Genomic DNA, 72089 nt, shown 5'->3' with positions numbered 1-72089 from the left:
TGTTGGTTAATTGAATTTTAATCTCATTTGTTTATTTACGCTGTCAAACTTTGTTCCCCCGCACTCTATTATAAAAAAAAGAAAGAAGAAAGAATCAATAAAAGAAAAAGAGAAAAGAATAAGAAAAAGAGGGGGGTGACTCATCATCACCTTCCCCACCTTCTTCTGCCCTTCTCTCTTCTTTCTTTTATTCCATTCTTTCTTTCTTCCCTTCTCCTTCTCCTTTTGCTTCTTCAAAACCTAACCCCCCAAATCCACCATTCTAACCCGAATTCAAGATATAAGGTATGAATCTTTACCTATTTTTGATTTCTAACATGTTTATAGGCTTAGATTTTAGCTTAGGGTGATACTTTTTGAGGTTTGAGAAAAACCTAAGTTTTGGGTTTTTCTCCCTTTTCTCAAATTAATCTCTTGTTTGCTTTTAAATTCTTGATTTCCTTGCAATTTGTGTTGACATGATGATTAATTTATAGTTTGGATGTGATTTCTATTCTCAATTTGTAGATATTTGGAGAAATTGCTCAATTTGGGCACAATACCCATTTTAGCTCAAAATTTAACTATTCAAATCATAGTTGGAAACTTGTCAATAGAGTTATGAATTGCATTCTCACCATGTTTTAGTCATTGGGTATGTCCAATTTTGCACGAATTTGTGGATTACGGGTAAAACACTTAGGGACCAAATACTTATGGTTTTAGTCCCTAAGTTCCTAAAAACTAAAGTTTATGCCTATGGATGGTTTGTTTGGGGGTTTATGTTGAAACTTATAAATATGTCCTAACTTTCCCATTTTTTGGTCTATTCCTCAGGAACTATGGGTCGGAAAGGCAAAGCTAAGATCGTCGTCGAGAATGAAGCCGAATCTGAGGTCGAGTTCGACGAAAGTCTCCAAGCTAAGTATGATCCACCCTTTGGTCTTATTGATGAACGTGAGGGAATTTTGTACGATAGATTTTCCAAGCAAGATCTTGCTACACACATAGTTGTTGATCAAACTTTTTTATCGAGTCTAGGCTTAAAGAAGGATTTCAATGAAATCCTCAAATTCCACGGCTGGTATAGACTAGCCACAACACAGACTCCAGTTTATCACAACTTTACTATAGAATTCTTGACCACTTGGAAAAAAGAGCTACCCTTGGGCGGTGGGAAGCATTCTTTTAGGCTAAACGGTAAACCTTACCGCCTTGATGCTACCACACTAGCAGCCCTAATGGGAGTCCATAATCACCCGGAGGCGATCTCAGATTTTGAGAAGCCTATAACAAAAGATATAGCTTGGGAACAACTGACATGCATATCAGACTTTAACTCCCAGACTGCTAGCCCAGTCGCTCTCCTAGACCCACTTCTCAATCTCGTTCACAAATTTGTGGCCCACAACTTATTGGGCAAAAACAAGAGCAATAAAGTCTCAAAGATGGAATTGCTCATACTATGGTGCGTGGCCAACCACAAACACGTGGACAATATCAAGACCATATTTGAAGGCTTCTCAAGCCAGACAAGTAGAAAACGAGGTTCCCTAGGCCTTGGGCACTTAGTCACCAACCTGCTTGAGAGCCAATTCAAAAATTTGGACAATTCCGAAATTGCTATCTACCCTACTTTGCTTAACTCCAAGTTTTTGGGAAAATCTACTTTTCAAGAAGTCTTAAACAGGAACCCAACCGGAGGAGCAAGCTCTAGCGGAGGAGGGAGAAAAAAAGCACGAGTTCCACAACAGCAAAGGAACGAGGAATCTGAGGAAGAAGAACCTGCGACAGCAGGAGACCAAAGGGAACACCAAGCGTCGGGGACGGAGGCCCAGTTCCAAGCCATCAACACTATGATGGCAGAAATGCGAGATCTTAACCTACGGACCTTTAACACTGTTCAGCAGATGGACCAACGGTTCACCAACTTTGAGTAGAACATGGACCGAAGGCTTTCGGGTCTTGAGTACGTAGCGGCAGATTACTGCGAGCGCTACAACATGCCTTGGCCATACCCCCCGGGCGATCAGTAAGTTGTCTTCTCCACCCTAACTCTTTACACTCGTACTTCATGATTTGTGATGCGATGTTGGAACTTATTGCATGTTTTAGTGTGAGGAGGAGGGGTAGACAAACTTACAAAAATTGTATAAATTTTAAATTTTTGTTGCGTCGTGTCTAGTTTAGTTTAGCGTTTTTAGGTTTTGTTTATGTTTTTGCATGTTTAGGACCTAAAACCGTGAACCTCATTCGAATCTAAACTTCATTATTTGTCTTTGAGGGCTGAGAACCGAATCTAAAATTGCATGACAACTAGTTTAGGCGTAGGACACAACTCTTGTATCTGTAAAAGCATGAGCTACAGTTTGCATTTAGACCCTACTTTTGAAGAAATGCTGAAATCATTACTTAGGTAGATAACTTAAGAATTGAAGGCATGTGATATTAAACTTGAGTTTGGGGAAAACTAGTAAACACAAAATTGAAACCCAAAGAATTGTGAGCTGAATTTGAGCCTAAGAGCGAACATCAAAAAGCTCTTTTTCTTGACATTTTTGTGTGAATGCTTTGACTTGTGGAAGATTACAGATTTTGCGCCTAATACTGTGTTGAACCTACATGCAATGATTTGAGATGATAAACGATGAATCAGCCTCATTAGAATTAACCCTTTTCTTTACCTTATTTTTTCTTTTTCATCCACTCTAGGAAGCCCATTTGAGCCGACATTTTTGTAGTTTATAGATTTTTCTTTCGTTCTAACCTGTTTTTGCAAACCACAACTTGGTTTGCTATTTAACCCAATGTCTTTTTGCTAAGCTCAATTAGAGCCTTTGTTTTCTTCTAGCGCTTTATCTTTGTTTATGGCATTTCAGTAGCAAGCCAAAAGGCTAAAAAGTGAATGAGCATCACTACCCCAAAAAGAAAAAAAAGGGGGAAAAAGGAAGAGAAAAACAGAAAAAGAGAAAAGAAAAGAGACGAACAAAAGGGAAGAACTCCATTCCCCAGTTCTTAAAAAAAAAAAAAAACGTCTCAAAGAGAACATCCCAAAAAGAAATAATAAGAGATGAATAAAAAGCTCAATCACTTTATATTCGCTAAAGCCATTTAAACTTTGTTTTTGTAGCGCTAGAACTAATAACCCTTATTGTACCTTCAACCCTCTAACCACATTACAACCCTGATTAGAGGCTGTTTTTGATATCATCGGAATCATATAGCATAGTAGAGGAACGCGGATGAACGTGCAAAATCAACGTAATCCTAAGCGAGAACATAAGCCGAGAGTAAACACTTTAGCCACCCAAAACTGTGTGAAATGAGTGAACTACCTATGGTGAGGTGTTTTACTTAGCGATCCCCTTAAACTCGTTTAATTGAACACGTGTCCATTTGCTTAAAACTATGACCCATGATAATTGAGATGCGGTTTTTGGATATCGTGTCTCTACTTTGTATTTCCGAATGCATGTAATTACAGATGCTCGAAATTGTGTCAAGCACCTAGTCAAACCGGGAGGTTTTCTAGCTTGCTTGTGATGGCGGGTTTAGTTTTTAGTTTACTTGGGGACAAGTAAAGTTTTAAGTGCGAGGAGGTTTGATAGGGGTCAAAAAACCCTATCTTTGGGTACGGTTTTAGGACGGGTTTTAGAGTTATTTAGTTAATAAGCGAGCAATTCTCGCATTTTAATGCTTTTGTGTGAGTTAGTTAAGAATTGGAAATGTTCTATTTACTTTTCGTCGTTTAGGCTCGTTTTGTGATCAATTTAGGCAAATACGGCCGAAATGGCATGCATATCAGAATTCCGTTATCTTTTGAAGCTAATTGGTCCGTCAAAAGTCGCACCAAATGAAGCGTTTGCTCAAAATAAGCGATTGACGGATCAATTTGGCTTTTGGACTAATGTTTTTCGGAGTTTTTATGTGTGCAGGTGTAATTTCGGACGAAAAGGAGCATAGAAGTCACTCGGCACGATTCGAGCATGCTTCGGGCGAAAACGCTCGGCGAGCAGGGCCCCACGGGCCATTTCTGCTCGTCGAGCAGGCCACCAGACGCCTGCTCGGCGTGAGCAGCCCTGCTCGCCGAGCAGCCTTTCCTGCTCGACGAGCAGCCCTGTGGGAATTGGTCAAAAAGACCAATTCCGCCCCCACGAAGCCACGTTCGGCCCCACGTCTTCCTACACCAACTAGGACACGAAAATAGGTCAAAACGAGGCCCGAGACGCGTCTATAAATAGGATTTTTCCATTGTAATTCAATATCTTTTACTTTTGTAATTTCCTTAGCTTTCACCTTGAGAAATCCTCTCCACCTCCTCCATATCCTTCAAACCTCCATTGAAGATACCTCCGAAGCTCCGTTCACCGAGGATTGCTCAAGCTCCATCCTTAAATCCTGGAAAGACGCCTGCATTGGTAGACAGGTTCCCTGAAAGGGATTTTTCTTCTTTTATATTATGTCTAGCCTCTGATACATGCTATGAATTCTAGGTTTATTGTAACTTCGTGACAATATTTCCACCTTTGATATATAATATAGTTTTTGTTTATTCAATTGTTTTGATGTTTTAATCTTTGTCTTACGCTTTGTCTGATTGGTTTAACTCATTCGATAATCCCAAAATTAGGTTGGCACATATTGCGAGCTGAATCTGACCTAGTCAGTGCCTATAGGATTGACGACCCTATAGAAGATTAAGCCCAAATTACTGAGCCTTAGAGCTAGTTCCGGCCTTACAAGGGAATCACAAACTAGGGACTTTAGGAGGATAGGTCGGGTTAATCGCCTTGGACACAAGTGACTTAGATTTCAATTCAATTGCTTAACCATTCTATCATTGTTATCATCGCATCCCTTCATGCTCATTCAGTTAATTGCATTGGTAAAAGATCAATTAGGGGTAGAGTAACTTAGTTAGAATTAGGTAACTTAGCTAGGATTAGCATAATTCAACCTAGGAGTAGAGTAATCAAACAAAACAAACTCAAACCCCCCTAAGCCTAGATAACATCCGAGATCGAGTAGCTCGGTACTTGCAGAAATAAATCCTGTGGATGATAACCTGGACTTAAACCAGAATTTTATTACTTGATAACGACGGGGTACACTTATCCCTTAGTGAGTTCTCATCTCGAGTTAGGTGAGGGCGCATCAGGCAGCGCTGGATGACTCGCCGATATAATGTGGCGGCTCGCTCGTAGACGTCTGAGCTCGGACGCCATCGAAGAAGTCTGACAGGTGAGCACTCCTCCAGGAACCCTCCTGCAATCAGAGACTAAATAAATACCATTAACTATCTCATAAACAAAGGTAAATAGGTCGAACCACTCACTGGAACCTCCTCCCGACCAAAGACTGCAGCGACTGCCTCCTGCGAAAACACATCCGCCACCGGGTCCACCTCCATCGCTGCCACTGGGGCATCCCTCGCACTCAGCAATGTCGATAAGTAGAGAGCACGGCCCCTGGCATGAACCCACACATTTCTACCAATAAAGCGGCGGGTCAAATCTTGACGAATGACTGACAAAGGCATGGTCCGCACCGCAAACATAGAGACAAGGATCTCGCCCGGTGTCCAGTGCGAGGCCCTAACCCCAGTGATGACCCGATCGCCCAAGTACCATGCCCGCATGTAAGGGCCAGTAAGCACACTCTGCTGCTCCTGGATCAGGGTAACGTACGCATAATCGGGACCGAAGTCCAGGTCATCCCACCTGAATTTAATCTAAAAACACAAAGAGAAAGTCAGGTCCTATCAAACAAGAATCTAGCACGACTAGAAGATATTTACCTGTCCCAAGGTCCGCGAATCAATCCAATCTAGAAGCCGAGCCACCGTCGGTCTCTCCTCGGTACCTAGATCGAACTCCCTCCATCGAGCCATGAGTGGGGGCTTCGGCACCCGTGGCCTGCGCCGATGCTCGCTAGGAAGAATCCGCCTCTCGTAGGCCCAAACCTGCTTGTAAAAACAAAGGTTACAAACGGAAAGCACGAAGGAGATAAGAAGGGCGAGTCAAGGATGCACCACGTACCAGAAGAGCAAAAGTGTAACCGCCGAAATCCTTGCGCTTCCGGCAAGTCAGATCCAAAAACTTATACAAGAAGGCTAGACCCGCTCCTGCCCAATCGTAGGACGCCACCGCATCCAAATCACTAAAAGCCTGAATAAGACCAGCATGAATCGTCCCGCTCTTGGTGCGGAAGATCGTCTCGCCCAAAGCATATATAAGGAAGCTGCGGACAGCCAGATCGGTGTCGTCGGTCCTGCAAAAGTCCCTACGACTCAAAAGCCCCGATGTAGTGATGAACTTCGCCGGGGTGGATTTGGCACCTGGATAAACTCTCGGCCCAATCAAAGAAGCCAATCTAGCACGATCAACTCTCAGGCGCATCGCATCAAAGGAAAAGGGAACCAGAGTGCCACTCCCCCACAGCCCGGTCAGTAAAGACAAGTCTCGGGGTGAGATGGTCATCTCCCCAAAGGAAAGGTGGAAGGAGTGGGTCGAGTCAACCCATCTCTCGCATAAGGCCCGTAGGCCAAAACGGTCGCACACCCCGTTGGCGCGGGGCAGCGCTAGAATAAAGGGCTCGAAGCCCAACTCTCGCACACGGGCTCTCGCCGCGGCGCCTAGCATGGAGTACCACGTGTGAATGTTTGCTGTAGTCCCGGAAATACCGACGAACTAGAAAGAACGGAACAGGTAAGTTTAAACGTTGTTCTTAGGTTTGCATCTGATGGCAGCACGTTAATCTACCTAGAAACACTTTGTCAATTTAGGCCGTTGTTTCGGGAAGTCTCTCCCTTAGGGTTGTTTGTATAGGATTTGATTAATTCTTTATTCTTTGATCTATTCACGTGCATTAGTCAAGTTTTACTATTCACGTGCATTTTTTTCACGTTTTACCATTCACGTGCACTATTCACGTTTTTACTATTCACGTGCATTTTTCACGTTTTTACTATTCACGTGCACTATTCACGTTACTATTCACGTGCACTATTCACGTTTTTACTATTCACGTTTTTACTATTCACGTGAATTATTCACGTTTGTTTTTACTGTTGGCATGCATTGTTCGCAGTTTTACTATTCACGTGCACTATTCACGTTTTCACTATTCATGTGTACTATTCACGTTCGTTCTTACTGTTGGCATGCATTGTTCGTAGTTTTACTATTCACATGCATATAGTTCGCATTCTTACAAAAAAGATAAATGAAGTGTTACTTGCGAGCAAAGAAATTTATGTTTTCTAACTAAAGTCTTCTAAGGCAATCTAGAGGTTAGCATGCAAATCAGGTTCAAGTAGGAATACTAAAGCCTAGAATTTTAGTCAAAAGACGAGGAAGTAAGAAAGTACTTACCTGGTTACAACGGGTCCGGCTCAGATGTGTTGCGGGGTCCTGAAAAGGGTCCACTCTAGTCAGGTTCACGAAACCCGCCTCCATGCCCTTCGTGCCATCATATTGATCCAAATCCATCCCGAGAACAATCCAAATCAGAAGTTAGAGAGAGAGAGAAGAGAGAGAGAAGGTGTGGGGTTGAAATGAAACCCCACCACCTTATATATAAAGGGAGAATGGCATTCCCGTAGATATTGAAAAAGGTACGATGTGACATAAAGGTAAAAAGTAAATAATTATTTACCAGGTGCACAGACCTCCGATTTGCAGTCCGTTTCAGCCTGCGTTTTTGCCAAACAGTGACCGACAATGTCAAGATAAAACTCCAGACAACGGCCGATTTTTACAGAATAGCGGCACCAGTCAAAATACAGACGATAGTCAACAGAAAAATAATTGTTAGTTTGAATCATTCCAGACTAAAAAGATGTTCTTATCGAACCATTCAAACCCACAAGACACTAGCTCCAGTGAGAAAATACAGACAGCGGTGTTTTAAAAGAATTCAGAATCGTTAGAAAGAACCTTTTTGCCCTTGAGCCATCTTACCTACGGTTCACGACCGAGGTAGCATTTTAGCCATCTTACCTACGGTTCACAATCGAGGTAGCTTTTTAGCCATCTTACCTACGGTTCACGACCGAGGTAGCTTTTTAGCCATCTTACCTACGGTTCACGACCGAGGTAGTTTTTTAGCCATCTTACCTACGGTTCACGACCGAGGTAGCTTTTTAGCCATCTTACCTACGGTTCACGACCGAGGTAGCTTTTTAGCCATCTTACCTACGGTTCACGACCGAGGTAGCTTTTTAGCCATCGTACCTACGGTTCACGACCGAGGTAGCTTTTTAGCCATCTTACCCACGGTTCACGACCGAGGTAGCTTTTTAGCCATCTTACCTACGGTTCACGACCGAGGTAGCTTTTTAGCCATCTTACCTACGGTTCACGATCGAGGTAGATTTTTAGCCATCTTATCTACGGTTCACGACCGAGGTAGCTTTTTAGCCATCTTACCTACGGTCCACGACCAAGGCTGCTTTCGAGCCAATTTTACCCACAGTCAACTTAGGCTAGGGTCCGTAAGAAGAACATCCGCCGGCAGCCGATTCAAAGGCAAGGACGGAAAGAATCGAGAACGACGCCCGAAAGCGCAGCGCAAAGGTCAGGTATTCTTCCTCCTACTCTTTACGTGTCTCTTACTTTTATATGTTTTACATTGCATGTGTTGCGTTAGCAAAAAAACGTTTCCAAAACACACACATCACTGTCAAAATAGGAAAGTAGGGGCAACTGTAGACACCGAGTCGGAGGACCTGTGACGAAAACCTGCAAACAAGACGGTCGAAGCGGTTGATTCCGGAAGTTTTAAAACAAAAATATATAATAAGAAAAGAAAAGTTAATGTGAGTCGCGGTCGTCAAGTGGACGGCTCGCGAGTGCTCAGCGACGTGGGGCGAGCGCCTAGCGGCAGCCGACGCGTGTCCGACGACAATTGGACGCACACCCGGCAGCGCGGGGCGCACGCTCGACGTCCGTTGGGCGCGCATGCCCGGCAGCACAGGGCGCGCGCTCGACGACCGTGGGGCACGCACGCCCGACAACGCACGGCACACGCCCGGTGGCCGCTGGACGAGCACGCCCGGCAGCCGCTGGGCAAGCACCCAGCGACGTTGGGCGGACGCCCAACGGTCGTCGGGCGTTCGCCCAACCATGTTGGGCGTTCACCCAACTAATGTTGGGCGTCCGCCCAACGAAAGTTGGGCGTTCGCCCAACCGACTTTGGGTGACGCCCAATTCTCTTTGGGCGTCGCCCAAAGTTCCGGGGATCCGCTTGCCTATATAAGGCACGGATCCCCATGCATTTAAGGGAGGATTTTTGGATAGCTTCTCTCACTCTAGACATTTTTAGAGAGAGAAAGTGAATTTTTTTGAGAAAAATATTTTTTTTCTCAAAAAGTCTGAATTCCCAAAAGTTAAAATTTTACCAAAAATACAAAAAACACCGGAAAATCACGATTCGTGGAATCAACCGACTTCAACTGTCAATACCGAACTTGAGGTATTATTCGAGGACTAGACTCGTTTTATTTTATTTAATTTATTTCCTTTATTTATTTATTTTTATGTTATGATTTTATTTATTTAGTTATTTATTTATTTATCACGTTTTATTTAATTTTTCGTATTTATTTAATTTGCGTCTCGTATTAGATAAACGTTCGGTTTTGTTTTAAAATAAAAACCTCGTTTTAATATCCCAATATGAACTGTGATCCGATTCAAAGGTAGTTCGGGATTAATAAAGACGTTGTAATTATAAGTTTTTCAAAAAATTTCTAAATAACATTTTAAATAAAAAACATCGTTTAGGAACCTCCGTTATAGACTATGATCCGTTCTCGGTAGTTCGGAGGTCCAAAACGATAGAATAGATCTAATTTAAAGCTTTTGAATAAATCTGGAAACAGTTGGAGCAGTTCTGTAATTTTCCATTTTCTGTCACTAAAGGTTGTTTACCGACGGATTTTCCGTCGGTAAAGCTGCTGAAATGTAAAAAATGCTGTTTTGGTCCCTCTTTCTCAACTTTTAGACCTTTGGTCCTTTATATATATATATGTATATTTATGTAACACATACTTTCAAGCTATTTTTAAATACTTTGTACATATTTTTTTTTTTTGGTAAGAAGGGAAGAAAAAAAACAAACAAACAAAAACCTAACCCGGGATCAGTCTAGGAAGACTGACCCCAATCCTATCCTCAAGAAGAGAAGGTAACAGAAAAGAAGGAGGAACGGAAAGGGTAGAAACACCTAACATCCCCCCATGCCCAGCAGCTGCCAAGCGATCCGCCACGCGGTTTTGCTACCTATAAATATGGGAGAAGGTAAGAGAATCGAAGGCAGGACGAAGCATCAAGATGGCTTTAATGAGATTCTGACTCTTAAGACAAACAGCCTGTCTATCCGAAATCCTGTTGATAGCCTCCAAATTGTCGGACTCCACCGAAAGTCTTTTAACACCCATGCGAATGGCGAGTTTAATGCCAGATAAGATCCCCCAGAGCTCCGCAGTAAATGAGGAGCCCGTACCTAAGTTATGGGTAAACCCAGCCAGCCAGGCGCCACCAGCATCCCGAAGAACTCCACCAGCAGCAATTCTACCATTACTAAGGCAGGAGACATCCGTATTCAACTTGACAACCCCTTCCCTGGGCTTCCTCCAACCAACTAATCCGTTTCAATGGCGGATTAAGCGAACCTTGTAATTAAAATCGTTTTTATTATAAATAATAAAGTTTTGAATCGTTTTCTTAAATGATTTGTACAAAGTAAATTGACTTGTATGCCTAACCATGTTTTCGGGTTAAAATTCTTTATTCCACGTTTTCAAACGCTTGAGTCGTTCCAACGGCGATTCGAGTGAACATCATTAACGGGGTTTTGAAACGTACCTAAATCGTTCCAACGGCGATTAAGGTACGAACCATGTAAATAAACGTTTTTTTTGGGAAATGAGCTTAGTTTAGAGTTAGTATGTAATACGAAACATAAATCACATTGTAAACAAATCTGTTCTTTCTTCTCCCCCCTCTCTCTCCATGTATTTTGAACTGATGTAAATGGTTGATTCTTTACCAAAGTGGCTTTTCAATAATATATGCTCAAAACGGTTTTCAAAACGAGAAAGAAAAGGTTTCAAATGAATTTTAAACTTAAAGAAATATGCGATTAGTCCGTTATCGCCTAACACGCTGAGTAGGAGGCCGGTGGTTCATAATCGGGCGATGTCGGGGTGCCTGGTAGCCTTTCTCCAGAAAGGAGCTAGCCTTCTCGGCTCGTACCTAAGTTTCCCGAACCCTCACCGGTCTCCCGCAAGGGATCAGTGTTCATTTTCCCATTCGTGGGTGGCGACTCTTCCATACTCCGAGCTCCGGTCCTGCCGAGCAGCTTGATTCCACGATTGGTTGCTTTCGGCGCCAATCACCGCTTACGTCGCCATGAGGTGTCCACCCCCCGGTCCGCCCGGGAGATTAGGCAGTGGCACCTCGTCTAACAACTGGGTTTTGCACATATGTACTGGTGTGGATTCTGATATTATTAGGAAACAAATTACAGTACTATGGGCAATTTGGTTTGAGAGGAACAATGTGCTATGGAAATAAGGAAATAGAACTGCTGAAGTTGTTATGAGCATTGCAAATGGTTTGGTAAGGGACTGGATTGAGGCACAGGAGGTGAGAATTGGAAATGGGAATCGGGTAGGAAAGGAAATGGTTAGGCGTGAGATTATTGGGGTTGTTGATGGTGATGAGGAGAGAAGCCCAATGGAGGTGGATGGTGGTCCGGAGCTTATAGGGGCTGAATCTAGTGCTGCTGCAGAAAGGATTTCTGCTGCTTTATTGAGTAAGGCGAGGGAAGCTTGGGCTGGGGATGGAAGAAGTGTGCGAGGGGAAGCGAGCAATAGGGGTTTGGATGAATTGGTTCGAAGAGATGGGCTGATTAGCGATGGGCGTGCGCTTGTGATTAGAGGACGGGATGTCAGCGAGAGGATCATCAGTTCTGGTTTATCTCGAAACTGTCAGCAGAGAAAATGGAGTTGCCCGACTGCAGGAACCTTAAAATGCAATGTGGATGCGTCGTTGTTCCCGAATGAAGGAAGGTTTGGTGCTGGTGCGGTTATTCATGATAATTTGGGTGTATTTTTACAAGGGCTAAGCATGCATTCGGTGGGTTCAGTGACGGTCAAGATGGCTGAGGCATTGGCGGTAAAGGTTAGTTTGGAGTGGTGTGTGACGTTGGGTCACCAAAATGTCATTTTTGAATCGGATGCAAAGGATGTTGTTGAGAGTATATATAGACGACATAGGAATTTAACTGAATATGGTTGTGTTTTAGATGAGATTAGATCAATTCTTAATAACCATCCACTGTTCCGGGTGGTTTTTGTTACAAGATTAGCGAATGAAGCGGCTCATGTCTTGACTAGACACGCTCGTTCCTATGCTAATTCTTTTACTCATTCTTTTATTCCTGTATTTTTGGAGAGCACTCTGGCTAGGGATGTTTCTCATAGTTAAATAAAGTTCTTTTTCCTCAAAAAAAAATAGTAAAGGGTAATTTAGTCATTTCTGAATTCATAAACGGTAAAAAATCTAACAAACAGACGGAAAGACTAAACAGTCCACCGATAAAAAAAGTTAGGGACCTTACCGTGTGTTTTTGAAAACACAAGGACTAAACAATGTGTTTTATCAAAATATAGGGACTAATAAATTAATTACCCTTTTTAAAAACTTAAGAAGATATGATACTATTTTTAAATACTTTATGTCATGTTAACACAAACCATCGAAAAGTCCGTTGTCATCAATATGTTAATAACAATTTAGGAGGTTCGAATCTTATTTGCAAATAATAATTATAGTTTTTATTTTTATTAATAAAATGACATAAAAATACGAGAGAATATAACAATAATTTTAAATATTCGTGTCGTTTTCGGGTTAGCATACCAACCCTAACCCAACTTAAAAACTTGTATGTCAGTTTCGTATCAATCCAAAAATGACACATTACCTACTAAGCTAAACTCAAACACTAAAGCTGCATATTGTAATAGGATCGTGCATGTATTTGCACGAGTTGTTTATACATGTTTTAATAGCAAAGGCCGGCTCTAGGGGGAGTTCCCTAGGCCTGTGCCTAGGGCCTCACAAATTGTGAGGCCTCACTTTTCCGTAAAAAAAATAGATATTGTACTTTACTATATTTTATTTAATTATTTTTAAAAATAAAACCTGCCTTTAGTTACACCAACACGTCTCCTTCAGTCTTTCACGCAAACCAAACACTAAAACACTGCAGCCTATCTTAATTAGAAGTACAATTGTTAACTATTAATAATTTGAACAGGACAAAAACTATCTATTCCAATTACTATTAGAAATAAAAAAAAAAGTCACCTCTCTATCCCTATAAAACTACTCTGGTGCCGCCACTCACAATATTTGTCAGACATAAAAATTTGCTTCTCTTTTCTCTACATTGTCCAAAAGAACTCTTCCTCATTCTCCTTGCTGCTTCTCTTTGGTTGGTGTAGAGGTGAATATTTAATTTTTATTCAAATAATTGTGTGATTTTGAATTTCTTAATTCTTAGTCTTTTATTTTATTTAGTTTTAATTTGATCTAATGTTTTTTTATAAAAGTTTAGTATAAAAAAATTAATAAATCATCATCCAGATTAGTTTTTTTTTATCATGTTTAGTGAAAATAAATTTAAAAACTGTGCATTAAATATAGATTAAAATAAGAAAGGTATTTAAATAAATTAAAAAATTTGCACTTGACATAGATTAAATTTAAAGCATAGATCTTTCAAAATCTTTTCATTTGACATAGATTATTTTGAATGTCAATCTTTTCTTCTTTTTTGCTAGTTTCTCATTCTCAAGTACCATATAGTAAACAAATATTTAAAAAGTTGTAAAAATCAATCAAGGAAAATATATTTTATTATTTTAATTAGAGAAGTTAATTAAAATGTAATATTTCTTCTAATTTTATGTAAGGATAAATGACTATGTAAAGGTTGTAAATTATAATTAGTAATTACCGTTAAAAAAAATGTTCTTTCAATTACTATCTAATTTTTTTTATTATTATAATATTTATTGTTATTTTCTAGGTGTTATTAATATTATGGCGGGTAAACGAAAATTTGAATCTGGAAGCTCGAAGAAAAAGAAAAAGGAAAGACAAGATAAACTCACTCAATCTCTAATGGGATCGATGAATAGGTATTTAAAACCTACTAATATATTGCCAAATTTAAACGAGAGTGTCACTATTGATGAAAATTTGGCTGAAAATATACCTATCAACAATGACAATTTAAACATCTCACATGTTGATGAAATTTTGCCTGAGAATTTGAATCCTGTGAATGTTGCGGATGAAGATTTAGTTGATAATAATCTTAATAATATAGTTACAGATGGTGAGCCTTTAAATGAAAATGTGGATATGAACGAAGAAGATTTAAATGATTTATTTGATCCAGGGAATTGGGAGTTTAATATGTCTCAAAGAAAAATTGATTTTTTAGCAGAGAAAGGGCCCATAAGAGTTATAGATGAAATATATCCTTCTAATGCGCAAAGTAGAAGTTTTAGTAATAAACACTACACTCGATCTTTACAGAATGGAGAAAAACTTGATAGGTCATGGCTAGTATACTCTCGGAAGATAGATAAGGTATTTTGCTTTTGTTGTGTCTTGTTCAAAAGAGACAGAGTTGTGTCTAGTCCCATAACAACAGTAACCATTGGATATAATGACTGGAAAAATATTCATTATAGGCTCAATGAGCATGAAAAGAGCAATGATCACCTAAATAGTATAACAGACTGGATGGAGGCAGAAACGAGATTGAGAAAAAGATTGACAATTGATTCCTTTAATCAAAAAGCCATTGAGAAAGAGAAAAAGTTTTGGGGAGAAGTTTTGAAAAGAATTATATGTGTTGTAAAAACTCTTGCTAGTAGTAATTTGGCGTTTCGTGGGAATAAGGAGAGACTTGATGATGATAATAGTGGAAATTTTTTGAGTATAATTCGAATGATTGCTGATTTTGATCCAATAATGGAAGAGCACCTTAGGCGTATTCGAAAAAAAGAGACTCGACGTGTCCATTATCTTGGTCATAATATTCAAAATGAGCTAATACTTTTGTTAGCGAGTGAGGTTAAGAGCAAAATTCTTCATATTGTTAGAGAGGCAAAATATTTTTCTGTTATTCTTGATTGTACTCCCGATGTTAGTCATAAAGAACAAATGAGTCTCATTTTGAGATGTGTTAATGTTTCTACGAGTCCAATAAAAGTAGAAGAGTTTTTCATTGGCTTTTTGAAAGTTATTGAAACAACAGGGGATGCACTTTTTCATGAACTTAAAGATGCTATTGGAAACCTGAAACTTGATTTTAGTGACATAAGAGGGCAAGGTTACGATAATGGTTCTAATATGAAGGGTCAATACAAAGGTGTAAGTAGTAGGGTACTAAAAGAGTATCCTAGAGCATTTTACTCTCCGTGTGGTTGTCATTCTCTTAATCTTGCACTTAGTGATATGGCCATGAGTTATGTTCAAGCTAAATCATTTTTTGGAGTGGTACAAAGGATTTATAAATTATTCTCTGGATCAACAAAACGATGGGAGGTCCTCAAATCTTATGTGAAAGATCAAAATGGGAAAGGGCTTACATTAAAGTCATGGTCTGATACACGTTGGGAAAGTCGTGTTTCTAGTGTAAGGGCAATAAGATTCCAAGCTCTTCAAATAAGAGATGCATTACTTCATCTAGTAGAACATAGTGCTGATGCAACAACAACAAGTGATGCAAGTTCTTTAGCAAATTATGAACTTCAAAACTTTGATTTCCTTGTTGGCATGGTTATTTGGTTTGAAATTCTACAAAAGGTGAATAAAGTTAGCAAGATTCTCCAAAGTAAGGATATGAATATTACGGCATGTATTAATCTCTTGCAAGGTCTCATTCTTTTTTTCGAAGCGTACAGAAATAATGGATTTGAAATTGCAAAAAGTGAAGCTGAAAAGATTGCTTTAGAAATGGGAGTTGAACCCACTTTTCGCGAAACTCGTGTTCGTCTTAAAAAAAGGTTTTTTGATGAGAATACCAGAGATGAACCAATCCAAGTGGCTGAACAATCTTTTCGAGTCAATTATTTTTTAAATATAATTGATAATGCTATTTCTTCGCTCACTACAAGATTTGAGCAATTTAAAAAATATGAAGATGTTTTTGGGTTCTTATTTAACTTGAGCAAGTTGAAAGCTATGGAGGATGAGAAAATGAAGCATGCGTGTATTGCACTTGATAATTTTCTGAAAGATGGAGAATATTCAGATATTGATGGCCTTGATTTATTTTCAGAATTGCAACTATTGAGAAAATCATTACCAGATAACTTAACCAACCCGGTTGAAGTGTTAGAGTACATCAAGAATTTACATCTTGCTTTTCCTAATACTTGGATTGCTTACAGAATTATATTGACTATACCGGTTACAGTAGCTACTGCCGAAAGAAGTTTCTCTAAGCTAAAGTTAATAAAAAATTATCTTCGATCAACTATGTCACAAGAGAGATTGAACGGTTTGGCCATATTGTCTATTGAGAAGAAAGTTTTAGCTGAACTAGATTACAGTGATTTAATTAGAGATTTTGCACATACAAAAGCGAGAAGAATAATAATTTCTTAGCTTTAGGTTATTGTTATTTGATTTTGATTGATATATCAATCAAGACTAATATATTGTTTGAATTATAGTTAATGATATGATGTAATCATTTTATTATTCCGTATTTATTATTTCTAAAATAATAATTAAAAAAAAAGTAGAGAATTTGCCTAGGGCCTCCAAAATGCTGGAGACGCCCATGAGCAAAGTAAGTATTTTATGCAATTTTTTTGTGGTTAACTTGTATCTGACAGACTTAAATATTCTCAATCCGACTGATATTTTGTAACTTTGAGTAACACAATAAATATTTTAGATATAATTCATGTTGACAAGGTCTGATGTGATAATTAAATAACGAGTTAAATAACAGTAAAATAGTATGTTTAAAATTCCTACTAAGTAAGAGTAAAATTGATCTTGCTTGACAAGATTATCGAATAAAATTGCACAATTTCATACGTTAAAGGTAAATTTGCACATCTTAAAAAACGTTAGCGGCAAATTTGCACATTGTCCCTTATTATTATTGATTATGGATTAAGATTGAATTAGCCTCCGTTTTTGTGCATAGTGTGCCGCCCTCTCTCTTCACTCTCTCCTAATTTTCTTGTGTTTTTTGGGAATGGTTAGGGTAATGTATTGTTGCATGCGAAAAACTTGATCGTTGCTTTCATGTGTGTAGACCTCGGCATGGGCCGGGCCGGGCCGGGCCTGTCGAGCTTGTGATCAAATCTGATAAGCCCAAGCCCAGCCCAAGCTCACACTAATATAGTCGGGCTCGGGCGGGTCGGGCCTAAAAAAGGAATCTCAAGCCCGCCCGTCTAAGCCCATATCTAAATTAAAATAAAATACTAACTTTTTTTAATAAAAAATAATAAACATAATAGTTAATAAGTCTTAGAAAACTAATTGTAAATTGTAAATACTAATTACTTATTTAATTATCTATAAATCTATATATGTAAGGTTTTTATGGACTCATTTAATTTATATAATTAAATTTATAAAGGCCTAATATACAAATAACCCTCTGAACTTGTCCAAATATTGCAACTGCCCCCCTCTACTTTCAATTGTAACAACTTACCCCTTAAACTTGTCCAATTTGTAAAATATAACCCCAAATTGGAAATTTTTTTACCCCGTATTTGAAGCAACCGTAAGAAAGTTTTTTCGGATTCGTATCACGCCAAAGATCTGATTATCATACTCTACGAGCGTTGCAGATTTTGTATTTCACGTGATTCTTCAATTGCAGTCCATGTCAGCAATTTGGGGTTGTGTTTTACAATTGGACAAGTTTAAGGGGTAAGTTGTTACAATTGGACAAGTTTGAGGGGTAAGTTGTTACAATTGAAAGTTGGAGGGGGCAGTTGCAACATTTGAACAAGTTCAGGGGGTTATTTGTGTATTAGGCCATTTATATATATATATATATATAACGGGCCGGCCGGGCCGGGCCAGGCCCGCCGGATATTTACATAGCCCAGGCCCGCCCATTTACTAAGTGGGCTTAATGGTGCTTGGGCCGGGCCTGACATTAATTTTATGTGTCTAGGCCCGGCTAAATGGGCCTGGGCTCGGGTCGAGCGGGCGGGCTCATCGGCCCATGGCGAAGTCTACACGTGTGTGACAGTAGAGGGGAGTTCGCCTTATAACTTCTCGTCTCGCATCTACGAGATCATCTCTCATTCCAAGGAGAACGATATGGATCCTTTGCGATTTAATTTGAGAGAAAAAGTTTATCAGCCTTGGTTGTAATCCCGATTCCAGCAAGAAATTAACAAAATTATATTTATATGGAAATTTTATCTGTAAACTAAAAAGTCCATTGGTAAATTCCTATTTCTAGAAATCTTAAGGTTAAATTTAGAGTGTTGTTATACCTAGCCTCAAATTTCCACTCCTAGCCCCGTGAAAGGACGAAAATGTCATTTCATGGATTGAGGGTGGGAAAATGCTATTTTTTTTACCTTCCCGACACACGGGCGTGTGGCTATCACGCTTCACCGTGTGGTCGGGCGTGATAGCCCCACGCCTCATCTTGTGGTCGGACGTGGGGCTATCACGCCCGACCACACGGTGAGGCGTGATAGCCACACGCACGCGTGTCAGGAGGGCTAAAAAAAATAAAAAATTACAAAAATTTAATTAAATTAAACTAAATTAAAAAAATAAATAAATAATTGCCCATACGCCACACGGGCGTACGGGTATCACGCCATCACCATTGTGAGGGCGTGAGGATATCACGCTGCACCACAGGTGACGGCTTATGAATATCACGCCGTCGCCTGTGGTGCGGCGTGATGTTCATACGTCGCACCAGAGGTGACAACGTGATCTCCACACGCCCCCATGTCCCGATTCTGATTTCGAATAACAGCAAAATTCGATGCAAAAAACGTTCAAACAACATCAAAATCAAACGGGAATACGTATCATAGGTCCCTTTCGTTGATAAATTAGCCAGGATCCATGTTTCGTTGATAAATTACACCGGATTAGATTAAAGAGAGTTTAGGTTGTTTGAAAGGATTTGAGAATTCTAAAAATTGTCTAAAGGGTATTTCAGTCTTTTCACGGAACTAGGGGTGAGAATTTAAAGCTGGATATAGTAATTCACTAAATTTAATATCGTACAAAATTGACGATGTATATTCCATTGCCGATTCTTAATCAGGCCCGTCCCTGAGCATGGGCAGGAGGGGCGTCTGCCCAGGGCCCAAGGATGAGAAGGACCACAATTATAGTAATGTATTAGTAGTACCTATTAAATTATACTTAATTAAATTAAAATATATATATATATAGTTCGTTAAAATCGTTGGCATTAGATTGTTTCCAAATTAGTTTTTCCAAATAAAAAGCGTTGGCATTAGTTATTAAATAGTCTTTCTAAATTCCCTAATTTATCTCGGATTCTTTCCAAATTTCCTAATAAAAACTTCGAGCATCAATTCTCTAATTTTTCTCAAAGTATTTCTATAATTATCTTTCCCACCTATCAATCCCAACAAAAATTTATAATTTCTCTCTCCTTTTTTTAATCAAACTCCAATCTCAAATAATATTAAACAGTAATAGTATCCTACATCCTCGGTTCATCTTCTCAATTCATCAACTATATAATCAATTTTGTTTTCTAATCACCTCACTCTGAAACTTCCAATTACTAATAGCCTTTTTTGTTGTCTTTGAGAAACTCTATCAGATTTTGATTTACTCGGTCTTCAAAAACAATTTGGAAAAAACGTATCAAAATTTTCAAATTTCAAGAATTTAGACACTAAACCTCGTTAAATGATGTGATTTTTAAATTTGGTTTTTCATTTTTCTGTTATCATGCTTTGTATCATAAAGAGCATAAAATCTATTAGAACTATTTCATAATTTATTAAATTTAAGAAATTTACTTCTAGAAATGCTCATAGACATCATTTTGTATATAAAAAATTGGATACTTAAAATAAGGGAAAAGTATAAAAATAAACCTTGTGGTTACACCCATTTTCGAACAACACCCATGTGGTTTAAAAGTTTGCAAAGTGGTGTCATGTACTTCATTCCGTTAGCAAACACATACCAAATTGACTACCGGTGTTAAAAGTCAAAGGGAAAAGAGTTAATTTGGTCCTTATATTTATTTATTTTTATAAATTGGCTACCTTATTATCTAATTATCACAAACAAACCCCAAAATAAAAAATAAAAATCAAATATACCATCTTCTCCGATTCTCTTTAATTTCTTTTTTTTTCCTTCTCTCTCTCCCCTTTCTTAATTTCTCTCTCTAAAATAAAGCTATCTCCATCGACACCTTCAAAATTTCTATATATATATACATTTATTAATCTCCCTTTCCAAAATTTCTTCCGCTCCCAAATCATAGATTTTCATTCACCAACTAAGCACAAGAACATATGCTGGATGTCAAACTGAGATATCTTGTATTAGGGGACTGAAGTTGTTTTTTTTCCTAGAATTGAAGTTATTGTAGTAGTTTTGAGAACTCTATCATCATAGGTTTTTGAAAGATTTCTTCGGTGTTGAACTATTTGCTTACTAAGGGATTCGAACCTAGGACCTGTTCATCTACACTCTATGTTGTTTATCACTGAGCCAATTGCTCTTTTTGTATATTATTTCGCGCGCTGATTAATATATCATCTCCCTTTTAGCTTCTATTATTTTTTTTGTTTAATATTTGACGCATTCACTTATTAATATCGATTAAATATGCATAATAATGAATTATTAATAGAAAAAAGGAAATGTGCATAATAATAATGAATTATTAATAGAAAAAAAAAGAGAAATGTGCATAATAATGAATTATTAATAAAAAAAAATCCAAGAACATGCTCTAATTTCTTATTTATTTAATTCCTTTATATTTTTATAATTTATGTTACATAGGAAAATATATTTTTTAAAACATACGTTAGGACATATATTTTAACTTTTAAAACACGAACTATGAAGTTTAGAACGTACGATATATTTTTTAGAACATACGTTATGTTTTTTAGAACATGTGTTATGCTTTTTCGAACATGAGTTATAAATTATATTATAGAACAAATGAAAAAACGATCCAGATATCTACTGATTTTTTAGAACATTATACTTAATTTTTAGAACACAAACTATATATTTTTTTAAACATACGTTATAACATATATTTTAACTTTTAAAACACGAACTATGAAGTTAGAACGTATGACATATTTTTTAGAACATACGTTATGTTTTTTAGAACACGTGTTATGTATTTTCGAACATGAGTTATAAATTATATTATAGAACAAGTGAAAAAACGATCGAAATATCTACTGATTTTTTTAGAACATTATACTTAATTTTTGGAACACAAACTATATATTTTTTTAAACAAACGTTAGAACATATATTTTAACTTTTAAAACACGAACTATGAAGTTTAGAACGTACGACATATTTTTTAGAACATACGTTATGTTTTTTAGAACACGTGTTATGTTTTTTCGAACATGAGTTATAAATTATATTATAGAACAAATGAAAAACCGATCGAGATATCTACTGATTTTTTTAGAACATTATACTTAATTTTTGGAACACAAAATATAAACTTTAGAACATGCGTTATGTTTTTTAGAACATACATTATGTTATTTAGAATATGAGTGTTATAAATTATATTATAGAACAAATGTAAAAATGGTCCATATATTTACTATTTTTTAAAACATTATACTTAATTTTTAGAACACAAATTATAAAGTTTAGAATATATGTAACAATATTTAGAACATCGTCCTTAACATTTTACAATATAAATTACAAAAATATAGAGGAATTAAATAAATAAGAAATTAGAGCATGTTTTTGCATTTTTTTCTATTAATAATTCATTATTATGTATATTTCTTTTTTTATTAATAATTTATTATTATGCACATTTAATTGATATTAATAAGTGCATGCATCAAATATTAAACAATGAAAGCTAAAAGGGTCGTAATATATTAAGCAGCGCGACATATAATACATAAGAAAGACAATTGACTCAGTGGTAAACAACATGGAGTATAGATGAATAGGTCCTAGGTTCGAATCTCCTAGGAAGCAATAGCATTTTTTTTAAATTTTCTTACCCAAAACTACGTAGTTTTGGGTAATTCTCACCTAAGGTGAGTTCTCACCTAGGAAAGGGTTCTCACAAGAGCCATCTCCTATATATATATATATATAAATTTTGGAAGTGTTGATGGAGATAGCTTTATTTTAGAGAGAGAAATTAAGAAAGAGGAGAGAGAAGAAAAAAAGAAATTTAAGAGAGTTGGAGAAGATGGTATATTTGATTTTTATTTTTTATTTTGGGGTTTGTTTGTGATAATTAGATAATAATGGGTCAATTTATAAAAATAAATAAATATAAAGACCAAATAAACTCTTTTTCCTTTGACTTTTAACACCGTTAGTCAATTTGGCATGTGTTTGCTAACGGAATGAAGTACATAGCACCACTTTGCAAACTTTTAAACCACATGGGTGTTGTTCGAAAATGGGTGTAACCACAAAGTTTATTTTTGTACTTTTCCCTTAAAATAATATAAAATGTTTTTATTAGATATTTTGTTAAATGTAACAAGAAAAGTGTCATTTTTAAATATTTTTTTATACCATTTACTTTTCTATTTTTTTTATTCCATTTATTTATTAGGGCCCCATTTGATAATTCACCCCCGAACCTCTAAAATCTCAGGATCGGCTCTGTCTTGGTTGCTACTTTTCATGCTCCTGTTTGCCTTTTCATTTCAAAAGGGAGACTTTTAGGTGTTTGGTTAGTGATTTCCTGTTTACCTTTTAAATCTAAAAAACGGCATTAGGTGTTTGGTTAGTGACATCCTATTTGTCTTTCACACCTGAAAAACAGCTTTTTATAAAAGCAGAGATTCTCTACTTTTTGGAAAAGCAACTTTTTCAAAAAGCAAGCAGCAAACCGTAATAGCAAACAGCAAACCGTAACAGCAAATAGCAAACCGTAACAGCAAACAGCAACAACAAACAGTAGGTAAAACAAACGCGCCCTTAATCTCTAAATTTTTCTTCATTGACTTCTTTCGAATATTTGATTTTGGTTTCACCGGTATAGTCGAGTGAATATTTGATTTTGGTAAACCATCGGTACAGTTTTGATCACATGCACTTTAATGACCATGTAAAATTTGGTCATTCACCGTTAGATCTAGGCTTATTAGAATCCTAAGTTGGAGATTCAAAGCATCCTAAGGCTTAGATTTAATAAGTCTATATCTAACGATGAATGACCAAATTTACTTGGTCATTAAGGTGCATGTGAACATTACTGACTACCGGTATACTCGAATGAATATCATTTTCGTTTTTTTTTTATATATATTTTGGAGAAAATCTAAAAAAGTCTATTGAAATTAATCCAAACAACCCTACTATTTTTTCCCGAAAATTTCTATTGTGGAGATGCATATTATTATAAAAAATATTGGCTCAATACATCTTTTGCTCCCTATATTTGTCCAAAAAGTTCAATTGACCCCTTGAACTTTCAAAATATCTTGATAGCCTTTTGAATTTGCATAAAATGTTCAGTTAGCCTCCTAAAGTTGCATAAAATGTAATCAATTGATCACTCAGTTGCAAAAAAATATGTTAAATACAGAAGATTTATTCCACGTGTTTTAAAATGTTATTACATAATTCAAGAATAGAGTAAAAATGAAGTTATTACTTGCTCAACTATAAACCTTGTATTCTCTAATATTACAACCGTAATACCTCGATCTTGATTGTGTTACTTTTTTTAAGGCACCCGTAATACATTTTCTGCATTTAACTTATTTTTTGCAACCGAATGATCAATTGATTGCATTTTACTCAAGTTCAAGGGGCTAACTGAACATTTTATATAAGTTCAGAGGGCTATCGAGATACTTTCAAAGTTTAAGGAGCCAATTAAGTTTTTTGGACAAGTTCAGGGGACAAATGATGTATTAAGCCTAAAAAATTTAATTAACTAATTAATTATACTAGAAATTTTTAATGGTATAAAAATTTCTTTTCTAAACACCAGAATATTAATTGCAATTAATTACAACTGAGATAAGATCCCACACAATCACTTCAATACGTAGAAAAAAATAAGTAAGGCATGAAAATTAACTTTCCAATTTAGAAATTTTAAAATAAAACAAATAATAAATTTCCAAATTAGAAAACAATCTCTTCACTATGTAGAAAAAATAAGGCATATTAATTAACTTTTTAGTTTGAAAATGTTGAACTACGCTTCGAACGATCAATCAACCACACAGAGAAACAAAGTACACAAAGATCACAGATTGGATCTTGAAACAACAATCAAAAGAATACATACAGAATTTACCCTGGTTCGGCTTAACTGCCTACATCCAGCAACTTCACTAATCAATGGAGATTACAACAAGATTGAAACAGTGTACACTTATGACTTAGTCTAAGAATCTCTCGTGTGTAAAACTACTTCCCAACCCAGACCTTTTATAGCCTTTACAAGATTGTGAAAATATCCAAAATATCCTTACTCAAAATGTACTAACTCAGCAAGACCTACTGACCAGTGGTAACACAGCAAGACCATGTTGACCTGTATTATCACCTCAGTACCATGCTGACCACAGCCATGCTGACTTGATAACTCAGCATTCCGACTTCTTGATTTTACTCTTGCTGACGGGTTGACTTACAATTACGCTGACTTGTTGACTCAGCATCATCATCAGCAAGTGATAGAAAACAACGACTTACAATCTCCACCTTGTCTTTCTATTCACTCCATCAACTAGTGAAGAAAATACACTCAAGGACCACTGACCATCCTAACCAGTTTCAAGCAATGTTCAAATTTATTACTTGAAACAGATTTGGTCAGCATGTCGGCTGGGTTATCCTCAGTTCCCACTTTCACCATCTGAACAGTACCAGTGCTAATCACATCCCTGACGAAATGCATTCTCACATCTATGTGTTTGGATTGCTCGTGAAAAACTTGATGTTTTGACAGATGTATAGCTCCTTGGCTATCACAGTAAATCTTCAAACCATCAATCTGTGTCACTCCAAGTTCCGTTAAGACTCCTCTCAGCCACATAGCTTCTTTTACTGCCTCTGTAACAGCAATAAACTCAGCTTCGGTTGTTGACAAAGTCACAACTGACTGTAGACTTGCCCTCCAACTTATTGCAGTTCCAAACACAGTGAATACGTACCCGGTTTGGGATTTTCTGGTGTCAATGCTACCAGCATAATCAGAATCAACAAAACCTGCTACATCATCCACTAGGGCTTCAGCTCCACCATAACTCAAACCTTTACTCAGTGAGCCTTTGACATACCTCAGCACCCACTTCACCGCTGACCAATGAGCTCTTCCTGGATTTGCCATGAACCTGCTGATGAGACTCACAGCATGAGCCAAATCTGGACGTGTACAGACCATTGCATACATTAGACAGCCTACAACACTCGAATGTGGCACCCTCTCCATGTCTTCCTTTTCCTCATCAGTTTGAGGACTTTGCTTACTGCTCAGCTTGAAGTGACTTGCAAGTGGAGTGAGAACGGCCTTTGAATTCGTCATACCAAAACGTTCTAACACCTTGCTCAGATAAACTGACTGACTTAGGAATAGCTTCTTTCTTCCTCTGTCTCGAGAAATTTGCATCCCTAAAATTTTCCGTGCTGACCCGAGATCCTTCATCTCAAACCGTGTGTTTAGTTGTGCCTTTAACTGATTTATGGCTGCTTTGTTTTGACAAGCTATAAGCATGTCATCAACATATAACAAGAGATAAATCTTAGAGCCATCACTAAGGTCTCTACTATACACACACCAGTCATAACTAGACCTATGAAAGTCCTGACTTATCATAAACTCATCGAACTTCATGTACCACTGTCTAGGGGACTGTTTCAGACCATATAGAGACTTCTTAAGCAAACATACCCGCTGGTCTTTATCTCCTATTTCAAAACCCTCTGGTTGTTGCATATATATGACCTCATCCAGGTTTCCATGAAGAAAAGCTGTTTTGACATCTAACTCTTCTAATTCTAGATCAAAACGAGCTACAAGAGAGAGAATAATCCTGATAGACCTATGTTTAACAACCGGTGAATAGATTTCATTAAAGTTTATACCTTCCTGCTGAGTAAACCCTTTGGCCACCAACCTAGCTTTAAACCTAGGTTCCTCTACACCAGGTATCCCTTTCTTTCTTTTAAACACCCACCTTGAACCGACTAACTTCTTATCAAAAGGTTTATCTACCAAAATCCAAGTTTCATTTTTATCAAGGGATTTTATCTCATCCTTCATAGCGTTAAGCCACTGTTCCTTGTCAATCGAATTCACAGCTTCCCTATAGGTTACAGGTTCAGACTCTTGTACTTCCTTAGCAACACTAAATGCATAAGCTACAAGGTCCTCAAACCATATCTAACCGGGGCCCTAGGGACTCTTCTTTCACGGTCTCTAACAAGTCTATAGCTTTGACTGGACTCAGTATCATTACCATCACTGACTTCTTGCTCGGTTTTACGGGTGTTTTCACTATTTTCTTCAAGCTCCACCTCATTCTTAACACTCTCAAGGTTTTGAATGGACTTAGGACTACTCGGTTCTAACTGAGTTTTTTCTTGGTTTTTCCGATAAGGAAAATCCATCTCATTGAACACAACATTTCTGCTGACTATGGATTTCTTATAACCAGATTCTAGGCACCACAACTTATAGCCCTTGACTCCTATAGGGTAGCCTATAAAAACACATCTTAGAGCCTGAGGTTCTAATTTTCCCTGTCTAACGTGTGCAAAAGCTGAACAACCAAACACTCTAAGTTTTTCATAATCCTCTGGGTAATCAGACCACATTTGCATAGGTGTTTTAAAACCTATAGCAGATGATGGGCACCTATTGATTAGGTAACACGCAGTTTGCACTGCTTCAGCCCAGAAAGACTTAGGGAGACTGGATTGGATTAACATGCACCTAACTCTTTCTAGGATAGTCCTATTATACCTCTCTGCTAGGCCATTCTGCTGTGGAGTTCCAGGAACGGTATGATGTTTAGTTATACCTGACTTCTTGCACAAAGTGATGAAATCTTTGTCAAGAAACTCCAAACCATTGTCGGTTCTCAACCTTTTGATTTTCTTTCCTGTTTGGTTTTCCACTAACACTTTCCAATCCTTGAACGTTTGCAAAGCCTCATTCTTATGAGCTAGAATATAAACCCATACTCTTCTAGAGTAATCATCAATAAGAGTCATAAAATAGGTCCTCCCACCATGAGACTTAGTTCTTGTTGGCCCCCATAGGTCAGAGTGAATGTACTCAAGAATGTCCTGGGTTCTATGTATTGCTGACTTAGGAAACTTGACTTTACTAGACTTCCCTAAGACACAGTTCTCACAGAAATCTATCTTTCCTATGTGATCTTTACCAAGACAACCCTGCTTCCTAAGTTCATGTAAACCAACTTCACTCACGTGACCTAGTCTAAGGTGCCAAATATTGGTTCTATCAGTTTTAGACTCGGTGAGATTTGCGATAGAGACTAACACAGTACTACCTAGGAGTGTGTATAGGCCATTACTCATGGTACCTTTCATAACAACTAAAGGTCCTCTAGATATCCTTATGATACCCCCTTCGGCTCTATAATTGTATCCTTGTTTATCAAGCGTACCCAAAGAAATTAAATTTCTTTTCAGTTCTGGCACATACCTCACACCGGTCATAATCCTTTCTTGACCATCGAACATCTTCAGCCTAATGGAGCCTTGACCCAGTACCTTGCACAACTTGTTGTTGCCTAGAAGAACCCTCCCACCTTCCTCTTGAAAGTCTTCGAACCATGTCCTGTTGGAAGTCATATGGAACGTACATCCGCTGTCCAAGATCCAGTCAGTGTTTGGATCTTTATCAGTGACAGCAAGGACCTCAGCGCTCTCATAACCTTCTTCTACCACAGCGGCTTCGCCTTGATCTTTAGGCTGACCTAGACTCTTGTTCCTCTCAGGACAGTTTTTCCTGAAATGTCCTTCCTTATGGCAGTGAAAACACTTGTAGACCTTGCCTTCTTTATTGCTTGAGGATGTAGTTTTGGACTTTTTCCCGTTCTTGTTCTTTGGCTTGTGAGAGTCCTTTTTCTCAGACCTTCCACGAACAAACAATCCTTCTGCAGCTTCAGTGTTGGTGTTGGCCTCAATCTGTTTTGACTTTAGCGCCATCAGAACTTCTTCCAGACTTAGTGTTTCTCTAGCGTACTTCATGGTTTCAACAAAATGACTGAAAGACTGGGGTAAAGAATTCAAGATCATTATGGCCTGATCTTCATCTTCAATCTTTACCTCTATGTTCTCTAGGTCAATTATGATCTTTGAGAAATCATCAAGATAGTCTTCAACTGGCTTGTCCTCGTTCATCTTGAAGCCGAAAAGCTTTCCCTTAAGATAAACCCGATTGGTAAGTGTCTTCGTCATGTACAACTGTTCAAGCTTGAGCCAAACCCCAGCAGCTGAGGTTTCCTTCGAAACTTCTCTTAGCACTTTATCGCCAAGATACAGGACGATCGTACTGTAAGCCAATTCAAGAAGATCTTCTTTCTCCTCCTTCGTCATTGTCGCCGGAAATTCCTTCTCGCCCTTCAGAGCCTTCGCAACCTTCATTTGAACCAAGATTGCCTTCATCCTCTATCTCCATAGAGCAAAATCTCCCTTACCATTGAAACGCTCGATCTCGATCTTTGTAAAACCCATTGCTCTGTTCTTGATTAGCTCTGATACCAATTGTTGAACTACGCTTCGAACGATCAATCAACCACACAGAGAAACAAAGTACACAAAGATCACAGATTGGATCTTGAAACAACAATCAAAAGAATACACACAGAATTTACCCTGGTTCGGTTTAACTGCCTACATCCAGCAACTTCACTAATCAATGGAGATTACAACAAGATTGAAACAGTTTCTCCTTTTCCAGAAACTCTCGTGTTTTCCTAATCCCCAATTCAGATTATCACAGTGTACACTTATGACTTGTCTAAGAATCTCTCGTGTGTAAAACTACTTCCCAACCCAGACCTTTTATAGCCTTTACAAGATTGTGAAAATACCCAAAATATCCTTACTCAAAATGTACTAACTCAGCAAGACCTACTGACCAGTGGTAACACAGCAAGACCATGTTGACCTGTATTATCACCTCAGTACCATGCTAACCACAGCCATGCTGACTTGATAACTCAGCATTCCGACTTCTTGATTTTACTCTTGCTGACGGGTTGACTTACAATTACGCTGACTTGTTGACTCAGCATCATCATCAGCAAGTGATAGAAAACAACGACTTACAGAAAACTAATTATTATTTTATTTTGGCCTAATTCTTCCCCAGCTCCCTTAACTTGTCCAAATTAGTCATTTTACCCTTTCAACTCATCGAATGTCCTATTTACCCCCATTAACTCCATAAAAGTGGTATTTCTCACACCCTCAACTTGTCCATTTATTCCTCCAACTCATAGAATGTTCTATTTACCCCATTAACTTCATAAAAGTGGTATTTTTCACCCCTTACAATCCGTTATCGAAGCCTAAATTAATAAAAAAAAATATTAAACGTTAAACCTATATTTATGTTATTTTGTAAGTGGAACCTAAATTGATACTTCCCCAAAAATCATAGGCCAATTTTGGTATATTATCCCTACATATAATGTATTTAACTTGTTTATATTAATGTTCTTGTTATTTGTATATTTTATTCGTTTTTTCTCTTTTCAACTTTTTTTACTACTATAAAGGGATAAAAAAAAATATCATTTTTATAGAGTTAAAAGGGTAAATAGAATCATAAATGGTGAGAAATACAATTTTTGTGGAGTTAAGGGGGTAAATAGGATATTCGATGAGTTAAGAATGGGTAAAATGACAAATTTGGACAAGTTAAGGGGATATGAAATACCATTTTTATGGAGTTAAAGGGTAAATAGGACATTCGATGAGTTGGAGGTGTAAAATAACCAATTTGGACAAGTTAAAGGGCTGAAGAAGCATTAAGCCTTTTATTTTTAAATCTTAAAATTGAAAAATTAATTAATATGCTTTACTTTTTCTACCGATTGAAAAGGTCGGTTGGGATTTCTTTCGGTTAATAATATATTACAGTAAAACCTCTATATAGGAATACACTTGGGACCGGACTATTTGTATAACAATTGGGAGGTTATTCCTATATAGAGGTTGGTATAACAAAGACTCTCAGCACTTGGGACCAAACTTTTGTATAACAATTGGGAGGTTATTCTAATATAGAGTATTCCTATATAGAGGTTCTACTGTAGTAATATTTTGATCTTTTTGATAATGAGCTCAATGATGATTCCATTTCATTCCCGCAAAGATGCATAATCTTACGCATTCATAAATTTAAAGGATAAAGTACTAAATTATTTTTAATATTGACTGCTAGAAGTAATTTTACCTCTAACGTCTAGAATGATACAATTTACTCCTAACATTGACAATCAAGAGCAAATTTACTTTTAAAGTTGGTAAGGGGCATTTGGTTCGGGGTCTTTAGGAATGGGAATGGGAATGAGAGGATTTCATTTCCTTTGTTCTTGTTTTTTTAACAAAAAAATTCATTCCCTTTACCCATTTTAGATTATAGGATTACCCCACTTTAGGTTAACTCATTACCTCAAATCTTGTAGGGAGTTGGATTCCCTTTCCCAATTTTTTTGTTCTTTTTATTTTATCGAACCACAAATCTCTAAAATTTATGAAATTCCAGAATTTCTGAATTTTTGAAATTTTTGAAATTCCAGAATTTCTGGAATTTCAGAATTTTCGAAATTCCATAATTTCTGGATTCTAGAATTTCTGAAATTCTAGAATTTCAGCATTTCTAAAATTCCAGAAATTCTAGATTCTGGAATTTCAGAATTTCCGGATTCTGGAAATTCAAAATTTTTGAAATTCCAGAATTTTCGGATTCTGGAATTTTAAAAATTCCAAAATTTCAAAAATTCCAAAATTTCAAAAATTTTAAATTCAAGTTCCAAAATTTCCAGAATTTAATAATTTTTGAAGTTCAAGAATTTTTTGAAATTCTAGAAATCTGAAAGTTCAAAAATTCCAGAGGTTTGAAATTGCATTCCATTTCCTAAACATAACCAAACACATAGGGGAATCAATGCTTATTCCTTTCCTTTCCTTTGGTTTCCCTTTCTTCATTCCTTTTCCCTTACCTCATGTGAACCAAACGCCCCCTAAGTTTGATAATTTTAGATATAATTAGACATATATTTTATTCTTTATTATGCATCAGTTATCTATCAATTGGTTCTAAAAAAATCACTTTTTTTTGTTATTTAATCATAGAACTGGAGATTAACATTTTTAAGTTTGACGAAATATTTTTATTTTTTGCCCAAATTGTGCAAAATACAATATAATTTTTAAAAATGTTTTTGTTAAAAAAATTCACACATGTTCATATGGTTGTGATTTGTTACTAATGAGTGATAAAATGATTCACAAGTGAAGTGTCGACGACACGATTCATGACTTAGAAAACAGTTTGTTGAATTATTTCCCAACCAACGTTAGAGGTAAATTTGTTATTGGCTACCAACGTTAAAGGTAAAATTGCATCATTTTAGACGTTAGAGGTGATATTGTTCCTGACGATCAACGTTAGGAGTATTTTTATATATTATCACTAATTTAGTGTTAATTAACTTGTAATCAATTTACTGCCCATTTACCAGAACTAGATTGAAAATGGAACTCAAACACTTACTCAATTTGTGCAACTTTGTTATATATGCAACTTATATGTCTTAGACAAATTATTAGAAGCACCCGAGTCAAAGAGATTACCTTCCATACATATTTTGTCATGTATAACATAGACTCACACATATTATAATTTTAATTATTAAGTGGGATCACAATACACGTATCCAAATGATTCCACTGCATGCATTCTGGGAGATAATATTATCTTTACGTCCTTGCTTCTTTCTCCTTCCATTCATCTGGTCCAAAGTTCCGAATAAACTCGAGATAGATCATGGACTTAGATCTACCATATAATAAAAATGCCTCTAAAATTGAATCATTTACACTACTTTGCGTCGGTTATATGTAATAAACCCCTTTCTTCCTTTAGTAGTTATGAAGAAGCTCTTTTAGCTTTAGGCACATACAAAAATACAAGCTTTCCCTCTTCCTCTCCTCTCTCACTCTCTAGTCGAGCTCAATTTCATCGAACCTTTCAATCAAGCTACTTCATTCCTGACCAGAGATTGCTGAATATGGACGTCTATTAATCCGTTGATCCATCGTTACAAACTGCACTATTTCGATTCATCCTAAAAACGTTCCTTATAATAAACAATTTACAACAACTAGACCCCTCTTTAAAACAATCTTATCGCTAATCACAAATAATTGCTTTCCTATACTTTGAAACGTTCTATTTAATAGTTACTCTCTTTACTTGCTTAAATTGACCTATTAAATCTTTCAACTTTTTAAATAGTCTATTTAACCCTAAACTTTTTTCTAATAATTTTTTCGCCCTCATAAATTTACTTAAAGTCTACGCACATCAATTTATTTAAAATCTCATCTTGATTCGTCATCTAAATTTTAGAAGTCAATAAATCAATTTCATCAAGTTTTAAATTTAAATAAGATGTTTTTAATATATTAAATAATTTTATATTATTATATTTAAATAATACAAATATATATTTAATTATATCTATATAATAATATATTATTTGTTAAATATAAAATATGAAAATACAAATCTGATTAATCACGTTATTAAATACTAAAAATGGATTAGCGGGAGATTAATTACTCATTTATTTGAATAAAAAAGGAACCTCAATAAGTAAAATTCGGAAAAAGAAAAAGAGAAAAAATCAGAAATATTCTTATCTTTCCTTATCTACCCCTCAATAAAGCTTTCTCAGCAGTTTCCATCTCTTCAAGAATCCTCGTCCTCCGCTTAGCCGGAATCGGAGCAGTAGGTCCAAAGCTAATATAATGACCAGAAACAGCATTAAGAGCCGAATAAATATCCCGGAAAGAAGCACGGCCGAGCAACGATTTCTCTCTTCTATACTTAGCCACCCATGAATTCGAAGTCTCTCTCAATTCCGCAACAGCATCAGCGACATTTGGATCATTCTTATCCAGGCTAATCGTGCTTCTGATTTTGTTTATAACCTGCTCTGTTTCCTTCACGTATTCTTCATCCGATTCGGCAAAAGCTGGAGTCGCCGGAATTAGTACGGCTGTTGCGGCGGGAGCGAGGATTGTTGTGGCGAGTGACAAGAAGTGGCGGCGGAGAGGTTGTTGTTGTGGTTGAGGAGAGGAGGCGGCGGCGGAGATGATGAGGGATTTAGATCTGGTGGTGGAGAGAGGTATGGATTTGGATATGAGTGTTGATGACGACGCCATGGATTTTGATGGAAGTGAGAGGGAAGAGTAGAGTGAGGGTTTGTATTTTTTTTTTCTATGGAAAAGGTGTGGAGAATAACAGGGGAAGTGAATTTTGTTGCCACGTAGGCTTATCTCCTTATCTTATATATGGATGTATGGATTAGATTAATGTCCAATCATATTCTTTTGTTTTCTCATGTTGGGTCCATGTCCATCTCTTTTACGACAAATTATTAGAAGCATCCGATTCTCCATGTCAAATGGAAGACCTTCCATACATATTTTAACATGTGTAATAGGAATCCACATATTTTATAAGAGACTCCATTATTTTAATTATTACGTGGGGTCACAATACACGTGTTTAAATTTGAATTAGGGGTCCTCCGAGTGACATGGAAGACCCGATGCTTAATATAAGAACTCATCTTTTACGGTCTTTCAAACTTAACCAACCCAAATCACTGCCGACTTTAAGACACAAATGAACGGTCAAAATGATGAATAAATGGTCTGGATAATGTTGTATTAGAAAATTAGGGTCAAGTCGGATAAATTATCCGAATTTAAATCGAAAAGAAGTTGGGTAAAATTGTCAGACATCGTATGTAATCTAAGTAATAATATTAGATTACGGTTTTGCCCAAGATCAAATAAGGAAGTCAGATAAAGGTTGTCTGACTTCTTTGTCTCGTTCCAAAAGCAGCACGATGGTGGAAATCTCTATAATGACTTCTTTTCTCCTTACTCTTCTAAGGAGATGGTGTCCTTATCACCATATCACAATGAAATATGGGTTGCGATAATCCGCTCTCTCATCCTATGGTCTTCTGCTGAAGAGCGACAGTCGTAACTTTATATATATTATTTTAAAAAGGTGATGGATCTAAGCTATGTCGGATTTTCTGAAGGAACTAGAGATTAGTGTGCAAAATGTTTTTTCACCTCTATGGGCTCGATTCTGTGGCTCTATTTCAGTTGCTGTTGTACGGACAGATGTGTGATTGAAGGGAAGTTTCGAGTAGGATTCAGTTCATTCCGCTCGCAAAAAGAGAGAAAGTCTCGTTCGTACACCCAATATAAACGGATCTCGCCTTGCTCCTTCCTTCTTTGGATTACTTATTCATGTACCTCTAGCTAGAACTCAGTTTTCTCTTCCTTTCAAAAGAACAGTGACATCGATTGGACGATAACCTGACTACTCATTTTAAGTAGGAGTAAAGTTCGCTTCTCCTTACAGGAATTCACTAAAGGATTCTAACTTTAACTCACTATCTTCCCTCCTCGACCAAATAGTCTCTACTAGGAACAATCCCACCACCCAGAGTAGAGCGGATCCAATCCTCTTATTCTATACGATTGTATCCACATTTATTGATGAAAGAAAGAGCCAGCAAAAGGCGGGCTGCAATTTTAAAACCGGGTTATCTTTGTTCGATTTCACCGTAGTTTACAGAGCACTATAATTAGCGTTATTTTTAACAACACAATCAAAATTAAATACTGCTCCAATCGAGTCTTTATTCCAAAATAATTCCTAAAGTTGACTTATAGGATCAATTCAGTCTAAATCGAAATTTAGGTATTATCTTAATTCCAAACTTGACAATATTTGACAAATTAGCACAAATTTGACAAAATTTTAGGTATTAAAACTGGTTGCATTGAAACTAATTTATCAAATATGACAAGTTTAAGGTTACATCTAAACTTCAATTTGAACTAAACTGATTATAAATAACTTTGGATGTGCCAAAGTCAATCATGACTATGATTGTGCTTAGCTGATTCGAGTCAAGCTTTGCCCTGGTCATGCTTGACTTGACAAAAAATGGACAAGCTTGAACTAAGTTCAAGTGGAACATTCTATTCGAGTTTGGTTTATTAAGAAAATTGTCTGACAATATGCTACTCGCGAACAACTTGTTTATTTGTTTATGAGTTTTGCTTGTTATTCATAAGTAAGACTTACGAACAACTCATTAATTCAAATTAAAATGAAGAATTTAAAGTCACGAACAACTCATTAATCCTATTTCAAACGAAGAATTGAAGTCAAAAATATGATTCAACTCTCATTAAAATTTCTTTAATACAAAACTAAAATTTCACAACCGCATAGTTTTGCATTCCCTTTTTATAAAAATAATATTATAAAAAAGAAAATAGAAACGAGTTGCTCACGAATCTATTCGTATTGCTCATGAACTTATAACCGAACCTGCTCACGAGTTTTCGAGCTCAATTTCATTGTGCTCAAACTTGACTCGTTTAGGAATCGAACCTCAAATTCTAACTCAAACTCAGTTCGTTTATATATCGAGTTGAATGCCTATCCGCTAGACTCATTTACAATCCTGAACTTCAGGATATTGTGCTTGCCAAAGCCAAAGAGGACACACCTCTCTCTCTCTTAGAGCGGACAATTTCAATTTAGAAACCCAAATATTATGTGTAATTTAAATTCATATCACGCACTAATTAACCCATTTTGACACCCTAATTAACCCATTTTGACACCATAAATCTCTCTTTCAGAACACATTGTTAAATAAAAGCTGTAGAACTCACCACTACGGCTCTAATCGAGCCGAGCTTTGGCCTGCTCAAACTCGGCTCACTATAAAATTAACAAGCCTGAGCCAAGCTTTGACTTGCTCAAGCTCGGTTCAGATCATAACCACTAGGGCTCTAATCGAGCCGAGCTTTGGCCTGCTCAAACTCGGCTCACTATAAAATCAACGAGCCCGAGCCAATCTTTGACTTGCTCAAGCTCGGCTCAGCTCATAAAAAATAAACGAGCTCGAGCCGAGCTTCGATCTTGTTTCGAGCCCAAAATCCTCTTAGAACTTTTCATTAAGAAAATTATCTAACCATGAATTGTTTGTGACTAATTAATGCTCTTTGTAGTCGTTTTCGTCCCATTGTGAATTTTGTAAAGTTTTTTACCTTTTTCATTTCTTGTTGTAATTGTCCTTTTCGTATCTAATGAAGCATTTTTCATCAAAAAAAAAAAAAAGTGTACATAAATAAGCTCACAAGTAAAGTTCGTGAATAAGTAAACAAGGTGCATACAAAACTACCCTTTGGAGTGGGTAGACCTACCCTTACCTAAACTTTTTCCTACAAAAAAAACAAGATGCATACAAACAGTGTGTCTATTACTCATTTATTATATTTGTGAACGAACTCATCTAATAAGAAATGAAATAATATTAAGTTGAGATATTTATGGACTAAGACAAAACTAAAACTATATAGTTTTCTACAACTTAAAATTTGTTCATAAATGTTCTAATCGAACTTTCAAGCCAACTCGGCTTATTTTCAAACCGAGCCAATATATCGTGCTCACGAGCGGCTCGTTTACAAATCAAGTCAAGCTTTATCGAGCCGACCACCGAGCCACTCATGAGTGGCTCGGCTCATTTACAGCCCTACTCACCACGTATGAAAGGGATTCAATATATAGCTAGAAAAGCATAAGCATTCTGTTTGAATAATCATTCAATATATGAAGCAAAAAAAAAACTCAGCAAAGCACCACAAGTAGGTGAATAGGTATTGCAAGTTTGTTCCTTTAATAGTCAAGTCATACCAAAATTGCTATTAGTTGAATAGACCTTTAGATCAGAAACAAACAACCAATGTTGATTCTGTCTGGTTCTTCTTCTCTTCCAAAGCAGAATTTAGAATAACAGAGTACAAATTAGACACAACAATGGCATCCATAAACTTAGCAAGGTATATTGTCAATGGAAGCACAATCATCATCTTCATCAGACTTAATCTTTCCACAAACATTACACTCTAACAAATTACAGACCTGGTTAGGCTGAGATTGATTCAATGGAGCCAATGTGCCCCAACAATTCTCCTGCTTGCACATGTATCTCAGAAAAAAGTATGCGTGTGGAAAGTCGGCGTCGGTATCTTTCTCCTCCTCTTCTTGCTCCATCGTTTCATCGATATCCTCCTCCATAGCCTCGTCCTCCTCCTCATCATCATCTGACCAATTAGCTTCTACCTTGCACCGATCGCAGTCACAGGTGAATCCATAATCCTCCAGCAATCTCTTTTGCCGATTTGAATAATTCTCATTCACAGGGAAGTAGCTCAAGCATATCTCTCTTCCTTGAGGAACATCGTGAATCATCCGGATGACAACGTCAGTGTTATGATCAAGGGCGTTGTCCACATAGTCAAATCTACAAGCATTTGGAAGGCAATCGTGGTTAAACAGTGATGCTTTGGGGTAGATACCGTAAGCTCGAACTGATCTCTGCGAATTGAAATCAAATGGTTCCATTAATCCGAACGCATTGAGTTTGTCCTTCGCAATTAGCGCCGCACAAAGCTCGACAGAGAAAGGAAATTTTGCAGGAGGGGGGCAGAGGGAGGAGATTAGGGAATGAAGAAATTGAGCAGCTGCGATATCTTCATCCCCTCCGGTGCCTTCAAGTGACAGTAGAATTTGGAAATCGGAAGGCGAAACAAGAGCGAGATTACAAGCGATGAGAAGGAAACGAGCTTGAACCTGCGTTTCTACAGACTGGATTGGACAATTCCGGAGGCGGCTTAAAGCTTGACAGACCCATGGAGTGTGGGAGGAGGTTGAAAGACAATTAGGGTTACAGAAATGATGTTGAGAGCAAGAGGGGCAAGATGTAACAGCTGATTGTAACTTTCTAAAGCAATTATCACAGTAAAGTGAGGTTGCAATTGAATGATGAAGAGGAAAAGCTGAGTACAGGAGGATAGGAGAATCCCTAAGCACGATTTCGCCGCCCTTTATCGGCCGGGAAGATACCATAGCTCTTCCTCTCCCTTGTATCTCCTCAATTCTCACTAGGGTTTCACTTTCTGATCTCGACATCCTCCCTGCTGTCTTCGATTCGGCGGCGGCGGCGGCGGCAACTTCTTTCTACTTCACTAACTGATCTTCCACAGCAACTACCTAGGTTAAACGTTATATATATAGAGGGTGAATTACATCCATGACCACTAAACTTTTCTCATGTTCATTTTATGGCCTCTAAAATTCAAAAAATAACATAAAAATCACTAAACTTTATAGTTTCTATCTTTATAGCCACCAAGTTTTAACTAACGTCTCAAAATGACTGTTAACGACCTCAAAATAAAAATATTTAAGAATTAAAGTTGATTATAACAATATTTACCATAAAAATATTTTTTTTATTTTTCAATATCACTATCTTTCTAAACTTTAAAGAATAACATAAAAATCATTTAATTTTACACTTTCTACTACTATGGCCACTAAATTTTAACTAACGTCTCAAAATGACGATTAACAACCTCAAAATGGAATATTTAAAAACTAAAATTGTTTATAATTGTCATGAAACCACATTTTTTATTTTCAAAAACCATCATTTCTAGGTGCAAAAATACTTTAACGTTTACAACCAAGAGCAATTTTATCTTAACGACTAAAAAAGTGCGATTTTACCATTAATATTGGCAGTTAAGAGCAATTTTATCTTTAACATTGGCAAGTTTGATCAATTTTAAATATTATTTTAAAACGCATCTATTTTGTTTCTTATTCTGTACCAATTACATATCGGTTGATTTTAAAAAAGGATTTCATATTTTTTTATTTCATAATAGAGTTAGAAAATAATATTTATAAATTCGACAAAATATTTGTTTTTTTGTTCAGTTCATACAAAAAAAATAGTATATTTTTTATTTTAGTTTTAGTTTTTTACGTCTAATATGAACTAGTACTAATGCGAGATAAAATGATGCACATGTGAAGTGTAAATGATAATATGTATCGATAAAATAGTTTGATGAATTATTTCTCAAATTGACCCAATTTATTAATTTTAGGTATAAAATTGATCTGCTAAAATTAAAGGTAAAATTGCACAATTTTAAACGATACGAGTAAAATTGCTCCATACGGTAAATGTTAAAAGTAGTTTTGCACTTTGTCCCAAAATTAAACAGGGTTTTACGTTATGTCATGAAGTTTAGCCAGCACGTTGTATAATAAGTAAAGTTCAGTGCTCATAGGTGTAATTTACCCGTATTGACATATATGGGTAAAGTTTGTAAATTGTTTCTCTTTTTGTCACTAAACTTCAATTTATGCCATAATATTACAATTTTTGAGTTTTCTTTCCTCTCTTTCCTTTCACCCTCGCTGTAAAACGCAGCGTTTTCATCCTGTTGAGGTTTTAGGGCAAAACCCCTCCCCTGCTAGTTCCTTTTGAAAGTTGAGAATCTCTGTCAGATAACTTGGCGACTTGTTCAAATCATTGCTATACTTCACGATTTCAGATCGGCTACTCCGAAGAAATTATTTCCAGAAAGAAGAAGAAGAAGAATACAGTCAGAATTTGATAATCTAATTGAAGGATGCAGCACGATGAGGTTATATGGCAGGTTATCAGACACAACCACTGCAGTTTCATGGCAAAGTAAGGCTAGAGCATCTAATCGTATATTATTTTATTCAATTTGTTTTCACGAGGTTGGAATTGATTGGGCTTTTTTTCTTGTTTTGCAGAATCACCGCTGGAAATTTCTGTAGAAATCCATATAACGCAACCGGTATATGTAATAGAAGTTCTTGCCCTCTAGCTAACAGTCGATATGCCACTATCCGTGACCATGATGGTAATTTTTCAGTCTCTTGCTTTTCATTATATGTTGTTCATGTTTTAGATATTTCGATGTGTTTATAACACCTCAGTGCCATATCCAGCTCATGTGGAGTTTGGATTGTATAGGTAAGTTATGGTTTAGATATAATTGTTCATAAATCATTGGCAATGTGTGTTAATTTTGGGAAATTTTGTTATTCTGATTATCCGCAGGAGTATTCTACCTGTATATGAAGACTATAGAAAGGGCTCATAAGCCAAACCAATTGTGGGAAAGAGTTAAGCTGCCCAGAAATTATGAACATGCTCTAGGAATCATAGATAAACATCTTGTAAGGAAGACTAACTGACATTCCTGAAACTGCATGAATATTGTTTTTGTTTTTTAATTCTGTTTTCTTATACTTCTTTCCATTTACAGGAGTATTGGCCCAAGCTTCTAGTACATAAAATAAAGCAGCGATTGACTAAAATGACTCAGATGCGTATTCGAATGAGGAAGCTTGCCTTGAAAACAAGGTTAGCCGCTTGATGTACTTTACCTTTTTTTCTTATTTCTATTGTTAATTTTGTCTATCTAGGGACTTATGCTCTGAAAATTCAATTGCATGAGTTTTTAAAACTGCCAGATGATATTAGAGATAAATTCCAACTCGGAAGGCATGTATTTCTGCTTCTTAGTTATCAGTTTTAGTTTGTAGTTTGCTTCTATCTTCCAACTTGCAAGTTGGGTTGGTTTAATTGACACCTTAATGAATTGTACTTTTGGAATGATTTAGTTTTCTATGAGATGAAAAGTAGAAATAAATCTGCTTGCAGTTAGTAGCAATACATTAATTTTAGTTGACAATCCATTAATTTTACTTTCTGAATAGTTTAGTGCTATCACTTCTGTAAGAAACACAAGTTTATTTTCCGTAATTAATCCGATTACTCGGTTTGAGGTTGTTTAGTCACCCTTTAGATGGCCCCTCTCCCAATTAAGATTTTCTCCGTACACTGGTAATGGAACCCGATCCCTAGCTTAAGCGATTAGAGGCCCTTTCCACTCAAGTTGAAATTGCATATTACAATGTTTCATCTTTTAAGATAACTCTAAGAAACTCTTCTCATAATTTCGATGCTAGTTATTCGATCTTTTTGCAAATCCCATTCTTAATTAAGATTCCCTAAATCGTGCTGGTCTATTGTATCTTCGCTTAATGGTATTTGTTGGATTCTAACAACTACTCTTGATTCAGTTGTCTCTGTTTAATAGATGAGTCATGCTCATGTTTCAGTACAATTTAATAAATCAAGTAAAAACTTAACTTGGATATGAAAGCTTTAGATCATCGCTCGACTTATATGATTGACATGGACAAAAATGGTTTAAATCTTGTATGTGTGGATACTCGACATCCCTAGCTTGACTAGTGTGCCTGGTCCATCTTCTTAATGACTAATGACTAGCATATTGAATTCTTTGGTATTTTTACAGGGAAAAACTAGTGACAACTCCGAGAAAGCAAATAAAAAGAGAGGCCAGGAGAGAGGAGAAGGCCGAAAAGGCAGCCCTGTTAGATAAGGTTATCCTCCGATCTCGTGCTATCAGTTTCACTTGATACTGTTTTAAGTTTGTATTGCTTCTCCTAACACCATTGCTTATTTTGCCTACAGAGTATTGAAAAAGAGTTGGTAGAACGCCTTAAGAAAGGAGTTTATGATGGCATATACAACATTATTCCTGCTGAAGATTACGAAAGCATACTGGACAAACTGACTGAAGACCAAAAAGAAGAGGAAGAAGAAGAAGAGGAGGTAGTTATTTCAATAATTACAACTTCCTTACCAAACTGTCATTATGTGATATGGTGAACCAAGATGTATTTTGATTGTTGGAAAAGCAGGATCCTGAGATAGAATACGTTGAGGGCTACGATGATCTTGAAGAGGAAGATGATATGGAGGATTTTGATGGCCTTGGAATTGATGAGCCCGACGCATTTGATGGAGATAATGGTAAACATGTCTTTGGATGTTTGAATTGGACAATTTGAGATGAGCAATACGTGGATCTATCAAAACCTTTTTCTTCTACAATACGTTGTCTATGCATATAGTAGAATCTTGTTTTTTCACGACTCATCTGATTGTTATTCCTCCGTGAGTCTAGTATAACACATGGCTAATTGGTGGTTCTGGTTATTGGAATACTTAAATGCTATGTTGCACGGAAACAAAAACTGACAAGGAAATGGAAAGGGATACGGGGAAGTGTTATTTTTTTAAAAAAAATATAGCTACGAAACAGAAACGGAAATGCTAGTGAATGAGAGTTTCCGTGCAACATAGCTTAAATGTACTAATGAAGAATTTTGCACTGCACGGCATGATAAGACATCCTTTCTTTTTGCTATGAATGGGGACTGATTTTTTGATGCCAATGCAGTTGGAGTGGAAGATGATGACGATGATGCTGAAGACATCGGAAAAATTGATCGCAAGAGAGAGAGAAGAGAAACACATTTAGCTTCAACAAAGCTTGCGAAAGATGAGTCCGGTGCAAAATTGAAGAAGAAAGCAAGGGTAGTTGTTGAGGTGAGGATTAGAATTCTACTTTGTTGCTGGTTCTTCAAATTCTAATAATAGAAACTTGTCTCACTCTCACTCACATAAATTGTTTTTCATCTATCAGGTTGAGAATGAAGAAGCACCTGAAATACAAAAAGCTGTTCATTGAGTGCCAATTTTTCAAAAGTAAGTACCAATTTTTGGTTGATTGTAGAAACTACTTATGTTGAAATTAAGAAGAGAAGAAGTAAAATTAAGGAAATGAAAATTAACAGAGGCATTAAGAAGCTTAGATGGCTCTTAAGCTGCAGTTTTTTAATCTAAAGTGTGTTTTATTGATGTTAGTTTTGATTATAACACATTTCATCCACTCTTTAATGTTATAATCCAACACTTTTTAGTTAAAAAAAAATCCCATTGTAATACTAATTTTAACAATGTTAGAGGGATCACGAAACCGGTGTTCAAAACACTTGTTTCAAAACCAAAGAATCTGATGATTGTATTATTCCATGAGTTAGTTAGCGGCAGATGTTAGATGTCAGAATAGTTGTAACTTTCTCAGTTGTACCAGCTTTTGACATTTAATCACAATGTTTTTTTTTCTCTTCCAAAACTGGTGTTTTAAATATCAATTTTAAACGCACTCAGTTTTTGCTTGTGGAATTTCTCTTAGAAAAAGTATTATTTTGAGGAAAAATCTTTTTTTTTTCTTTAGTTTTTATTTGTCAAAGTTGTCCGTTTAGGGTTTTTATGCTTAATATATGCGGGAGTTTTTATGCTTGAAGATCACATGTTCGATCCATGCTCACTATGCTCAATGTACTAATTTGATACGAGGGACTTAGATGGATCTCCCTAAATGTGATGCAGGTTTTAAGTATTCTCCACTAAGATAGAAAAAGAGATCAAAGTAGATGTCGAGTATCAATAAATCCACTTTAATGCCTAAGTTAGCAGAGTTTTCGGAAAATGAAAATGAGAATACTGAAATTGAGGGGTTAAGCGATGAGATACCTTGGTTGCATTAACTCGTTTTTATGTATAAGGTTCATGATGGGGTGCTTTTTGGGAAACACGGATTTTTGTGCCCTACCGAACACCTTATTCACTAATTTGGCGTGTGCTAATTATAAGCATGATGATCAGAATGACAGTTGTCGGGATGAACATGCATGTTCCATTTCTATATGTCCAAGTGGCGATGATTGTATAAGAAGTCAATAGACTTTTAGTTTTTATAGAAAAGAAACATTGATCGTTTTTTTTTTAAAGACGCGTGCAATACATTTTCCGCATTTAACTTACTTTTTTGCGAACAGCAGCCCCTTTTCGAGGATTAATCAATCCCGTTCTACACAACATGACGGTCACGCTAGATCTGTAGGAATTAGGGCAATGCCTACTTGGACCTAGGTTAAGTGGGAGACTGTGTGTGCCCTAGTTCGTAGGCATTGGTTCTGGTTTATGATATAAACATTATGAATCATTGCCTTTATTCATATAACACATATACAATGTATTCATGGCACAAGCACTGGAGCCCTAGTCACATAAGAGATCAAAATACTTAGGAAATTTCACTCCATCCGGAAAATCGTGAATAGAGGTGAACTTTCTTTGGAGATGGTAGACACAGAGGATAATGTCGGTGATCTTTTACCAAAGCGCTACGAGAAACAGAGCATGACAGTCATGTTAGATCTGTATGAATTATTCAAAATTCGCGAGCTTTCGAGCTGAACCTAATGAAGCTCAAGCTCATACTCGTTAGCACTTGAGCCGATCCCAAACTCAAATCAGACCCTATTGGATCGAGCTTTGACCCGAAGGCTCGTTAACACTCTAATACTACTAACTAATCGGATTTGTTGTTTACATTTGATTCGTATATACATTTCTGAATATTTTTATGATTAAGCTCCATAATAGTAAAATAATGGTAATCAAATTTCAATATGCTAACTTCAACAATATTTTGACCATTAGAAAATAATCATAACAAGACTTAATACATAATTACACACCATAATTACACACCTTAACTCAGTAAGTCGGAATTTATAATTAAGAGGGATATAAAATTACAAATGATCCATTACATGACACGAAACCGTTACACAAGTATAGTTTTCGAGTTTAGCTTTATAGATAGTCATTTTTTAATTGAGTTGAAATTGACACGTAAATTTTTGACTTGAATTAGAGTTGACTTGCAAACTCAAAAATGATACGAATATTTAAAATTATTCTGATTATATTTTCTCATATTTTTTCATTACTATATATATTTGATTAATTTTTTTATTATATATAATATTATATTATTTTAAATTTTTCTTTCATTAATTTTTCTTTTTAGTCTTTAGCTAGAAAATTATGTTTTGATAAAAAAAACAAAATACATTATAAATTTTAATATAAACTTTCTTGTTTAAATTTTTCCTGTGAGTTTTGTGTTTTTCAACCACGAATAGCATCTACTATTCTTGAATCTCGGCCATAATATGTGATTGTTTTTTTGTAAACATTTTAAACTCATGCGGAGTATGTTATATGATTTTTTTTTGTCTCGCAAGCTACTCATTCTATGCATGTATGATGAATTTGGTTAAAGCTCGTCAAAAGTTCAATAAAAGCTCGGTTCGATCAAATTCGGTCAAAAGCTCGGCTCGGTTTTAACCTCATCAAAACTTGATTCGGGAGGACTCGGTTCGAGATATCAACGGTATTGCCTACTTAGGTTCTGGTTCGGCTCGGTTCGTATACACCATTGAGTATACTAGTATATTGGTTAGCTAAGGACTTGGTACACTAAACAACACAAGGAAATCCACATTGGAGGCGTTAAAAATGGATGGGTTATTATTCAAAATTGTTTCAATTTATCGATAAACTTATTTAGAATGTTAGATATTACACTTAAATAATTTTTGAACTATTTTATTCAAATTTTCTATTAGATAGAGGTAAAATTGATATTGTTTGAAAATGTTAAGAGTAAATTTATATCATTGAGTACGTTAAAGTCAAATATGCACTTTTCTAAAAAAATATCAGGGTCAAATTTAGCCCTTATCCTTACAAGTTAATCATAAAAAATTGTTAAAGTGTCTAAAGTGTTTACTTTGTTACTAATATAATTAAAAATAACCAACAAAAAATGTATGAATCTGCTTCAGTTTAGCGACAAACTTGTTTGAAATGTCCGATATATAACAGTCAAATAGCTGTCACACTGGTTTGTTTAAATTTTCGATTAAATAAGGGTAAACTTGCCATTGATTAAAAATATTAGAGATAAATTTGTATCATTTCGCACGTTGAAGTCAAATATGCATTTCTCTAAAAATGATAGTGTCAAATTTGAGAATTCCTATATTGAAGCTGGGTGGAAGATATAAATGAGTTTCTAGTGACCATGGCTAAATCCTATGTGTACTGAACACTACCTCAATTAATATTATGATTACTAAACTTTAATACATAACGTAAAATTCACTTAACTTTACACTTTTTAATATTATAGCTATAAAATTTCAATCAACACCTTAAAATGACTGTTGACGAATTTAAAATAGAGAATAAAAAAAATTAATGATATTCTAAGCAACTTTAATTTTTCAACATTTTTTATTTTGAAGACGTGTATGTGTCGTTTGGTTACGAGAGCTCCGAAAATGATAATTTTGAAAAATAAACATGTTTGGACTAAAATTAGAGCCACTTTATAGATTTTGACTAGTCAAACCTCTAATAATGGTGTTTGGTGAATAGAAGTTTGAAAAAACTTATTGGGTCCAAAGAGCTAATTTTGAAAAAGGGGCGTTTTAGAAGCCTTTTCAATTAGCTTATTATTAAGCTAATTATTACCTTTTAACCCCAAATAAATTTTGAAAAAGCTCATTTCATCTTTTTTTTAATAACATTTTTACCCCTTATTATTACCCTTTAACTCCAAATAAATTTTTATCATATCCTTATTTGTCATTTACCAAAACAGCTATTAGCAATCAGCTATGTTTTACCAAATAAGTTTACGCAATCAGCTAGTCAAATCAGCTAATAAAAAAGGTAATCAACTAACAACTATTTGTCAAATGGAGCCATGATTTCATAGTAAATATGAGTCTAAAAAACTTTAATTATTGAATGTTTTCATTTTTGAGATCATCAACGGTCATTCTAAACATCAATTAAAGTTAAGTACCCATAATTTTAAAAAAAACATAAAGTTAAATAACTTTTATTTTAGATGGTTTGAGTCAAGCTTATCGTAAGTTTACAGAGCAAATTCCAAACATTCCAAATAAATTCATCTAATATATATATAATTTTTAACAATAAAAATTAAAATCTATGCTTCAAAATAAATATTTAATATATAAATATATAAATTTACTAATAAATATTAACAGGCGGATTGATCCGGACTGGTCTTTACTATTTTTATAAAATTCAAATCCGCCCTAGATATAGGAGAACTTTAATGACTTTGGTCGGACATGGTTTAAAATAAGGGTGTGTATCGGTTCAAAACCGAACCGAACCGAAAACACCGAAGACTGAATTTATCAAAATAATTCACACCGACACCGAACCGAATAACATATAAACCCGAAATATAATCGGTTCAGTTTGATTTTAAATCGAACAAGCCGAATTTAATTATAAACTAAAAACGATAAATAAAAATCACTATATTTCATTATTAGATTTACATCAACAATAAAAAAAAAATTGAAATACTTTCAAAATATATTCATATTAGCTTACTATATCAACAACAACAAACAAAATTAAACTTTTAAATTCATATATATATATATATATATAAAATAATATAGAATGTACAATTCGATGCGGTTCGGGTTTTTTTACATTTTTTATCAAACCGAACCAAATATAGAAATGCATCAAAAAATAAACCCGACGCTAAATCGAAATGTAAAAAAACCGAATCGAAAAACCGAATTCAATCGGTTCGGTTCGGTATGCGGTTTAACCGCACCGATGCACAGTGCTAGTTTAAAGTCATTTCTCCTTTTCAATTCCAACTCATTGAATACGAGTCTGGACGGATTGGGGTGCAAACCGGGCCCCTATTAGCTGATCGTTTCGTTGAGAGACTGTATTTATGGGCTTTGGAGGAATTGGGCTTAAGGCCCAATTATAACTGGGTTTCTTAGCTAGAAGGAATATGCTTTCCAGCTTGAGTGTTCTTCCCTCTCTTTTCTTTCACCGTCGCTTTTCCTCCGATTCTTCGCCTGAACCAGACCTCCTCGTTGCCCTGCCGTTCCTCCTTGCCAGTATCTGATTTAGACCGCCTCCCCAACTCCATGAGGTTTGTTCTTTTTCCTTTTTTGCACAATTGTTTTGAGTGAAACAGGAAGGAACTAACAATTTTAGTTGCGGAATTTGATTAGTGATTTCCATATCGTGATTTTGATTTTCTGGTGTCCACTATCGAACCTGATTTCGAATTTGAGTTGTTACAGATGTGTTCATTGATGTCCACCACCATCAAACTTGATTTTGAATCTGATAAATTACAGATTTGTTTATTTGAATGTTCACCTATCAAACTTGATTTCTTATCATGTTCGGTTGGTTGAATCGATGCCTTGTAGCTAGTGGTTTATGATAAAACAATTTCCTTAAACCTGGAAATCTCTTTCAATCTTCATCCGTTGCTTGTGTCTTATGATTCGATTTGGTTGATTTAGGGGTTTCACATAATCGACATTGTTTTCTTAAGATATTTGCAGTGGTTTATGGTTTAAGATCAGTTGGGTTTTTTTTTTACAGCTTAACCACTTGGTTTTAATTTTAAAAACACTTTAATTCATATTATATTTTCATAATATGCTGTCCACCAAAAAATAATAGGGTAAATTTCAAATAAAACCTTTGTGGTTTCACTAATTTTCAGATAAAGGATTTTGGTTTACTTTTTATCAAAACGAGAATTTAGGTTTTCAACTTTAGCAAAATAAGGATTTTTTCGATTGATACTATTAAAATCACTATTGACGATTTCAAAAATGACATATTTTAAGAACTACTACTATTCTAAGCAATTTTAATTCCTCAACTTTTTTATTTTAAGATTATTTAGATTATGTTTGGTACGTAGAGAAAGTTAATATTTAGAGAGAGAAAGTTCTAAAAAAGATGATTTTTAAAAATCGAAAATTTAGTTTCATACAAAATATGACATTGAACAACTTTAATTCTTGGAAATTCTTATTTTCATGACGTTAAAGATGGTTTTAATAGTGGCCCTGTTTGGGAATTAGTTATTAGCTGATTACATTAGCTGTTAGCTGTTTACATTAGCTGATTTGACTAGCTGTTTGTTTGTGTAGACCTGTTTGGTAAAAATTAGCTGATTGATAATAGCGGTTTGTGCAAAAATACGAATAAGGGCATTAATTTTGGCGCAGGAGAAGAGGGAGTCTATCTATTAGGGTTAAAGAAGTCCGTTAATTTTAATATTCCAAAACGCTAATTGAAAAAGCTCCTTTTAAGAGCTTTTTCTAAATTAGCGTTTTTATCCCAAAACTCTCTCTCAAACCTCTCTCCACCAAACACTTCAATCAACGGTTTCAGTGGTCAAACCTCTAAAATTGATCAAAACCGCTCTTTTTATCCCAAAACGCTCTTCACCAAACAAGGCATTAATCCATTTACAAAACCTACCAGAGTCCTTTATCTGAAAATTAGTGAAACCAGGTGGATTTTATTTGAAATTTACCCAAAATAATATACTTAAACTTGTTATTTCTCTTTCCAATCTACAGGACACAGCCGTTTACGCCGCTCCAAACTCCCCTTGTCCCTTCTCTCAGAATTCGATCCATTTCTGAATAACTTGTTCCATTTCTGAATCCCAAGTGGGTAGCAGCAGTAAGTTGTTGTTTTTGTCTCCATTCATTCAAAATTCAATCTATCTATTGGGCATTCTCCCATTTTGGGCTCAAGATCTGGTTTCCGGTTATCTCGGTGATCCCTCTCCTTTTCCCATTGTTGATTTCATTTTCCACTTCTAATCTTGGATTTCATTTTGAATGTTGTTTCTTCTATCGATTTGTTTGATCTCCTTGTTGTACATGACAAACCCATTTATCCGATTCCGAAAATGAACTCTTGTTCTTGTTTTTCTTCTTCATTCTTAATTTGCGTGTCAAAGATGTGCTAACTGTTGGTAAAAAACCCTCAAAACACAGAATAATGACTTCTATTCCGGTTGATTCCAATAAGCAATTAGCCACTGGCAGTCTTGTGTTGGGTTACGCCCTCTGTTCGAGCTTACTTGCTGTGATTAACAAGCTTGCTATTACCAAATTTAACTTCCCTGGCCTTTTAACTGCATTACAGTATGTAACTTCTGCATTGGGTGTCTGGGTTTTCGGCAAAGTAGGACTTTTGTATCATGACGCTTTCACTTATGAAACTGCCAAGAAGTTTTTACCTGCTGCTATTGTGTTCTATCTGGCCATCTTTACCAATACCAATCTTCTTCGCCATGCCAATGTAGATACTTTCATAGTATTTAGATCTTTGACACCCCTTTTGGTTGCTATTGCTGATATCCTGTTTAGAAACCAACCAGTCCCATCAAAGCTTACTTTTATGTCCTTGTTTATCATATTGGGTGGTGCGGTTGGGTACGTGGCCACTGATTCAGCTTTTAATTTAACAGCCTACTCTTGGGCATTTGCTTATTTAGTAACCATAACTTCTGAGATGGTTTACATCAAGCACATCGTATCAAATGTTGGGTTGAATACATGGGGTCTTGTGTTCTACAATAATTTATTGTCATTGATGATGGCACCATTGTTTTGGATTCTCACAGGAGAATACAAAGAAGTGTTTGCTGCTTTGGGATCCAATGCTGGAAATTGGTTCCAGTTTGATTCATTTGTTGCAGTTTCTTTGTCGTGCGTGTTTGGTTTGGCTATTAGTTTCTTTGGTTTTGCTGCTAGGAGAGCAATATCTGCAACAGCATTCACAGTTACGGGAGTGGTCAATAAGTTTCTTACAGTAGTGATCAATGTTTTGATTTGGGATAAGCATGCCACTCCGTTCGGATTGGTTTGCCTCCTCTTCACACTTGCAGGAGGTATTCTTTATCAACAGTCTGTTACTAGAGCTGTAACTGAGCCTGTCTTGAAGCATACAAACAGTGAAGCTAATATTAATGAAGAAATTCATCTTGTCAAAAAATCTGATGACGAAGATTGAACGAGCATATGTGTTGAACATGCTTGGACCACGGTCATTATTATTTAATATGTATTTTTTGTAGTCCGTTTTTATTGATGATTTGAAGAGGCTTATCAAGGCATGTGGTGTTTGTTACATTTCTAGTACTACATTGTTTTACCTGCTGCTATTGTGTTCTATCTGGCCATCTTTACCGATAGCTATCTTCTCCGCCATGCCAATGTAGATACTTCCATAGTATTTAGATCTTTGACACCTTGCTGATATCGTGTTTAGAAACCAACCGGTCCCATCAAAACTTACTTTTATGTCCTTGTTTATCATATTGGGTGGTGTGGTTGGGTATGTGGCGACTGATTCCGCTTTTAATTTAACAGCCTACTCTTGGGCATTTACTTATTTAGTGACCATAACTTCTGAGATGGTTTATCTCAAGCACATCGTATCAAATGTTGGGGTCTTGTGTTTTACAATTTGTTGTCATCGATGATGGCACCATTGTTTTGGATTCTCACAGGAGAATATAAAGAAGTGTTTGCTGCTTTGGGATCAAATGCTGGAAATTGGTTCCAGTTTGATTCATTTCTCGCAGTTTCTTTGTCGTGTGTGTTTGGTCTGGCTATTAGTTTCTTTGGTTTTGCTGCTAGGAGTGCAATATCTGAAACAACATTCACAGTTACTGGAGTTGTCAATAAGTTTCTTACAGTAGTGATCAATGTTCTGATTTGGGATTAAACATGCCACTCCGTTCGGTTTGGTTTGCCTCCTCTTCACACTTGCAGGAGGTATTCTTTATCAGCAGTCTGTTACTCGAGCTGTTACCAAGCCTGTCTTGAAGCATACAAACAGTGAAGCCAATATTGATGAAGAAATTCATCGTGTCAAAAAATCTGATGACGAAGATTGAGCGAGCACATGTGGTAAACATGCTTGGAACACAGGCATTATTGTTTAATAGGGTTAATACATTTGTTCTGTTGCCACTCTACTTGGCCTAAAATTTCAACTGCTGAACTTTAAAGGTTCCAAATGGCCTTTATTTTTATCCAATTGTAATCGATAACCCCATCCTCTTGTCTAATTGCATTGAAATTTCAAATGTTTCTAAATTGGCATTTTGTTTTTGACATATGAACATTTTTGGCACGTGACGAAGTGTCTCTCTCAATTTACGCATCCAACAATTTCTTTTCAGAAATAGGGGGGTTATTGAATGCAATTGGACGAGAATAGGTACCGATAGTCAATTAGTTTCTTACAGTAGTGATCAATATTCTGATTTGGGATAAACATGCCACTCCATTCGGGTTGGTTTGCCTCCTCTTCACACTTGCAGGAGGTATTCTTTATCAGCAGTCTGTCACTCGAGCTGTAACTCGGCCTGTCTTGAAGCATACAAAAGTGAAGCTAATATTTGTGAAGAAATTCATCTTGTCAAAAAATCTGATGACAAAGATTGAATGAGCATATGTGGTAAAACATGCTTGGAGCTCACCCATTATTATTTATATGTAATTTTTTGTAGTCAGTTTAGGAATTAATGATGATTTGAAGATGCATGTGGAGTTGTTGCATTTGCAGTACTAATGGTTAAGGAGTATATTAGTTGTATAGTTAGTTAAAGGCATAATACATCTACAATTCCCCAAGTTGTCCAAAACTATAACGGACCTCTTGAAGTGTTACAACGAACTCCCTCAACTTGTTTATTTGGAATAAATAACCCTTCAAATGTCACGTGGCATGTGTGACTGGAACTTCAAAACGTTACAATTAACTCCCTACTATAACGCACTGTCAATCATGCGTTGCCATGTGGCATTTGAGGGGTTAGTTGTAATGGTTTGAAATTCAGGGGTTAGTTGCAGTTTTTGGACAACTTAGGGGTGTTGGGGATGTATTAGGTCTATAGTTAAATAATTGCTTTCGCGCTTTCTCCACGATAGTTTTTTAGTGTTCCTGAATATTGCTTTCATCTAGAGCTGTAAATGAGCTGAGCGGCTCGGTGTTCGGATTCATAAAAAGTTTGATTGTGACTTGATTTATAAATGAGCCGAGTTTGAATACGGAAAAGCTCGACTCGAAAGCTTACGAGTAGGTTTGGTTAGGTTCATGAACATGCTCGTAAGCAAACTTGGTTCGATTATTATTTTAATAATAATATTCTAAAGGGGAAAATGTAAAACAACGTAGTTTTACTTTAGTTTTGTAGATTTCAGAACTATGTATTTTGTGTTAAAGAAATTTCATATCAATATAATTAATGAACATGATTAATGATTGTTTGTGGGTGAAGTTCATGAATCGAATTAATGAGCTGCTTACGAGTAAAATTCGTGAACAAGCTCGCGAACATAAAATTGCGTTCGAGTTCAAATTCGTCAATTTTTTTTTTAATGAGCTGAGCACGAGCAGATGACAACTTAGCACTCCTTTCATGAGTTTGTGTTTTGTCAACCTTTTACTTTATTATTATTAGGGATAAGGTACCAAAATAGGCCTAAGGTTTTTGGAGAAGTACTAATTTAGGCTCAACGTTCAAAATAGCACCAATATAGGCTTAACGTTTACAACATAATACTCCCTCCATTTTTATATATATGACGTTATGGAGAGTATCACACTAAACAAGGCAAATGTTTTTGAGACTAAAATGGACCAAATTGCCCATAATCAAATGGCTTAATTAGGCTGCTTTTTTTACACATAATCATGAGCTATAAATGCCTATCACAATTATATAAAAAAGAAAAATGACTATTGGACTGCTCATTAAAGAAGGATGGTGGTATGATAACCTTCATTTTCATTTGTGGAATTTATCCTCTTTTGCAAAGAGACTCTCCATCTTCTTCCTTGGAGAATGAAACTCAAAATCATCTCTTTTGTTTTTCCCAAAATCATTCATTATTACGTTTACAGCAACAAATGGCAAAATTGACAAAGGCTATAAAAAAACTCCATAACGTCATATATTTGTGACTTTTTCCCAACCTCCAAAACGTCATATATATAAAAATGGAGGGAGTATCAATTTAGGTTTAACGTTTACAATATATCATCAATTTAGGCATCACGTACAAAATAACACCAATATAAGCTTAGCGTTTACAAAATAATACGAATTTAAGGAATGTTTTACAAAATATATACAATTTAAGCTAAACGTCACAATTAAATTAATTATATTATATTCTTTCTTTATTAACTTTATATGTTATCTTTTTTATTTAGTTCTATATTCTTATTTATTATAATACAATTAATTAGTATTCTTGCCCATTAAAATCTTATATTCGTTTTTCATAAAGGATTCAATGACTACTAAATTTTTAGTTTGCATATATTACATGAGCCATGGAATTTAGGAGTCATGGAATGGTTGATAAAAAACAAATATAAGGTTTTAATGGGCAAGAAAACTAATTAATTGTATTATTATAATAAATAAGAAAATACAACTAAATAAAAAGATAACATATAAAGTTAATAGGAAAAGAATATAATATGGTTAATTTAATTGTGACGTTTAGCTTAAATTGGATATATTTTGTAAAACGTTAAGCTTAAATTTGTATTATTTTGTAAACGTTAAACCTGTATTGGTGCTATTTTGTACGTGAGGCCTAAATTGATGCTATATTGTAAACATTAACCTAAATTGATATTATGTTGTAAACGTTAAGCCTATATTGGTGCTATTTTGGACGTTGAGCCTAAATTGGTACTTCCCCAAAAATCTTAGGCCTATTTTGATACCTTATCCCTTATTATTATTATTGTTCCATTTAAAATGGAGTCCTAGGGTTGAATTGAAGACATCTTGGTCCTAATAAACCGCGGTGAAATAAGAGGATGGCTATTTAGTAAAAAAAAGTTACATATAAAATTTTGTGGGCGACTATATACCGCACTAAAATTTCGGTTCACCGCCCTGTATTGACCCTTTTGCCCTTCTCATTATTTCAAACATAAGTTTTGAATATTTCAAATCCTCTCAACTTATTTTCCATTCTAAAAAAAACCGACCAAAAACGAGATGGCACGAAGAGGAGGCATCGGCAAAGGATACATGGGTATTACGGTAAGTATTTCCATAAAAAAAATTATCAAAATCGTGAGTAATCGGGCTCAAATTCAGGATTAAAATCCCAGAATTTGACGTAGGCGGGCGACCCGCACCATCTCCACCTACGGTGGAACGCATGAACTATGCGTTCCACCGTAGGTGGAGATGGTGCGGGTCGAGCGATCCACCGTATGGTGGATCGCACGGCGCACGCGCTCCACCATAAGGTGGAACGCGCGGCGCATGCGATCCACCATACGGTGGATCGCTCGTCGTACGCGTTCCACCTAAATTGGAACGCGTACAACGCATGCGCTCCACCTTATGGTGGAGCGCATGCGCCACCCGTTTGGCCTAAGGGCCAAACGTTTGCGGCGCACTGGTCGGCCCTAAGGCCGACTGGTGCGCCGCACCCGTTTGGACCATAGGGCAGGTGGTGTAAACCACCCGCCCAGGCCAAAAAGGGGCAAATTTTGAATTTTTTTTTTAAAATTGTACAGACCGGGCGTAGGCAGACCCGAACATATATAAAAAAAAATTATGTTAAATTGAATATACTAAATAAATAATATTACAGGATCAGGAGGGAGCTGACCCTAGACGCACGTCTTCACGTCCTGTTACTGCATCTGCTCGGCGGGACCGGGCGGAGCAGCAGCGGTTCATGGCGGACGCCCGGAGGGCACATGCTGCACAGGCGGAGCGTGCTGAGGGTCAGGATGAGGCGGCTGATATAGACATGGACGGGGATGCTTCTATGCATCGTCCTAGTGCTGATACTATCCCCATAGATCGTGGCGTCGTGACGAGGGGTCGAGACGGACGATTTTCTTCTACCGCGGCATCTTCTTCTGGTAAGAGAAATTAAAAAATGTGTTTATTTGTATTTGTGTTAATCGTGATTATTGAAAAATATACCAAAAATTTAATGTAAACCGTTTGCTGTAATTTCAGGTAGCAGCAAGCGATCGAGGAGTGTAGATGATGACTGGGTTGTGAAGGACCCCGTCCCCAGGGGTCCATTTGATGGTGTTATGATCCCGAGCTTTTTGGGACATATTGCATGTGCTATATGGGCCGGTCAGGATAGGGGCGTCCTTAGGTGTCATACCAGATCAGGGTATTGCACGAAGCTGAGATTATGGTACAGTGGTTCTTCCAGGACGATTCAGTCGCGTATCGAGTCATCTGGCTTGTTCCATTTACCTGGTATTATGCACAGTCACATAGATGCTGCTCTGATCACGGCATTTATAGAGCGGTGGCAGCCAGACACGTCATCATTTCACATGCCATTTGGCGAGATGACCATTTTGATGCATGATGTGTGGGAGATATTGCGCATCCCCGTAGATGGTGCCATGGTGACTGCTGATGCGACTGTTGATGAGCTTAAGGAGTGCGTGATGGATTTGTTTGGGATGACTCGGGTTCAGTTAGATGCCCGTCATTATGCTTCTGGTGGTATACGAGCCGTTTTCGTCATGGAGCACTGTGGAGGTGATCGGATTCCTGAGACCCAGGCTATAGCTTGGACGTGGCTGATGCTCGGTTCCACCTTGTTCGTAGACAAGAGTGGTGACCGCATCCGACCTTCTTGTCTGTTAGAGGTGCAGGACTCGGCGGCTGGAGCCGTTGGACTTTCTTGGGGATCAGCTGCACTAGCATATCTATACCGTCATCTTGGTATTGCTACCAGAGGAGATTGCGGGCAGATGACGGGTTGTATGACATTGCTCCAGTCCTGGATTTACGAGTATTTTCCTTGCTTCAGGCCACATCGAGAGGCAGTTACAGTTGACCCGGATCTTCCTAGGGCTTCGTTGTGGCCATCTATATCGATGGAGAAGAGCGATGAGCGGCTCAGAGCATTTCGTGCCCGGCTTGATGTGTGGTTTAATTATGCCAAATATTTTATCGGAATGTACGAATTCAGAACCATGATACATTTTTCCATCTGCATTCATGTATATTAGTGTAAAACAACTCTATATTGCAAAACAGTTATAAAAAAAAGTTAGGTTTATCAGATATAATTTACCTGATGAGGCAGCATTATGTACCGAGGATGACGAGCTAATTCTGCCACTTCTACCACGACTCCTAGATGAACTAGTAGAACGAGCCCGTCCACGACGAGTTTCATTATATTCCCAAGAACTCGGCATACGTTTTGTGGATTTGCTCACCTTAGGTCGCCCCCGCACGTTAATTTTGACATCGGGTTCGGTGTACTGAGCTTGATCAGGGTGTAGTTGATCATGGATAAACATTGAAATATTACGCATTACGGATGGGTCGGCTTTAGAGACTTGGTCCACTAAGGACTTAAAATATCGCTGCTCCTCGTTCAGATCATTACGCCCGTCATTTTCATCAGTGTGACCATGATTGATTAAAAGTGTTCTCCAAAACACGTGACACTCTCAGAACTGATCATTTGTTCCAGATCACAAGCTCGTTTCAGCTCACATGCACATGGTATCTGATGCGATGTTCTCAATACACAACCGCAACGCACGTACACTTCATGGCTCAACCCTCTCATACGCTCTAACTCTTGATTCAACAACTGCAGACAATAATGAGAGACTTTGAATACAAGTTGGCTTAATGGGCGTCCGGTGAAAGTGACTGCTTGACGAAGCCGGGACTGTTCAAGCATGTACCTGATACGAAGACAAAATTATTATTAGTTAGTGAAATGATACAACCCTAAATGCAAATTCCAAAATCGCAGTAGAAAAAATTGCAAATACCTTATATTGGTTGCTTGTGATTCAATCTGCTTATGAACCTTCTGCCATACCGTGTCAAGGGACCCAGTTGCCGTATTGAGCCATTGCTTTAGACTAGTATGTTCGCTCTCCACTCGACGAGTAGTTGTGTTACCAAAATGTAGAAACTCCTTTGTCCAAGCAACAACAAACTTCTCCTTATGCACCAACCATGTCTCCTCAACATACGAGATAACTCCTTTGAACCTGCTCATCTTTTCCTTCATCATCATAAGATTGGTCTCGTACTCCTCAATGGTTAATGATTCTAATATTGTTCTCCATTTGCCATTCTTGAATTTAGAGGCAAGGCCTTTATCTCCAATGATTCTATACACACGATCTTCCACATCCTTATTTATATGCCAAGTGCATAGCAAGTGCGCTGCTTGTGGAAAAACTTCTTGTATCGGCTTTAATAACCCAAGCTCTCTGTCACTAACAACAACGGTCAGGTTCAGATCATCCCCAAGCAAAATCTTCAGCCTTTGCAAAATCCAACGATAGCTCCTTTCGGTCTCGTCTTTAACAATAGCATACGCTATCTTGAAATTATTATTGCATGGCGTCATCCCAACAATCTCAACAAACGGCATTTTGTACTTGTTTGTTTTGTACGTTGAATCAATGCCGATGTACCAGTGGTAAGTCCTAAACATATCAACTGACTCTGGATGTGCCATGAACACATGCGTTATCACACCTGAATCAGTCTGTGTGTAATGGACATATTTGTTCTCCACAGAAATATGGTAGAATTGACTAGCCAGGTCTCTACCTTCAAACGCGTCCCTCCTCATTTTGTCCCTGTAATTATATATGTGTTTAATTACTGAATTGTCCTCTGGGTGTTTTTCTTTAAGTGCTGCTAAAATAGCACAAGGCTTTGCTTGAGCTGAAGACATATCACGCACAATTTGTTTAGATGCGATACTGAGTCCGCTCATTTGCCGACTTCCCTCTGGATACATACGCATTGTATGGTTATGCATTCCAGTTAACCCAGCCTTAGCCTTTATCCCCCATCTCGAAAGGTCTGCATGTTGATAGGCTTTAATCTGAAATTTACAGCGGCACGCTTTAGTTTTACTTTTCCTAATTGCAGGATCTTCATCATTTTTCACAACACCTCTATATCGTTCACCCCGTGAACAGCGCAACAACTTTTGTTTTCCCCCATTTTTGTGCGAAGATATTACAAGCTCAAACCCATTCTGAATAGCTATTTTTTTTGCCCAATCAATAACATCCTGACTGGAGGGGAAAACGGTATCCGTTATGAAACGCGAACTATAATCAATGTTATCGGGGTTCCAATCTTCTATCGGTACCTGAATATACGAAAAATTGACATTAAAATTACAAAAAAAAAAAAATACTTCGGGGCTATTTCTCCCGTTCAAAATTAATTCGGGGCAATTTCTGCCCATATTGGCCTGAACGGGCAGGCTACCCGTTTCACCATAGGTGGAAACGGGCAGCGCGTACTGCCCGTTCCAAAGGTGGAACGGGTGGCGCGTACCACCCGTTCCATGGGTGGAGCGGGTGGCGATTACCATCCGTTCCTTAGGCCGAACGGGTAGTTCATCCGTTCGGCCTAAGGAACGGGTGGTAATCGCCACCCGCCCAGGCAAAAACCAAATAAAAAAAAATAAAAAAATGCTAAATAACGTTTTTAATTCTCGTAATATTACCTTGTGTTCGAACTCATTGTCTTCGGGAATGTTTTGATCCATTTTTTTCAAATCCGGGATTTGTGCTCGGGAGAGAAAACTAGAGAGAGTTTTGAAGGTTTTAGGGGAAAAAAAGTGGCAAGGGTATAATGGTCAAAACAGTGCGGTGAACCGGAAATTAGGGGCGGTATTTAGCAATACCAAAAATTTTTGAGTATAATTTCTGATAAATAATTATAAAGTCTTTATGTTTTTATCTAACTCACTAGTAGGTCCATTATGTTATTATAAGGTCCTTCGGTTATACCTTAATCAATTCTTTAGTCCATTTATTTATTTTTATCCATGAAAGTACAAAATGACCCCTAATTGTACAAATAAAATAATTTCTCTTCAAGTTTTCAAATTTAATCAAAATAGTTTTAATGAAGTTTATATTATATATACCGAAATTCTTATATTTGTGTATATTAATTATAAAAAAAATTACATTTCCTATTCTCCTAAAAAAATCACTTTTATAATTTTATATAGTTCTACTCGTATTTTCATAATTTTTACAATATTTATGATTCATTTTTTAATGAACAAGTTCTACACTACTAAATTATATGAAAATTAAAAACACAATTAACTAATATTAGAGATTATTATTATAAAGGAAAAAAACATAAAATATGAAAAATTGATATTTATTATTAAGACACATAGTAAAGGGTAATTTTGGTATTTTAAATTTTATTTAATCTAATCTGATCATTTACTTAAATATAAAGACTAAAGAGTTGACGAAAATAAAAACTGAGGAACTATATAATTATTTTTAAAAACACAGGGATTAACTAGTGTATTATGTAAAAACATAGTATAATTTTTAGTAAATGATAAAGATACGTTAGGAGAATGCATATGATAAGGTACCAAGGGAAGTACTTTGGTGAGCCTTAATAAGGAAAGGCATTTCGCGGAAATATATTGACATCATAAAAGACATGTATGAGGGAGCATGCACGAGTGTACGTACCAGTGTTAGGAAGACTGAAGAGTTCCCTATTACGATTGGAGTGCATCAAAGTTCTGCACTAAGCCTATTTCTTTTTGCTGTCGTTATGGATGAACTAACGAGTTCACTTCAAGATGGTATACCATGGTGCATGTTGTTTGCGGATGATATTGTGTTGGTTGATGAGACGAAAGAAGGCGTGGAGAGGAACTTGGAACTATGGAGACAAACTTTAGAATCTAGAGGCTTTAAGTTGAGCCGAAGTAAGACGGAATATTTGGAGTGTAAGTTTAGCGGTGATAGGAGTAGGGAGGCAGAGACAATCACCCTAGATGTGAGAGTTGTTCAGGCATCGGATTGCTTCCGGTATTTAGGATCTATTATCCAAACGGATGGAGAAGTAGATGGAGATGTTGCTCATAGGATTAAATCTGGGTGGGCAAAGTGGAAGAGTGCTACGGGTTTCCTTTGTGACCCCGACATGCCTAATAGATTGAAGGGAAAATTATACCGCACGGCAATCAGACCAGCATTGTTATATGGTACGGAGTGTTAGGCAGTGAAACACTGTCACATTCATAAGATATCGGTGGCGGAGATGCGTATGTTGAGATGGATGTGTGGTCATACGAGAAAAGATCGGGTGAGTAATGAAATAATTGGGACAAAAGTAGGGGTTACATCTATTGAGAATAAAATGAGGGAAACCCGACTAAGGTGGTTTGGCAACCCCAAACCCACCACACCCCAATGTGATTCGAACTCATAACCTCTAGAGTTATAGGTAAACTCTTAACCAACAGGCTAAGAGCTTTACCACGTAATAATTTTTTTTTAATATATATATATCTAAAAAATGGCACATTTTATTTAGGGTAAATTCCAAAAAAAACCCTTGTGGTTTCACTTATTGATAAAAAATGATCTGTGTTTTTTCTTTTGTCAAAATGGGATTGTGTTTAAGACGGTTAACCAAAACGCGGAAAAACAGCTAACCCCGTCAACTGAGCTGACGTGACAGAGGGTATTTTTGTCCAATTTTTTTTTCTTTCATATAAAAGGCATCCCTTTCCATCAATAATCGATCACCAATTCAATTTAGGGTTTTTTCCCAATTTAGGATTTAACTTCTAGGGTTTCTCAATCTATGAAGAAATTGCGGGAAAACCCTAAATTGAATTGGTGATCGATTATTGATGGAAAGGGAGACATTTTATATGAAAGAAAAAAAAACTGGACAAAAATACCCTCTGCTACGTCAGCTCAGTTGACGGAGTTAGCTGTTTTTTCGCGTTTTGGTTAACGGTCTTAAACACAATCCCCATTTTGACAAAAGAAAAAGCAGAGATCCTTTTTTGTCAATAAGTGAAACCACAAGGTTTTTTTTTGGAATTTACCCTTTTATTTATGGATTTTTACATTTATGATTAATAATATTTACAATTTAATTAAATTAATAATTTTTATTCGTATTATATCACATGCGTCAATTTATATCATGGAGCAAAAGGATATTTTTGAATTTCCACCATTTTTTAATCTTCTCCAAAAAAAAATCAAATATTAATAACTTCTTAATTGAGTGTTTCAAAAAAAAAAAACTTCTCAATTGACAAATTCAAAATATGATTTGCACTAACTGTAAATTGTTTGTTATATATGTTTTTTCATGTAATTTCCTCTTTTATTTATGTCCAAAATGTACCGTGTCTTGTACTAATATTTGTTGGGATTTCGCATATAAATCATGAATTGATGTGATCTTCTTCTGAATGTGAATAAATAACCAAAATTTTATTGGCTATGACCGACATTTCTTAAGAGCACTCTTAATGGTAATTAACAAACTTTGTTACTTATCACATCCACATCATCCAAAATAAACACCCTATAATCATACATCGGGTTAATACACATATTTACCCCTGTATTATCTCGAAAAAACAGATTTGCCCTTATATCAAATAAACCAACAAAATTCTTCCTAAATTTTTCCTAAACCTACAATTATACCATAATCTAACGGAATTGAATTTTCACACAAACGGCGTACTAAACTTCAAACACCAACTAAACAGCTGCAACTAAATCTCCTTCCTCGGGGGTGAACAAATCAAACAAACAAATCCTTCTCTGCAATTCCATCTCATTAGCTACAAACTTCATCGATTCACTGAATCCAAGCTCTACCATAGCCTATCAAGATGGGCGTGATTGACATTCTAACAAGAGTTGAATCGATCTGCCAGAAGTACGACAGATACGACATTGACAAGTAGAAGGATCTCAATTTCTCCGGCGACCATGCCTTAGCTCGCTTCTATGCCGTCCTTGATGCCGATATTGAAGTTGTTCTTCAGGTCATCTCTCACTTTTTTTCTCTTTTTGCTTATTCAGTCTCCATTAATTGCTGCTAGAATAGAGAGAGATTTTACCAAATTCGAATCTGCTGTGTTGTTTGTGAAATGCGAGTGGATTCAAGTCGAGTGCAGAACTTGGTGTGGACTTCATTAAGTGGAGTTTAAGTAATGCGAAGAACAGAAACGAAGCTTGATTTGAGAGAGAAAAATAAGGCATCGCCGGTCATTTATTTGAGTAATGCGAAGTACAGAAAGCGGAGCTTGCTTCGAGAGAGAAAATAAGGCATCTGCGGTTGCTTTGAACGCGGAGATTCATCGAACGAAAGCGGGATTGCAGGAGGAGGTTCCTAAGTTGCAGAACTTAGCTGTCAAAATGGTTGGTGTTCTTCTCTTTTCATGATCGTAGAATTAATCAGTTTTACAGAGGAATGTAGAAAATTAGAATATCAGGAATGCATTTGAGAATTATTCAGACTGGCTCGATGCAGTTTGTGTAAATTGATATATATATATATATATAGGGGAGGGATCAAGTGAGAACCCTCCCCTAGGTGAGAACTCACCTTAGATGAGAACCAACCAAAACTACGTAGTTTTATACATTAAAAAACCAACAACTATTTCAATTACACAATCACGCCATTCACTCTTGCAAAATCACCTTCAAAAATCGCAAATCATTCTTCATCATTCAACAATCGCAAAAACACGATCAACAATCGCAGATCCTCCATCACTTCGATCTTCATCATTCTTCTGTCATTCAACCTTATATCTTCCTCATCATCGTTCCTCCTTCCTTAATTAGACCAGACTCCTTCCTCATCATCGTTCATCCATCCTCATGGCTCTGTCATTCAAAAATACAGATCGCAAATTAGATTAACAAAGACGATCTACAATCAAAGAAAAAGATTCAAAACAATTGATCTCAATTGCATCAATCAGGTAATGTAATATCCAACAACTATAAATGAATATTAATTTCTGTTCTGTTTTTTATGTTTATAATTATTCAGAAATTGGTTAAATCTGAAACAAATTGGAAATAATTCAGATTCTATTCAGATGGAAACAATGGAATTGCATGAAATAATAGACAATGATCTACAGGAGAATGATGATCACCATGAAATTTCTCTGTCTTCAACTATTGAAAGAGGTACATTCGCAATTAACTTTCTTCATAATCTAAAAAAGCTAGTTCTAAATAATTGTTCATGTGTTCTATAGATAATAGTACATATTATTCGTTTCTTATTTATAATTAGTTCTAAAAATTGTTGAAAAAATAAAATTGAGTATATTGAAATATATAGTTCAATACATTCTTCAAACTGTACCTAATGTTCTAAACATTTATTCATATGTTCTATATATTATCACATATGTTCAAAAATTCCACTTAAATGCAATGTCAAATGAAGAGCAGTCTAATGATTCTTCTACTGCAATTATATCCTACACCCAACAAGTAGAATTTGAGCTGACTCCTGAAGGAACAAAAGAATGGAAGTCATGTTGCTCTCCAGAAAAAATACCTACTGTAGGAACAAAATTTAATACTATTGATGAGGGTATTCAATTTTACAAAGCATATGCCACTGAAGCAGGATTTAATATTAGAAAATCTACAGTTAAAAAAAGAAAAAACTCAAATATTGTGATTTTTCAATACTGTTTGTGCAATAAAGCAGGCCATAAGCAGAAAAAAATTGTTGAACATACTGAAGGACAAACACCAAGAAGAAGATTAATCACACGTGTTGTATGTCAAGCACAAATTGTTTTAAAGTACTGCAATGATGGAAAATATATTGTCTTTCATTTAAAAGAGGAACATACACACCCACTTTACAGTCCACGCTGTATGAAATTTCAAAAACAGGGAAGAAATCTGACAATACTACACAAGAAGATGGTTGTTGATAATTCTAAGGTGAGTCATATTCTAAATTTAAAATGTTTACAAACATATTTACTTGTACATTTCTAACAGTTCATAGTAAAACATAGAACATAACATCTACAATTTTTCAAATTGTATTTACTTTCCTTATAAAATCTCTTAATATGTTTTGTGTAGATGAATGTTGGACCCGTAAGAACATACAAACAAATAAAAGAAAATGTTGGAGGATACAACAATGTAGGTGCATCTAAGCAGGATTTCAAAAACTTCCATAGAGATTTAAAGGCTTACATTTATGAGTCAGATGCCCAAATGTTTATTGACATTTTCAACAAGAAAAAACTTCTATGGTCTGCATTCTTTTTCGACTTTGATATGGATGAAGACGATCATCTGTGTAGAGCTTTATGGGCAGACCCAATTTGTAGAAAGAATTATGCTCTATTTGGTGATATGGTATCTTTTGACACAACATACCAAACAAACAGGTATTATATTATATGTACGCATTTCTTATTGCAATGTTCTAAATATTTATTAATGAATTTCAATATCTTATTGGCATGTTCTAAAATCTTATTCTTATATTCTTAATAAGTTTTCTTATTTACAAATTTTTTTATATTATTTTCACAGATATAACATGATATTTGGCCCCTTTACTGGAGTAGACCACCACAAAAAAATGTATTACGTTCGCTGCTTGTTTCATTGCTAAAGAAGATATTGCATCATTTGAGTGGGTTTTCAAAACGTTTCTTAATGCAATGGGAAACAATGAACCTACGTGCTTAATAACAGATCAAGACCCAGCAATGAAGATTGCAATAAAAAATGTTTTCAAAAAAACAGAACATAGATTCTGCATGTGGCACATTATGAAAAAGATGAATGATAAATTAGGTAAGCCTTCTAAAACTTTGTTTACAATTAAATTTTTTAATGCTTGACTGTTCTAATATATTTTTTGATCAGGTATTACATTGTATGTTCCAATATATTATTGGCATGTTCAAAATATTTGTATATTATGAAGATACTAACTCCTTTTTTTAATAGGTCGTGCAATTATGCAAGAAACCAATTTCTTAAAAAAGGATTCAACCAATTGTTTGGAGTGTCGAGATTGAACCTGCAGAATTTGATGACAAATGGAAAGCAATCATTTCAGAGTTTAATTTGGAGAAACATGAATGGATATGTCAAATATTTGAAATCAGAAAAATGTGGATTCCAGCGTATTTCAGGGACTTATTCCTAGGAGGAATTATGAGAACTACATCAAGGTCAGAGAGTGAGAACAACTTTTTCACTCCTTTTACAAATTCTCATCTAAGTCTTGTAGAATTTTATTTGAGATTTGATAGTGCAATGGATGCACAAATGCATAATCAAGCTCACAATGACAATGATGCCCAACATAAAAGACCTGTATGTAAAACACCAATGGGTATTGAAACACATGGAGCTGATGTTTATACAACCACTGTCTTTTATGAGTTTCGGGAAGAGGTTTATAATGGTTCTTTTTTTGTGGAATAGACGGTTCTATAAACAACCTCCTTTCGAAATTTACACTATCAAAGAGCAAAGGACATCAAAAAACTTTCAGGTTATGTACAACAACATTGGAGATGAAACAAAATGTTCGTGCAAGAAGTTTGAGAGACAAGTCTTACCATGTAGACACATGGTGTGGGTTTGGAAGGCAAAAATGCTTGAATCAATTCCTAACAGGTATGTGCTTAACAGATGGACTACATTAGCAACAAGTCAAAAAAATATAAATCTGCAAGGAAATCTTTTGGAAGAATGTGCTGCTACAATTGATAAGAAAACATTGCTGAATCAACTATGGTCAGAGATTAATGCTTGTGTCTACTTAGCTCAAGGTAGTGAGGAAAATATAAAGGATCTTGTGAAGAATTTTCAAGGAATCAGAATGGATTTAGAAGCTAAAATCACTCAAAAAGACACTGAGAAAAACAGAACTCTTTCAAAAAATCAAGACATTGAAATATTGATTGGAACTAGTGTACCAACTGAAATTAATGTCAAAGCACCAAAAATATCAAAGAACAAAGGTACAGGTGTACATATTCCAAAAGGAAACAGTGATAAAAGATTGAAGGGTGAAAAAGAGAAAGCTGTTGAGGAAAACCAGAAAAAAAGAGGTTATGCAGAGTCTGTAAACAGCTTGCTAACCATGATAGCAGAAACTGTCCAGAAAAAGAGAACAACTGATCTCATATATTGTTTAGAACATATGATATAAGGTTTAGAACATATGATACATGTTTTAGAACATACGATATTTTTTTAGAACATACAATAATTTTTTTTCTATGTAAGAAGCTGAAACATAAATATTTTCTTATATGGTACACTATTTTGATGACAAAGTGGATATAACATGTTTTTTTTAGAACATACAATAAAAAAATTTCTATGTAAGAAGCTGAACATACTGCTGTCATTTGGTTCTCATTATATCCTTCCTTCTAGGGGTGTTAAAGAGCCGAGCCGAGACCGAACCCTGCCAGGCTCGGCTCGGCTCGATTAAATTTTTACTCGAGCTCGGCTCGGCTCGAAACTCGACGAGTCTTAAAATTTCAGGCTCGGCTCGAGCTCGAAAAGCTCGCGAGCCTAAAATTTTTAGGCTCAAATCGAGCTTCACAAATGCCCGACTCGAAAAAAGCTCGCGAGCTCGATTCATCTGTATTCAAAAGTGTTTTTTTTTCACATTTTCTGAATTAATTTTAGCCTGTAATAGTTTAAAACTAAATTTGAACTTTATAAAACAAATTATACACTACATTCAATTACAAATTCAAAAGAAGTCATAAACTCATAAAATTAAAGAAATATATAGTTTACATTAAATTCAAATAAAACATAGAACTAAATAGTTTTAAGTTCGCAACAAGTTTAATAGATAAATAAAATATATAACATATTATAAATTAAATATTAATAAAATATATTAATTAAAATATTCGAGCCGAACCTCTCTAAGCTTGGTATTGGCTCGTTAATGTCTCGAGCCGGTCACGAGCTCGAGTCGAGCCCTGTCGAGTCGAGCTTTGACCGAGCCGAGCTCGAATAGTTCGCGAGCCACCCTAGCTCATTAACACCCCTACTTCCTTCTCAACACTGAGATATGACATCCAGAAAAAGAAACCACTATTTCATCCAATCTAATTCAAAATATGTGTTTCAAACACTTCATTACTGATATCAAAATCGTGTATGTTCCAAAAAATATGTTTCATGTTCCAAAATAATATGTCTTACGTTCTAACATATATAATTACAGCAATTACAGAATATACAATTATTTTAATTGTTCATTCTTCCATTTTAATGCCTTCTCATTTACACCAGCAACTTCTTTGTTTCCAGAATTTGACAGAATCTTCCAACAGTACTAAATTCTAAAATTCTTCAACTGATCAACCTGCAATATCTCATTCATTATTACTAACATTATCAAAAAAATAACAACAACCTATAATAAAAAAGATTTAAAAAAAACTCACATTGTTCTTTCGAACTCCAATATCCCATTTAGCCTCATCTTGTCCAAAATAGGATTCCATATGTTTCAAAAGGAAAACACCACAATCATCATTGTTGGTTGAGTCTTTCCACTTCAACTTCAAATGTCTTGAAGCATAAGCACTGATATCATTCAAGCAATTAGGGCTTTCTCTTTTCATATAAAGATAATATGCTTTCACCTGAAAAACATAGAACAACATCTTATCAATATTAAAACATATCATCAACTACTCAGAACATACACTTAGATTTTCTAAACGTGACAGTAAATATATAGAACACAATAACAAAACTAAAAAACAGTTGAGTAATTTTACCAAAGCCTTTGCAAAACCCTTATATTTACTATGAACTTTTACACCTTTATCAAGAGCCTTGTTATCAATAACGTCTATCTTTCCAGTAAAATGGTTGATAACGAAAAGATAGAAATGTGCAGAATAAACAACCGGAAAGAACACCTACAAAAATAAACCATTAGCAATCATAATAATTACAAACAACAATTAAAGTAAAACACAATTTACTTTTAATATAATTACCAAGTGATAATTCTGTAAACTATCTACTTTAGCCTCACGAAGTTCATAACTAATCCTCTCAAAAAAAGCATTGTGTCTGTCGCTGTACTTAATACTTCCAGGAACTCCCTTATCAGTACATAGTATCACCTATACAAAAATATAACATTCATATTAATATAATCCAATTTCTTTTCCACAAAAAAATATCAAAATGTAAAAACACATACAAATGGTACAGTAGAGAAGAAGAATCTATGCACAGAAGTTGGACCCTTGCTCTTCTCTTCAGAATTCAATATTCGAGACCACGCATCAACCACATTACTAACCAAATGATTGCTTCCTGACAAGCTCATAATCTCCTCTCTATTGATTGTGGACAAACAATCACTATACAACAACTCACTTAAAAAAAACATAATAAAATAAAAACAATCAGTATATCTTAAAGAAAATTAACACAAACAACATTCAATTAAGATCTTACTGTGGGTCTTCATTACAAAAAGCATATTCAACCAACATTCTCCGCGAACTAAGCATATTATTTAGTAAATGCTGAGACTCAAGTAAAAATGGAGACTGTAAATATCCAGTCAACTTTGAAATCCTTTTTGAACGATTTCCAACACCAGCTTCTTGCACTTCCTCAACTACATCTTTGCGTACTCTCCCATTAACAACATAAAGAAAATAACAAAAGGGGACAAAATTAACCAGGTTCAAAAACAGAAACCACATAATCTTAAATTCTATTCTCATGTTCTAAAATATAAACCATATGTTCCAAACACACATACACATGATCTAAATTAGAAAAATTCTTAAATCACTTACATTGCATTACTATCAGAAACATCATCAGCAAAACATTCATCAAACCCAGCAACTCCTACTCTCAACACTTCTTCAACAAACTCTTCCCGAACTTCAACCAAATCAAATTGACTATATTTCATACCACACCTACTTTTCCACTATAAAATATAAAAAAAAATTAAAACCACAAAACAAACTATAATTTCAAAATAATGCAACAAAACCTTTATTATAAATGCACTATACCTTTTCAGCAAACTTCAAATCCTTGTCCATCACAATATCTCTCATGAACCGCATTACAAAAAAACCACATGTTTTGTGATCTTTTTGCTCTGGCACACCCTACAACACAACAAGCACAAAATTAAAATAATGTACATCAACCTAACCTTTACGTTCTAAAAAATTTCACACATGTACAAAACAAATATACAAGTTAAGAATTACCAAAAGTGCAGTCCATTTGACTTTAACTTCATCATTCTCAGAGTATAATTGAAGAGCCCTGTTAAAATAAAAATCATTAAAATCAGGTACATCATCTTAATCTTCAAACATAGTTATATATCAAATAAACTATAAAACAAAATACAAACAAAAAAACATACTCATTCACAACATCAATCCATACTTCTCCCTTTGGCAAACGCCTTCTCAAGGGGATCCAACCAATAAGCTCTAAAATTCTTCAAATCGATAATTGACAACGTCCAATGTCCACTGAAAATAATACTATTATTATTTCAAAATAAAAAAAATTACTTAAAAAAATATTAAATAAAATAACTAAAACAATCATACCCTGTATTATATGGACACAAAAAGATAGACTTATCCATCGTGGACATCTTCAATCGATTCATCAACTCATATGAGCGATGGCTTACTGTTTTAGAACTTCCAATGGAATAAGTGTAATGAGTATCAACAAAATAAAACAAATTCTCCATTCCTCTTTTCTTCAACAAATTAAACAAGTAGCTACATAAAAACAAAAAAGAACATAGTAAGAATCAACTACAACTAATATAAATAAAACTATAACATTTCAAAAACAAAATACCTCATATAGAAAATTATAACGTTGCAAGTTATCTCTTCCATATGAACCATAGAATATATATCATGCCTCAACAATAATGCTTTACCAGAATGTCCAAACAATTCTTCACCAACAACATAGCTAACAAAATTCCCTTTCACCAACTCCGCATTTGCCCATTTGCACAACATCCGTAACTTATCTGGAATATTTCTAGGCAAAGCTTGCAAATCTACATCCACCGCATCTTCTATCACCACGTTATCAACTTCATCATCAACAACAAACCTGTTGACAAAACAAACAAACTTAAAAAATCAAATAGGAATAACATAATAAGAAGCATAAAACGTATGTTCTGAACAATAAAGCATATGTTTTAAACAATAAATCATATGTTCTAAAATATAACAAACATTAAAAAACATAAACAAAATATAAAATAATTATTTTCACATACATTACTTCAGGATCAGAATTATTCTTCATATCTGCACCATCTGATTTCTCAACAAATTTTTTTGCTTGTGTAGATCCACCTTCAGTTCCAACAAAATCAGGCAACTCTTGACTCAACAAATTAAAATTCGGACAAGAATATTTTTCTTCAGATTTCTTCATTGGAGTTTTACTCTCTCTCTGATCTTTCTTCTCTCTTTTAATTCTTTCAACCAACGCATCTATCTCATCAAAAAATTCAAAATTAAAATAAGGATGACTATCTTGACTAGACAAATCACAATCAACATCTCCAGTCATTCCTGAATCTTTTTTACTTTCCGCTTTGTTCTCATTAACTACTTCTTCTTTCCCTCCTTCACTTTGAGAAACCGGATCTTCATTGCCTCGAGTATATTTACTCCACAAGCTGTTGATCAGATTAGACATCTCAACACTTGTACCATCTTCACTAAAAACAACATTAGCTTCTTTCAACATACAGTACATTTCATTAACTTTAGAACCCAATTCTTTAGCTAATGATTGGAACTTAGCAAGAAATTCCTGCATACACAAATCCATAATAAAAAAACAGGGCATGTTATAAATAATATTAAGCATGTTCTAAATTTTAATAAGCATGTTCTAAAATCTAATAAGCATGTTCTAAAATTTAAAAACAAAGATAAAGATGTAATAACATACAAAAATTTGAGCAGGTCCACTCGAAGAAGCTTCTCCACATTCCTTCCTATTGGCTCCTTCAGCATCTTGATTATTTTCT

General features: G+C 35.8%; 4 protein-coding genes and 1 pseudogene across 7 annotated transcripts; 3 read left to right on the top strand and 2 right to left on the bottom strand.

The window, feature by feature from the left end:
• Window positions 1-33089: 33089 nt before the first annotated feature.
• On the bottom strand, window positions 33090-33779 carry LOC136220182 (photosystem II repair protein PSB27-H1, chloroplastic). The gene has a single exon (XM_066007936.1). The coding sequence runs from the start codon at window positions 33711-33713 to the stop codon at window positions 33195-33197; it is 519 nt and encodes a 172-aa protein (XP_065864008.1). The 5' UTR covers window positions 33714-33779; the 3' UTR covers window positions 33090-33194.
• A 3448-nt stretch (window positions 33780-37227) lies between these two features.
• Window positions 37228-38654, bottom strand: LOC136220181 (histone-lysine N-methyltransferase ASHR2). Its single transcript, XM_066007935.1, has one exon. The coding sequence runs from the start codon at window positions 38569-38571 to the stop codon at window positions 37432-37434; it is 1140 nt and encodes a 379-aa protein (XP_065864007.1). The 5' UTR covers window positions 38572-38654; the 3' UTR covers window positions 37228-37431.
• Window positions 38655-39838: 1184 nt separating this feature from the next.
• Window positions 39839-45739, top strand: LOC136220180 (uncharacterized). 4 transcript variants are annotated; one of them, XM_066007932.1, is made up of 10 exons: window positions 39839-40150; window positions 40240-40349; window positions 40550-40668; window positions 40758-40855; window positions 41817-41904; window positions 41996-42136; window positions 42226-42337; window positions 42768-42916; window positions 43014-43075; window positions 45469-45739. In XM_066007932.1, exons 1-9 carry the CDS (start codon window positions 40089-40091, stop codon window positions 43056-43058), a joined length of 924 nt encoding a protein of 307 aa, XP_065864004.1. In that variant the 5' UTR covers window positions 39839-40088; the 3' UTR covers window positions 43059-43075; window positions 45469-45739. The 4 variants fall into 4 exon arrangements, with proteins under 4 accessions (XP_065864004.1, XP_065864005.1, XP_065864006.1 ...); XM_066007933.1 differs by having other exon boundaries at window positions 45507-45738; XM_066007934.1 differs by lacking the exon at window positions 45469-45739 and adding an exon at window positions 43763-43781.
• Window positions 45740-48112: 2373 nt separating this feature from the next.
• On the top strand, window positions 48113-51271 carry LOC136220179 (GDP-fucose transporter 1-like). Its single transcript, XM_066007929.1, has 2 exons — window positions 48113-48233; window positions 49693-51271. Exon 2 carries the CDS (start codon window positions 50123-50125, stop codon window positions 51137-51139), a length of 1017 nt encoding a protein of 338 aa, XP_065864001.1. The 5' UTR covers window positions 48113-48233; window positions 49693-50122; the 3' UTR covers window positions 51140-51271.
• LOC136217541 (GDP-fucose transporter 1-like) lies at window positions 51266-53248 on the top strand (annotated as a pseudogene).
• The last annotated feature ends 18841 nt before the right edge of the window (window positions 53249-72089 follow it).

Source organism: Euphorbia lathyris, chromosome 2 (genome assembly GCF_963576675.1).
Source record: "Euphorbia lathyris chromosome 2, ddEupLath1.1, whole genome shotgun sequence".
NCBI classification, from domain to species: Eukaryota; Viridiplantae; Streptophyta; class Magnoliopsida; order Malpighiales; family Euphorbiaceae; genus Euphorbia; species Euphorbia lathyris.
The sequence above is the reverse complement of the archived record's forward strand: the minus strand, read 5'-3'. Positions and strand labels throughout refer to the sequence as shown.

Coding starts and splice junctions, on each gene's coding strand:
- LOC136220182 (XM_066007936.1), bottom strand. CDS start 33,713: ATGGCGTCGTCATCAACACTCATATCCAAATCCATACCTCTCTCCACC.
- LOC136220181 (XM_066007935.1), bottom strand. CDS start 38,571: ATGTCGAGATCAGAAAGTGAAACCCTAGTGAGAATTGAGGAGATACAA.
- LOC136220180 (XM_066007932.1), top strand. CDS start 40,089: ATGCAGCACGATGAGGTTATATGGCAGGTTATCAGACACAACCACTGC. Junction 40,350..40,549: donor CACTATCCGTGACCATGATG/GTAATTTTTCAG, acceptor GATTATCCGCAG/GAGTATTCTACCTGTATATG. Junction 40,856..41,816: donor AAGCTTGCCTTGAAAACAAG/GTTAGCCGCTTG, acceptor GTATTTTTACAG/GGAAAAACTAGTGACAACTC.
- LOC136220179 (XM_066007929.1), top strand. CDS start 50,123: ATGACTTCTATTCCGGTTGATTCCAATAAGCAATTAGCCACTGGCAGT.